The sequence below is a fragment of the Ceratotherium simum genome, chromosome 10 (assembly GCF_057802395.1).
Source record: "Ceratotherium simum simum isolate JZ-2026a chromosome 10, ASM5780239v1, whole genome shotgun sequence".
NCBI classification, from domain to species: Eukaryota; Metazoa; Chordata; class Mammalia; order Perissodactyla; family Rhinocerotidae; genus Ceratotherium; species Ceratotherium simum.
Window position 1 is genome coordinate 71,310,812 of NC_141909.1, and position 72,089 is coordinate 71,382,900.

The following is a 72,089-nucleotide window of genomic DNA, read 5'->3' on the forward strand; positions in this document are numbered from 1 at the left end:
AACCACCACAGGGTAACTTGAGATGGATATGCACTGTTGCCTTTGGTTGACAGGTGAAGAGGGCAGTTGTTTGTGTAATTTGAAGGGACTGTCAGGGGAAGAGAATTAGGTAGGCTCATTTAGAACCAACACTAGAATACTTCTCAAAGAGATGACTCAGCCTGGGACATAATGAAGAGTGATCATCTCTAAGTGAGCGATTTTTATCTTCTTGTTTATTTTCTTGTTTACCTGAGTTGTCCTGGCTCAAGAAATAAAGACAGCATTTATATAATAAAAGTGGTTTAAGTCACTATTTGAAACCTTTGAAGATGAGTTTTCAAACTGTTATAAATTATTGTAAGTCTACCAGGAAAGTTTCTATAGCAGCCTGAATTTACAGCGGTTTATAAGGAAGTTGTTATTGGTTACAGTGGAAGGAGAGAGTGTCAGCTGCCTATGTTTCATTCAGGCCATACTAGTTCCAGTTAAAGAAGTTAATTAAGAGAAGAGAAAGAGGAGGCAGTTCTGCAAAAATAAAAACTCAAGGGTAAACTAGCAGTGAATAAAGACACAATTACGATCTCTGTGGCATCTTACCTCTCTGCTTTATTTTACATTTTTCCCCTTCTGCATGTAAATAAAGAAAATGGAGGCATGGTGGGCTGGAAAGGTAAACTAAAGCCTTCTCTTTATTAAGTCCAACAACCTCTTCAGTGTTCCTGTGGCTACAACAGAAGGATGATCATAACTACTAAAAGAGGAACTACTCGGAAAAACTATTGATTTTAGATTCAGAGGAAATGAATAAATGGAAAGTTAAAAATTGATGAAAAGGTAAAAAACTGTGCTACAAAAATTATTTCTAAAATTCAACTTTTAAAAAAGTCAGTTGAAAATGGCTTTTTGGGTTCCTTTAATAAATTCCTTAATAAACAGTTACATGTTTCCTGAATTATATATAAGAAATTCACGATTAAGACTCTAAGAGATTTGAATAAAAGGACCCATGTGGCTCTTGGTTAAAGCATACACCCACCACTTGGCGACAGCCTACATTAATTGCAGGGCTACAAAAAGAAAAACCATCTTTAAAAGCTTCAACCATAAAATTAAAGTTATCTTACAGCAGAAAGCATTTCATATGTGTGTTCAGATATGTACATATAATCTGGAATGTGTATATAATTTCCTGATAAAATCTTCTGTTTCCCCTCATCTTTTTGGTATTCTAATTTTTTCTGCTTTTTTTGTGTGTGTGTGAGGAAGATCAGCCCTGAGCTAACATCCGTGCCATATTCCTCTACTTTATATGAGATGCCGCCACAGCATGGCTTGACAAGCGGTACGTCTGTGCACGCCTGGGATCCAAACCTGTGAACCCTGGGCCGCCAAAGCAGAGCGCACGCACTTAACCGCTGCGCCACAGGGCCGACCCTTTTTTTTTTTTCCTGCTTTTTCATTTTGTATATTATTCCCTAAATGCCAAACTTTAATAAAATTGCAGGCTTCATCATTTTTCCTTCACTAATACATACTCTTGACTCTGTATCCCCAGAAACAATTAACCTGGTACAACCTACCCTTTCCTGACACATAGAATTCCATAATTGAAGATTAAAACAAAGATTCCAAGGGAATTCTTCATCTTTAATTCTTAAATTATCCTCCTTCTACCTCCCAGCCCTACCTGCAACCCCATTCTTCTCACCCACTTCTGCTGTGATAGATTGTTATAATAATGGCTCCCAATGAATCATGTCTCCCTGGGTCTAGGTCCCTTTCATCCTCCCATCAAAGGGTGGAGTCTATTTCTCCGTCACTTGAATCTGAAATGTCCTTGGGACCTGGGATCAATATAATGTGGCAAGAGTAGCATTGTATAAGTTCCAGAGCCTAGGCCTTAAGATCCTGAGACCATCCTGCTGTGAAAAAGCCCATTTTAGTCTATTAGAGGATAAGAAATCATGTGAAAGAGAGTAGAGATGCCCCACCAACAGCCAGCATCAACTGCTCACAGTGAGAGAGTCCATCTTAGATTCTCCAGCCCCAAATTCTTGCAACTCTTGTTGCAAGACAAGCAACAGAACTGCCCAAATTTCCAACTCTAAGAATCATGAGAGTTAAATCATTGCTGTTTCAAGCCACTAAGTTTGGGGGTGGTTTGTTACAGGATGTATCAGTTGATAACTGATACATCCTGCAAGAAACCTTATACATTCAATCTCGGGTGGGGCCTTCCCTCCAGCTTGTCTCTTGAATTATCAAAGGCAGAGGGAATATATTCAAACACCAGTTTGTGTATGCCCAAGATACAGCCCTGGATGGTAGTCACCGAATAAACATTTACTTAAAGACGACAATAAGGGAAGAACAGAGAAGGTCACCATCAAAAACACTGGGTTCCAATCTTATTTAGGACAAGCAAAGCACTATGTACTTTACATTATGGACCAAAATCCCTAAAAGACAGGGACCTCCAGAGGCAGAAACACAATGGGGTTTTAATACTTTAAGGCTACAGCAGGGAGTACATCAAATACATTCTGCCACATTTTCAATAAATTCCCTTCACAAATATCTTGTACATTAGTAATCTGTCATGTGGGGGAAAACAAATCATAACAGCATCTTGATGTAGGAGGAAAGTACACTTAAGGGGAAAGTGCCGGATGTTCCTTTCAGCAAGGAATGATGTACAGGACTCCACTAATTCTCGGAGTTTGAAAGTTGTGCTGCAGAAGCACTACTTGGGACTGAAAATCTCCTGAGTTTCTTTAATAAGATCATGAAACAAAATGAGCTCAAGTTCTGGGAGGATTCTTCTGAGAAAAACCAGGTATCAGTACAAGAGTCAAAGATGCACAGCTCCTACCTAAACTAACCAAATTTTGCAGCAGTACCTGGTGAAAAATTAAAAAGTAACAGGCAAGTAATTTTTGTTAAAATTATGGTCTTAGTTCCTTATCAGTCTGCTAGGCTTTGAATGTTAAACCAAACAAAGAGGCAACACGAACTCTAGAAGCAATATTCAGATCTAGATTGGACCTCTGATGAAATTGACCTAGTCTAGTTGAAACCAACTCCTAGATAGAAATGACCTGAGCTGGAAAGTTATTACGGGTCTCATTTCCCAGCAAGGACCTGTCCGATGAGTGAGATTTGCTGTTATTGTTTTACTGCTGCTGTTATTGCTTTGTTGTTTGCTTTGGTTGTTTTTCATTTAGTTGTCCTTAATGTTCAGAATTTTTTATGTACTGCTGCCAGATGTTAAACATTAGTTGGCTCCCCTACAGCCCTATATTCTGAAAAATAATAAAATGAAGACTATCAGAGCTATAAAATAAATAAAATCTACAAAGCCAAGGTTATTGACTTGCCAGGCAAGGAAACATACACAAGTGAAGAAATTCGCTCAATAGTTAGCTGATGAGGAAAAGCCAGGGGTGTTTAATCTAGAAAGAGGGACTCACAGTGATTAAAACTTGAAAACCAGCACTCTGGAAATTAATCTAAAGGTCTGTGCCTGGTTGGTTCAAGCAAATCCAATTGTTCATTGTTGAGAAAAGAGTCTTTAGTTGAGTCCAGTAGGGGTTCGGTGTTTGGGTCCACTTTGGCAGATTGGAATCAGTTATGACGAAACACAACATTTAATTTTGATATCTCCTAGGGCATGTGTTGCTGTAAGTGGAAATTTTTCCTTTTTCAATTTCCACCTGCTCCTCCTCTATGGAAGCGCCATATATGGCACGTATGTGCATAAGGTAATTTGTCTCCCCTTATGGTCTTTAGCTAAGTGATTTAGAATTTCACAATCATCTTTGATAAAGACGTGTAAAATGTGTATACAAATGAATAAAGTTCACATGCTCAGGTGGTCTCCACTGCTCTGCCCCACTTTGAACAGCAAATAGTAGCTGGTAAAATACTTTTGTAGGATTACATCAGACAATCATGACTCCCAGAGTTTGTGTTAGATTTGGGGAACATTCATACTCAAAAGTCCAAGAAGCCTTTCAGAACGTAGGAGTAGATGGAGAACAGAAGAGAAGGTGATAGAGATAATAGAAAATGAGAGGACATGCAAGAAAAGGAAAATGCTTAATGGATATCACTGTGGTGAAGAGCAGGGAGAAATGAAAGAAAAATGGTTTGGGGAAAAAAATAACAGAACTGAAGAAATCTGACTGAGCCAGGGGCATGTGGAACCAGAAGGCCAGAGAGAAACCGTGGCAGTTGGAGGAGGCTGCAAAGCTAAGCAAGTCCGTTTTGCAGAGTCTAGGCAGGAAAATGCTGTTGGCTAAAGCAGAAAACAAGGTGATTTTTTTCTCCTGCTGATGCTTCTCTGGGATCCTGCCAAAGCTCTATTCTGCAGAACCACAAACTGAATAAATAGACTAATTTATTCAGAAGATATGTCCTCTTAGTTCTCTCCCCAGAATGGTGTCAAACCTGCCCAGGATACCAGAAATTTCTGTGAATTTGGATGACAAGGCATTAGCCAGCATGTTTCTCTTCATCCCACAACACCTGCTCCTGCAAAGGAAGCATTTGCTCCTTGCATGCAAATCATTTTGTAGAAAAGAGGCATCTAATGAGCACTGGATGAAAGTCCCCTAGAGCAGGTAAGACTTACATTAGACAAGGACTGAGAAATGAAAAAGAAACTCATTATTTACAAGCCCAGAGCTAAGCATTTGCTGTAGAACAGCTATTTGCAATCTTTTCCTTGGGCATGATTAATAGCCCTCCAGAATCTTCTGTGAATATTTGCCCAGCTGTGGTACCCAGAGACTTGACTGTATGTTCAGAAGCAATGTTCCAACTGCAAAAACCTTAGAGATCATCTAGTTAAACGTCTTCTTCTCTCAGGAGAGGAAATTGTGGCCCAAAGAGGTGAGTGAATTACTCAAGGTTACACAGCTAATTAGAAAAAGGTCTTCAATTCTCAGTACAATGTTCTTTTCACAGCAGCATGACACATGCTTCCCTCATTTATCAACCACACTCCTCTCCTCCACCTTCACTGCATCCCTCGGCACTCAGGAATGCATTAGGCTGCCATAACAGAAAATCTGACTGACTGTGGTTTGAACTATAAAGACAATTGTTGTTTACTTGATGACAGGCTGGAGGTAGGTGGTCCCAGGGTTTGTTCTGAAGCTCAACAATGCAGTCAAAAACACAGGTTTTTCTCATCCTCCTGTTTGGGCATCCACAGTGTGTGGGCCTCTCATCCTTGAACTCGTAACCTCTTGGTGACAAGATGGTTTCAACAGTTCCAGGCATCACATAGTCATACCAGTGCCGAAGCTGGAAAGAGAGGGATGGGCAGAAAAGGGCTTTGTTTTTATCATGGAGGAAATTTTTTCCCGGAAGTAAGATTTCCCTTCATGTCTTCTTGCCCAGAACTAGGTCATATAGTCACCACTAGCTGCAAGAAAGTCTGGGAAAGAAAGTATCTGGTAAACGGATACTTTCTGTGACATGATCAGCCTAAACCAATAATGGTACATTGCCACCATTAACAAAATCAGGATCTATAATGAGGAAGAAAGGGGTTGTGACCATTACGTAGGTATATCAGCTCACAATCAACTAATGTGTAACAAACCTCTTCTAAAACCCAGTGGCTTAAAACAGTACTCTTGTACTATTTCCCATGTGTCTGGAGGTCAGGTGATCCAGCTGGGCTCAGACGGGTGGTTCTGAGGATCTCAGCTGAATTTGTTCACATAACTGCAGATCATTGGGATGATCTAGGCTCTGCTCCACATGTCCCTCCTCCTCCTCCAACCAGCAGGCCACTCAGGAATGTTCTTCTCATGGCAATGGCTGATGCACAAGAATACAAGCAGAGTCATGCAAGGCCTCCTAAGGTCTAGGCTCAGGACAAGGACACTGTCACTTCTGTCTCATTCTATTATTCAAAGCTAGTCATGTGGCCAAATCCAAAGTGAGGGATGATGAAATTGTGGAAGGAGCTGCAAAGTCACATGGCACAGATTGTGAGTACAAGGAAAAGTGAAGAATTGGGGCCAATTATGCAACCATGGAAAGCTTAATAAATAACGTCCAGTGGGTGCCATACCCCTTTTCATTCACTCCCAAGCTGCCCTCCCCAATACCCACTCAGCTGTGCTTCCCTTACACTTCCTTCTCTACCCCCCTGCTATAGACTGAACGTTTTTGTCCCCCCAAATGCATATGTTGAAGCCCTAACCCCCTAGTGAGATGGTATTTGGAGGTGGGGCCTTTGGGAGGTGACTACAGTTAGATGAGGTTATGAGGGTGGGGCCCTGGTGATGGAATTAGAGCCCTTATAAAAAGAGAAACCAGAGAGCTTGCTTCCTTTCTCTCTCATCCTCCCTGTCATGAGGACACAGTGAGAAAGCAGCCATATACAAGCCAGGAAGAGTGCCCTTACTGAGGGACCGAATGGCCAGCACCTTGATCTTGGACTCCTGGCCTCTAGAACTGTGGGAAAATAAACTCCTGTTGTTTAAGCCACCCAGGCTAGAGTATTTTGTAATGGCCACCCAAGCTGACTAATACAAACAGGGTTGTGTGACAGGAGGTACATAGGGATAGGAAAACCTTCACTGAGAAAGAAATTTTGAGCTGATCCCTGAAAGACAAGAAGGAGCTGGCCATGTAAAGACCTGGGGGAAAACTTCCAGGAAGAGAAACCAAAAGTGGAAAGGCCCTGGGGCTACAGGAATGATCCAGACGTTTTGGAAGAACAAAAAGCAGGCAGCATGGCTGCAGCACAGAGAGTAAGGGAAGAGTGTTAGGAGAAGTAAAGAAGAGCCAGATCATGGAGACCTATCGGCAGAGGACATTTCTGGAAGGATACACAAGAAACTGTTAATAGTAGTTACTTCAGGAGGGTAGGACTGCGGTGGGGTCAGGAGACACACACACACAACCTTTATTTTTCACCATCTACCCTCCTAACCATTTGAATTTTTATTTTGAGCATATACTAATTTTATGATAAATATTTATCATATATGCCCAAATATAAGGAGACCGCAATATCAGAGGATCCTGATTTCTAATAAAAATATTGGAAAAAAATAAGTGTTTTGGCCAACTCAAATGCATAACCCTTAAGGATATAGCAGAAATAGTCAAACGTCTGTTTAAAATATTTAGTGCATTACTTATTTTTTAAAATATTGCTTTTTCTAATCTCTAATTTATGAAACAACTTTATTCACACTTTTCCATTTCTTAATCCTCAGGGCTAGCATTTAACAAATTAGTTTTGAGTCATCAAAGAGAATTTTCCAAGTAGATAATCTTTACTGATAATGTGTGTTGTTTGATGTACTGCACTTTACAGCATGATGTTGTCACAGGAAATTTACCCTAAGCCTCAATTAGCCATTCACACTATGTTAGGAGAGGTTTTGTTTGTGCGTCTTGGGGGGTGAGGGTGGAGGGGTTGTCCCATTTGTGTATAAGGTGGCAAAATAATGCCCCCTCTCAAATGTCCATGTCCTGTTCCCCACAACCTGTGAATAAATTGGGTTACACGGCAAATAGGAATTAAGGTTGCAGATGGGATTAAGGTTGCTAGTCAACTGACCTTAAAATAAGATTATCCTGGAGTATCCAGGTGCACTCAGTATAATCACAAGGCTCCTTAAAAGTAGAAGGAGGCAGAAGGGTAGGTCAGAGCAATGCAGCGTGAGAATGGCCCAATGTGCCCAGAAGATGGGAGAGGGGGCCAGGAGCCAAGGAATGCGGGCAGCCTCTAGAAACCAGAAAAGGCAAGAAAACAGATTCTTCCATACAGCTTCTAGAAGGAACACAGCCCTGCTGACACCTCGATTTTAGCCCAGTGAGACCCTTCTCAGACTTCTAACCTCCAGAGCTGTGAGATGATAAATTTATGTTGTCTTAAACCACTTAGTTTGTGGTAATTTGTCACAGCAGCCATAGAAAACTAAAACAGTGCATACTTTTTTTTTTTTTTAGAAGATTGACCCTGCACTAATATCTGTTGCCAATCTTCCCCCTTTTCTTTTTTCTCCCCAAAGCCCAGTACATAGTCGTGTATCATAGTTGTAAAGTTGTAGCTCTTCTATGTGGGACGCTGCCTCAGCAGGGCTTGATGAGCAGTGAGTAGGTCCGCGCCCAGGATCCGAACCAGCAAACCTCCAGCCACTGAAGCGGAACGCCCGAACTTAACTGCTACACAACCAGGCCAGCCCCTCAGTGCATACTTTTGATATTCTTGATCTTCCCAGTGTAACTACATCCTACATCACTATATAAGTGTTCTTTAAAGGGTTACCTAAAACAATATCAAAGGCGTGCTCTTGCGAAGTCATTCCTTGCAGGATTAATCGGTAAAATTTAGTTTAAAATCTCTCTCCCTCTCTCTGTCTTTCTCTTTTTCTCTTTCATTCTGTCAGACGACTCATACGTGTATCTAAAACTTGAGGTCATTTCAGGCTAATGCTCTTTCTCAAAAAAAAAAGGTGGTTATTCAAAATAAAATAATTGAATGTATGCCCTGTAGTGTGGGAAACTTTGTGACTATCTTCTGAGGATAACTTTGAGAGCAGATCTTTATAGTGACTTTTATTTATATAGTAATTGTAGCATAATTGAGACTAAAAAGTTTGGGCCCACCAGGCCGCCATCCCTGCTCCTCACCTCTTGCCTCGGCACCAGAGCTGGCCCACCCATCCCGCCTCTCTCACTATATGAATTCCAGGCGTGCCTGGTTTTACCAATACATCTCTGATTGAGGTATCATTTTTTTCCCTCCCAGGAAAGCCTGGGCTCCTTAGGCTACTGGTCATACCAAGAGGTGAGGTGGCTTTGGCTCAGCCACTCAGAAAGCAAAGGATTTTGTCACACACTTCTCCTGGGGTGAAGGAGCCCTCACCCTACATTAACACCTCACTGATTCTTCTCAGGAGGTCAATTTCAATGCATTGGTCTGTTAATGCACACACCAAAAGCAGCTAGAAATTTCTCTCAAGAGAAGAACCTAAATTTAATTTCTGGAGGGCCACCCTCTGGTCACAGCTATTTTAGAGCTTTTCAGTCTGCACTGTGTAAGAATTATTTATAAATGGCCCTGTTCCCTCCTCTTGACTGTAAGTTACTGGATGTTGGGTACAATGTATCCTCCTTTCCTATCAACAGTATTTATTGAATTTCCAGGCACTTTTGAGTACATTATTTCATTTTATCCTTACAACCACCTTGGAGTATAAGCATTACTATCCCCCTGTTATAGATAAGAGAACTGAAGTTCAAAGGAGAGAAATAAGTTGTACATAAAAGCACATAGTCAGTAAGCAGCAGAGCCTAGATTTATGTCAAAGTCTGTCTTACTCCAAAACTAGTTCTCACTGTATGACACCCAATGTGTGAAGGTGCTATGCATGGTGCCTAGGAAAAAAGAAAATAAATGACATGGTCCCTGGCATCTGGCAGTGATTACATACAGCACTTAGTCCAGTATGCTTGGCATATGCTAGTTTGAATTATATGAAATTGCCATTTTGTGGGTCAAAAATTGTCATACATTGAAAATTTTTTATGGTAACTCAAGGAAATGTGTGTTCAATTGGACTGAATGGTGCTCATTAGGATACAAGTGGTTCTCAAGAGCACAGACTTTAGAGTTCCACCACCTGCGTTCAAATGCCAGCTCTGCCACTTGCTGGCTGTGTGATCTTGGGCAAGCTACTTAACCTCTCCGGGTCTTGACTTCCTCATCACTAAAATAGGGGCAATAATATTACCTACCTCATAGTGTTGCTGTGAGGGTTAAAGGAGTTACTATCTGTAAATCATTAAGTAGACTGCACGGCACACAATAAGTACTTCTTAATAAATGTTAGCTATTGTCGTTACATAGGAGTGATCCAATTCTATTTTCGGGGAGTTGTAGTAGCTGGAGGTGGGTAGGGGTGTGGAGAACAGGAGAGGAAAGGTGAGCTGTGAGAATGACAGAGCTGTAGGAGGAGGCCATTTATTGCAACATTCTTGACCATTTCACTGACCAGCTACATGGACCCCAGAGAGCAGCTTGGAAGAAAGAATTCCCATTTGACCCTTCATGCCCCTGGTCCCACGTCTAGAGACTTAAGAAGGAAATTTCTTTATTGTCTCTCCTTAGCTCTGGCCTGACCCAAAATACCCTGAGCACAATAAAGACAACTCAGCCACCATGAGCAAACACAGCCTGCAGGGAATAGATGTTTGGATTGAAGACATGGGGGAAGACTACTGCAAAGTGGCTCACTTCACTCTCAGTTTTCAAAAGGGACAAGGCTGGAGCACCTGCCCAGGTGCCAGGACTGTGAGGACCATGGGAAAGAGAAGCTCCTTCATCATTTACTAATGGAAAACCAAATAAGAGCAACATTGAATTCGCTTCCTAGGGCTGCCTTAACAAATCACAAACTGGACAGCTTAAAACAACAGAAATTTATTCTCTCACTGTTCTGGAAGACAGAAGTCCAAAATCAAGGTGTTGGCAGGGCCATGCTCTCCCTGACAGCCCTAGGGGAGGATCCTTCTTTGCCTCTTCCTAGCTTCCAGTGCCTGCAGGCAATCTATGGCATTCCTTGGCTTGTAGATGCATCACTCCCATCTCTGCCTCTGCAGTCACATGGTGTTCTCCCTGTGTATGTCTCTGTGTCTCTGTTTTTTCTTCTTCTAAAGACACAAGTTAATGAATTAGGACACATCCTAATTCAGACCTCATCTTAATTTAACTAATTACATCTTTGAAGACCCTATTTCCAAATAAGGTCACATTCTGAGGTTCTGGGTAGACATGAGTTTTGGGGAGACACTATTCAACCCAGTACAAGCAATACCAAAAAAAAAAAACTGCACAGATTTTCCAGTTGCCACATGCTCCTTAGAATAAACCCCACGGTGTGAATCAAGCCTCAACTGAGAAGGGGCAAGACAGCATGGGGGCGGAGAAAGCCTGGAACCCAGACAAAGGCTGCAATGACAAGGGTCACAATATTGCCATTTGTCAGGAGCCACGTGCTAAGAATCAGAGGAAAAGTGGAACACCACCAAATGAAATATACGTCCAAATCAGGGCAAGTGTACCCCGGACCTGAAGGTCGATGATAAGACTCCTGAGGAAGACAGGACATGGGAAGCTAACAAGAGTAGTACTTAATATTAGGTTGGCCATTCATTCATTCATTCATACTCTCACTCGTTCATTTTGTGCCAAGCAAGTTGCGGAGACAAACACCAAAAAGATCAATTCCTGCCTAACAGAATTGTGTCCATTTGTCTTAAAGTCCTTGCTCTCTAGTTGAGGGTGGGAGGAGACACAGAAGCATAACAATCCCAGCAAAGCTTGATAAGTGCAAACGTAGGAATACATGTTAGATACAGAAGCTCGCAGGCCTCAAGCCTGTGTTCTCTCAGTATGAGGGACTGGCAGTGAACTTAAACCACTCACGGAGTTTATAGGAGAAGCCCCTCTGCTCAGTCCATTCAAAGCCCACTCCTCCTTCAAGATCTATCGTACATATCTATCTCTGTATCTATTTTCCTGCTGGAGTGTGATCTCCCCAGAGCAGGGGCCCTACCTTCTCTCTCTGTTTCTCTGACACATCCTAGCACAGGTGGGGCCCAGGATTAGCCATCATGTTATACCTCTGAAGACTGTCTTTCATAATAGAAAATGGTTAGCATCGAATGAGGCTTGCTTTGGCCGGTGAAACCTAAGCAGAAATGACATGTCATTTTCTGACATACACTTTAAGAGTCAGTACACAATCTGTCACTTTCTCTTTTTTCCCCTCTGCCACAGTGACCACCCATTTCCAATGGTGGACACCCCATGAGCCTGGGTGTCAGAGGCAGTAGACATGGAGCAGAGCCCCCAGATGACCGGCAACAAAAAGGTCACATGCACAAGAAATTAACCTTTGTGTAATAAGCCACTAGAATTTGGGGGTTATTATCACAGCAAAACCTAGTCTATATGACCCATTCACCAATATACTCTCTTGAGTTGTTTTTCTGAACAGAGGTAAAGGATTTTCCGAAACCATTCATTACACGCTAGTCAGCAAGCATTTATCAATCACTCACTATAAGCAGAGTACTGTAGTAAAAGCTAGGGTCACAGAACTGATGAAGATGCAGTCTGTCCTCAGAGAATTTGCGGTCTCAAGAGGAAGGCAGCAATGCCTCTGTATGGCCATACAGGATGTTAAAATATTTGATGAAGATGCAGTCTGTCCTCAGAGAATTTGCGGTCTCAAGAGGAAGGCAGCAATGCCTCTGTATGGCCATACAGGATGTTAAAATATTGAAATACTTTTTTCATATAGTTGGAAAATTGTGCTGTTCCAAGACCCCCAAATGTTCCCTCTTCTCTGCCTTAGCTGCCCCAGCCCCTCCCTCAGGACACCTCCCATCCCCATACACATGTGCACGTGCACGTGCGTGCGCACACACACACACACTTCCTTGTAATCTAAAGGATCTAAAGGATTTATCTAATCCAGCCATTTGTGACAACATGGATGGACATTGAGGGTATAATGCAAAGTGAAATAAGTCAGAGGGAGAAGGTCAAATACCGTATGATTTCCTTCATTAAGTAGTAGATAATAACAACAATAAACAAACACATAGGGACAGAGATTGGATTGGTGGTTACCAGAGGGGAAGAGGGGAGGGAGGAGGGTGAAAGGGATAATTCAGTACATGTGTGTGGTGATGGGTTGTAATTAGTATTTTGGTGGTGAACATGATGTAATCTATGCAGAAATATAAGTATAATGATGTACACCTGAAATTTTTACAATGTTATAAACCAATGTTACTGCAATAAACAAAAAATTAAAATAAATAAATAAATAAATAAATAAAGGATTTATCTTACGGCACAGAAAGGGACCTCTGGAATCATGCTCACTCACTCATTCTGATTGACCTGTGTTGATGGTTTGTTAAATATTTTTAAAATCACCCTTGGAGACACAAAAATACTTTGAGTATAGAGGTCAAAGGGGGAAGATGAAGAATTAGTGATGTAGCTGCAAGTTGGCACAAAGCCAGCTTTCCCCAACTAGTCTTCTGGTAACTCACATTTGAAGCACTGCCTAAGTAGGATAAGGTCCCCTTCTTAGAATGGATTCAGGTTCTCTCCACACAGCTCCACCATTGCTCAAAGCTTCTGGGCACACAAGCATATAACACACATGCACACCCCCTTGCTTCTAGAAAGCCATGACTTAGGCCTGACAGCCCTTCACTTCTAACGATTATGCAACATGGTAAGTACTCCAGTGGGGCATTGTCCTGCCTGTTCTTCCCCATGGTGTAGAATTGACTTTTTCCCCCACCATACGCTGTCCAAACTTGCACCATGGTACACTAACATCTGCTTGTCTGTTTCTCCCTCCAGACTCGAGTGTGTGCAGCGAGGTAGGGACTGTGTCTTGTTCATCTCTGTATTTCCAGCACTAGCATAGTGCCTGGCACAAAGTAGGATGGAGAAGATGGCTCTGGATTCGGGGGAAAAGGGAAGACTTGGCCGGGACAGAGGTGAAAGAAGGAGGGGGCTCCAGAACACCAAACAGTACAGAGTGGAAAGAGGAGGAGGAGCCAGTGAAGTATTCCGGGGAGAAATGGGGAGAAATAGGAGAAAAATTAGGAGATGAGGTTGACAGACAGAGAGGAACCAAGGGGCCAAGAGAGGAAGTAAGCTTCAAGAAGCAGATAGCGTCCCATGTCAAACACAGCAGGCACAACCTTCAGGTTGAAGTCTGAAAATAGCACACGGGATCTAGCATTTAGGATCATTTAGGTCATGATTGACCTTAGGAGCAGTTCAGCGATTAACTGGGGAGAAGGGCAGGAATCCAGATTGCAATGGGCTGAAGTAGACAGTACAGACAATGAGACAATGTAGACAGAGCAGCGCTGGTCTTTCTACAAGTCTAGTAATAAAAGAAGGAAATCAGTCAGTCAAGAGAAGAGAAGGAAAGGATGGAGGGGACATTTCTTCTGAATAGAAGAGACCTGAATGTCTTGTGATGCTTATACACACCAACCTGGGCTGTGGCCTCTATATGACGGTCATGGCTAAAGTAGGGTCTGCCCATGAGAACTACACAGACCTGGCCTATGTTGGGGGTTCAGATTCACAGCCTTCATTCCGTTGGTCCCTGGCTCAGATGAACATGTTTCTAAGCTCCTGGCTGCCTGTTCGAGGACGTTCGTGTAGGAGTCAGAAGAAGACGTAACATCAGAGAGGGTCATCTGCAGCCATGCTGATCCGCCTCCCATCAGGTGTTCCCCTCGGTTAGGACAATTATGGTGTTTGCATACTTCAGTTCTGCTCGTCTTTCTGCCCTGATAGAACGAGAGCAACCCTGCCTTTCTTCTGTATCGTGCTTCATTTACGGCCGTGATAAATGCAATTTTTCAAGTCACTAGAGCAAAATATCCCTTTTTAAAAATCTCGCCTTCCAGATCCTTTGGCTCTTTGAAACTTTAGGAAGCTCCTGGTAAGTGCGTGTTCCATCTGGAGACACTAAAGCAGTGACAAACCTGTGAAGGAGAGCCACTGTGAGCAAGGCATGTGTCATGTGCTCCGTCTCTATGTTTCTTGGCTGATGAACCTCCCGCCTTTGAGGAAAAACTTCAGTCAGTTTTCTCCAAACAGCCTAGAATTAGTCATTTCTTACCATTTAAGATGATATACTATTAAAGCAATCTCCTAAGTGATTACAGAAATTATTCAGATAGAACCACCGTGATAACACATTATAGTCACGTTACTTAGCAACTGAAGAATATAGGCACTCTCAAAAATTAAGATGGAAATAGTCAAGATACATATTTCACTCAAAACTAGTGTTACAATGATCCATAAAAGCAACCAGAAAATCACTATAATGAATAAGGTAATGGCAACAAGATTAACTTTAATTACGTAGTAAGACACCAGCCTGAGCTCTTAAGCAAGCACTAGTAGGAAGATAAACATCAGCCTTGTCTTCCACAGCAGACCTGTCCATGGGGGGTGCCAGAGCCACAGTTCTTTGATGTGTGACCCAGGGTGAAGTCTCCAGTCACCTCCCCTTAGCCTTCTTCCCAGCATCCTCATCTCAGGCTCCTCTATTTCTCAATCCTACTCTTTCCACTGTCGTCACCACCATCACCACCTTCTACCAACACTGATGTGGCTGCCTCACAGGAACCCACACATCCCAGGTTCTGTGGAGTGGGTCTATTGCCACTTTCACATAAAAAGCTGACGAGATAGCTCCTTGGTTAGGGGCTGAGATTATGAGTTACCCCCAGTGGCTTTATCAGTGGTGCCTTGGGTCAAAAGGGAAATAAAAACACAGAGTGAGGCATACATATTACATCTGATGGACAAACAACTCAAAGCCCACATTTCACTGGTAGGAACTAGGAATGTCATAAATGCAGGTATATACGTCTGTGTTTGTGTGAATATAATTGATTAAAAAGCTACTCTGTGCTAGACATTGTACTAGATGCATTTTTCTCTAATCTTTTCAACAGCCTAGCAAAGCAAGCATTTTTACAACTATTTTTTAAAATATATATTGAAATAATTACAGATTCACAGGAGGTTACAGAGAAATGTACAGGGAAGTTCCAAACACCCTCTCCCACCACCCACTCAATGTTAACCATCTTATACAACTTTAGCACAATATCAAAGTCAAGAAATTAGTGTTGGTACAATCCATAGACTTCATTCAGATTTCACCAGTTACACATGCACTGACTGCACAAAAACCCAAAATTCCACTATGGGCCACCAGTTAGAGTAGGGCCGTATGGAGGTCAGTGTTACAAGGAATTGTGACCTGAGTCCACCTAACGGTAGGGCCAATGGAACTGTGGACCCTTTTTGTAGCTATATCCCTAGATCTAGATGTGTTGTACAGTAGAAATAGTACACAGAGTAACTAGCAAAAGCGCTCCTCTAGTTTCCTAATCTGTGAAGTGAAGGCTGTTTTGGTAGGAAGAGCCAAGTGGAAACCCCAGGAACTGTCCTCCTCTCCCCCAAACTGAATCTTAGTCCAGAGTGTAAAGCAAAAGCAAACTACATCTCTAGAGGGATTGCAGAGACTAGTGCTATCATCAAAGGCTTGAGAGACAAAGGGATGGCGATTCCTATTACATCCCTAATTACTCACACTTTTGGCTACAGCAAAGGTCAGAGGGTCATAAAGAAATGACTATACGTTATTGCAAACATAATCAGATGATGTAATGACAATCACAGCTGTAGTTCCATTTGTAGTATCTTTGCTGGCAGGGCCAATACTGACCTTTACCCTACCACTCACTCCCAGGACTACATCAACTCATATACATACATATGGTTTGGAGGGATTGTGATCATTTGACATCTCACAGAACATCATGCTGGCCCCTTATATTGACCACAGTATGCTAATTGGTCTCGTGAGCAGGTCATATCAAGTACCCTAGATGCCTAAGTAAGACATTCGCATGTCAGAGGTCAGGAGATAATCCCCATAAAAGTGTAAATGGGCTGCAATATTGAAGTTTCCGGGGGTTCAGTGGAGTGGAGTGTATGGGGATTTCCCTCTGCACCTGTCCCACCTACCACAAAGAAAGAAACATGAGGTTTGGTGGTCCTCTTTTGTTTTTGGAAGCAATACTTGCCATATATAGGTATGTGCTGCTGTAGTTCATTTACCAAGGAACCCATGGGCTGCTAGTTTTGAGTGGGGCAGATTCAAAAAAGCGTTCTGCAGCATGTTCAGGCTGTGATGCAAGCTTCCCTGCCACTTCGACTTAACTGCCAACAGACCCAAAGGTATAGAAAGTGTCAGTGGAGCCCCATTAGAGTGGTTGGCAAGCCCAAATGCCCTCCTCTGCTGACAACTATTCTCCATTCTAAAAGCAGCCCATGGCTGGCTACTGGCCCCTGGTAGAGGCTTTACACCTCACTAAGGGATCCCAAGTTGACTATGCAACCCAACTGTCCATCGTGTCTTAATATTCATCATGATACTTAAAGCACAGACCTTGTCTACAGATGAATCAACATGATATGCTGGCACCAGTCAGAAGTGGATGCCTTCACCACTACATCACACTCAAGGATGGCCCTGAAAGGCAGTGATGAAGGAAATTATCCCAGCAGGCAGAACTTTGAGTGGTACATCTGGTCATCCACTTCATGCAGAAGGAGAAATGGCCTGGGATACAAATCTATAATAGTTCATAAGCAATGGCTAATGGCTTGACTGCTTGCTCAGAGACTTGGAAAATTGGTGACAAGGAAGTCTGGGGTAGAGATATGTGGGTGGATCTTTCAGAATGATTACAGAGCATGAAAATGTTTATGGCCCACACACATGTCTGCCAGAGACATCTGTGGCAGAGGAGGGTCTCAATAATCAGGTGGAAAAGACAGACCATTCTTTGCATGTCAGTCAGTCAAGTCAGCCTGTGCTTGCTCCACAGAGACTATGCAGCATAGTCCTCCCTTCAACAAGTCTAATCTGGCTACCACCACTCCTGAGTACCCAACCTGCCAAAAATAGAGGCCAATGCTGAGCCTCCAGTGTGGGGCTTTATCTTGAAAAGTATAAATATTTTAGACGAAGTATTTTTTAAAGAATTGTCTTTTGCCTCTACTTTTTAACAAATATTTCCACAAGACAAAAATTCATTAAATACATTGTCTCTATTTACAATTATTTTCAAGTTTTCACCAAATGAAGATACTGCAAAATCAAAGACCTTCTAAATTCATTCCATTCTAATACAGAACATAAATTTCTAATTAAAGTAAAAGCTCCATCAAGAAATTCTTCCCACAATTCAACATATTCCAAGGAGCAATTATAATAATTCAAAATTAAATTTCAAATATAGTTTGAATTCTCATTGTTTAATTTGTTCTGTTTTCCCTTGCTTTTTATAGAGATGTTTTTAATGCCTTCCTATTCACAAGCTTTTTTCTCAATAATTAAAATTCACCAAAAGCTTCAAAAGCTAAAGTTTTTGGTGTTTCATCCTTTGAGTACACTAATTTAAAACTTCCAACTGATTTTGAACAAAATACAACGAAAATTTATCAGAGTCATTTATAGAAAGTTCAATGCCATTGTAGAACACATAGATTGATTTACAAAGTCACTCTGCAAAGGCTCATGCATACCTAAACTCATAGTTGGCAGCAAAGAAAGAAAGCATGTTCTATCACCTGAAATATTTCTTCGTATTCATCAAATTCATCATTTTTTGATGAATACAAAAAGTATTTTATCACAAAAATTTTGTCACACAATTACAACTGTGGTAATGTATAAATATTCGTAAATTTTGACAACTGTCGCTTCTGTTTTGATTAGCAAAATATTGCAGTTTGAGTGAAATTATAAATTATGTGTGCATCACAATCACAAGTATATTTATGTTCCATAAGTTTCTTAAGTTAGTAAAAATATTTTTTTTACAATACTTGGCTCCATCAAAATTTGTATTTGTCAATATCACCATAAAAATAAATAATTTTATCTCTGTTAAACTTACATCTGAATTTATAATAGCACTTACAATAATGTTTCCTTCCACAGAATGAACTTCTAGAAGCTTCATTTTGATTCCATGAAGCAGATGAAAAAACACAAACATTATTGGAATTAAATGACTTCTCTTTGAAGGCTCTGATGATATGATATGAATCTATCTTCATTTAACTGTTTATAAAGTTCTTCTGATAATGACATGAAGATATTAATAGCTATCATTTCACTTTTCATAAATAAATATGAAAATTTGGGTTTGAAAACGAGCAAAATTAACTTAGAATAATACTTATTTGATCTAAATGAAAAGTCATGACTGACAGAGTGAGGTATAAAAGCACCTTCAGCAACTGCAGGTGCTAAATCACCATCCTCGGGCATGGTCTTCTAAAAATCACTATTAATTTTTGAAGCAAATGCTGATGCTTCTTCATGAGATTTGTATCTTCTGGTTTTCATGTAGTCAGTAATATTGCTATGAGCCCCATTGTAAGTGGTAAATATTCACAAACATTTTGGGGCATTCATCATCAACTTTCTTAAAAAGTAGAATATTGTTACATAATTTTCCACTACACACAGACTGCCATTTTTAGAGATTCTCGCTAGCAAGAGTTTATCAAAAACGAACAGTTGTAACCATTTAACCATACAATAAATGATAACACAAGAGCATTCAGACTACTTCCTATATTTCCTGTGGCAGGACAGCTCAGCCTCTACTTCTCACACACATTTGTGTATACCTATCCCATAATTTCCTGCATTTCCCAGTGACCACACTGACTGACAGCCTGGTGGGTTGACACATCTGTCAGGCCATAGCACTGTACAACTGTCCAGTACACCAAGTGCCTGATGAGGGCAGCAACATTGAATAAATATCCCAACAGTATCTGAAACTGGACGGAGTTAGCTGGCCCTGGCCAGTTGCATCTGAGCAAACTTTGTTTTATCAACAAAACACCCTGCATGCTATCCTTGAAAGAGAGCTGCTAGGTTGCATCAGGAAATGGATTATTGCTTGTCACCTTTCAGATTAACCACGTTTGTGTGTGTGCGTGTGTGTGTGTGTGTGTGTGTGTGAGGAAGATCAGCCCTGAGCTAACATCCATGCCAATCCTCCTCTTTTTACTGAGGAAGACGGGCCCTGAACTAACATCCGTGCCCATCTTCCTCCACTTTATATGGGATGCCGCCACAGCATGGCTTGCCAAGCGGTGTATCGGTGCGCGCCCGGGATTGGAACCTGGGCTGCCAGCAGCCGGAGCGCGCACACTTAACCACTACGCCACGGGGCCGGCCCCAGATTAACCACATGTTAAAGTGAGAATTCTGCTCACTGCATGTGTGCATCACAAACTTCTAGAGGAGAGTACGGTAGAAGCTGGAAGTACAAAGTGGAGGTCCACCAAACCCATTGTGGCTTATTTTAATGCAATTACTAATAATAGTTTTTTTTAATGAAAAATCAAGAACAAATGATAAACTCGTCAGGATATCAGCAAAACAGTCGTAAACTGGGACTGATCCAGGAAAACTGCTATCATCACCCTATCAATGGGGAACTTCATACTGGAATGACTGGCCGTCACCATCTGAACGCTTTTATCAACACTGGGAGTACTGAAAATGGGACAGGCAAATGTTATGTGCCCACTGCATGATGCAATATGAAGCACACCATCCCACCAATGAAGTACTGTTGCTAAAATTAAAAAATTAACTAAATCTAATCGAGTAACTGGCACTTCCAGGAAGTGTGATGAATGAGTTAAATGACACCACAAGACAGCAAACAGACAAATCTAGAATGTGGGCATTCACAGGACAACTAACCTGGTTTCTTCAACAAGTACCTAGCCTAAAAAAAAAAAAAAAAAAAAGGAAGGGGCAGAGAGAGCTGCTCTTGAGTAAAAGAGACTTAGGAGACATAATAGCCAAATATGATGTCAAGACTTTATTTAGATCCTTTTTTGAAGGTAACCAATTACAAAAGAACATTTTTGAGACAATCAAGATGTTAAAAGTTTCCAAGAAATTATTGTTACCTTTGGTGCAATTGTGTTATTGTGTTATGAAAGAATGCTCAGTTTCTAGCAATGCCCACTGAATTACAGAGTGATGAGTTAACTTCATATAGTGATGAAATAGCTTTCTGAGATTTGCTGTCAAATACCTCAGCAGAGAAAACATGGTGGATGGATGAAGCCAGTGAGGCACAATCATGGTAAGTCTAGAATCCGGGTGTGGGATATCTGGAGGCTTATTGTACTGTTTTTTCCTCTGTTATGTAGTTTTTACATTTTGTGTTTGAAATTTAAATTAAAAGTATTGAATAAGGCAGGGCAAGAATGGAGCCAGGAGGGATGTGTCTTAAGCCCGCCCTTTATTTTTCAGTCTGTCGATCAAGGCTGCCAGAGGATGGTTAATCATAGAGCTAGGACTCCACCTAACTGACGGTGATGTTTCTGTTTTATCACATACTGAAGGCTGTGGAAACTATAATATATCCTTCATTTTCTTCTTACTACAATTATAGTTATAATATATTTTTTACTCTATTTTCACTCAGCTCATTCTAGGCTTTAGCTTCTGGTTATTCATATTAGTTTCTAACACTCAGCTCGTCCTTTATGAAATCCAGCCAAGATCATTGGATATAAACTGAGCTCCCTGCTCTGCCCCACTGTTTCCTAACCTGCCTCCCAAAGTCTTCTTCGTGGATTATTGGGTCTGATTGCCTAAGTCTGTTGGAGGCTCCCCTCCATCCTCAACTTGTCCCTTTGATGTCTCTGGCCATGGATCCCACTATGTATCCGGGGACTGTTTCACGTGTGGAAGAGATGCCTTCCTACCAGCTAACTACCAAAACCAACAGAACCAGCTTTCTTCTCTCACCAACATGGTCACTTCTCTTGATATTCTGATAAACATCACTTGCCTCCTACCAGATCTGTTTCTCTGGAACTTATAATTCTATTTGTCAGTCCTAGCCTACCCCATCTTGGTCACATAGATAATTGTCTAGTTGTTGCCAAATCTACAAGGTTTTATTATTTTTTTTCTCTATGTATTTGTATAAAGTCATCTGAGGCCTGAACTGTTGTTTCCTAATCAGCCGGCTCTTTTTTTCTCCATCTGGAAGCCCAGGCATCTCCTCTGTCTTCAGGCTTCTTTCTTCTAAAGCTCTCAGCAGCCTCCTGATACAGAGTAATATTTTTATAACATGAATATTTCTATAACAAATGTGACTATCTTTATAAAAATTAATGCATGGAAGTATCATATTTGCCTTCCATTCTGAAGCATCCATGATTAGAAATATTTTGCATACATTTCTCCCCAGTAAATGTTAATTTAAAGCTATTAGCATCCAGTTGGCAAATCGCCCTCCAAATACAATCTTCCCAATCTACTGAGATGTATTTTATCCTTTAGCAGGATACTGCCCGCCCCCACTCCACACCCAGTTGTAAAAGCCAAAGTTCAGAAAACTACTACTAGCTGTGTGATCTTGGTCAAGTCACTTAACTTCTCTGTGCCTCAGTTGAGGAGCTGTAAGATAATAATAATATCTACCTTAAAGGAAATCAAATGAGTCAACGTATATAAAGCACTTAAAATAGTGCCCAACAAACATTGTCTTCAACAGACGTTAGCACATAATATTATTACTCGAGTCACTAAGCTGTTACTGTTTTGACACCTAGTTGTTTTTGTCTTTCACTGATATTGACTTTTTTAATAATAAAGAGGTGTTGAGGTAATGGGGGACAAAAGACCCAAATCCTGAATATGAATGCAACGTTAGCAAATTCTAGGACATGTGCCAGCAGACTAGCAGGCAGCACCAGCATTTATCCCTTATATTAAAAGACCTGCCAATCTACAAACTGATTCCTGAGAGCAGCCTCTGGAAGCAGCCGTAGGTTGGTCTTCTGCGTTAAAGGTTATCTGACTAGCAGGACACTCTGCCCACCCAGTAGTTAGGAAAAGGAGTAAAGAGAAAATGATTTGTGAACCAGAAAAAAGCATTTTTTAATTTTTGTCTAAAGTGAAAAATTAAATCATCCCTCTTTCTGAATGTTATTTTCCAAGATAGGAAGGCTTGTCTGAAGATGTTGTTATGCCAAAACCCACTGCCAGGAATGAAAACTTCTGATGCACACAAAAGAAAAATGTGTAGAAAGGTTAGCCTTTCAGAAATGTGGCTAAAAGGACTCAGAATCATGGACAATTAGAACTGAAACAGACCTTGGAGCTCATCTTGTCCATTCCCTTCACTTTACAGATGAGGAAACTGAGTCCCAAAGAGGTTAGCAGTTGTCCAGGGTCACCAGATCTGGACCCCGGTCATCCCTTTTCCCACCTTCACCAGCCAACGATGGCACAGTCAAACCAAAGGTACATATTCGAATCTCAGGGGCAGCGTCTCAGTACGAGAGGCAGATACCCTATGAAGCCCACTGGGCAAAAAACATCCTTCAGAGCTTTCAGGGAACTAGAATATAAAACTACGGTTTGACATTTGGAATACAATGAGGAAAACTCACCTGAACATTACGCAATACTAATGCCACAAAACAAAATAATTCCTAGAATTTTTCATACATATCGCAAATTGTATAATTTCCAGCCAGTCTCTATCTTGAGTTCTCCAGGAAAAACTCAGTAGACTCCAAATTATTGTCATTATTTCCACTGTTCGCTACTACTTTTAAAATCCTAGACAGAGAGGTTTTATTCACTGTGATGTCCTCTACCAAGTCTGATAGCCAAGAAGGGGCTTGGGAAGAGGGGTGAAATAGATTTAATGGGTTTCTTAAAGACATAGGCATTCATTTCACAGGGGACTTAAATTTTTGGTCGATGGGTGAGTGGGTGGGTGGGTGTGTCTGTGTGTTTAAAACATTTTGAGAGGCACTGTAGTGTCCTGCTCGAGAGCACAGTCTCTGGAGCCAGAATCTCTGAGTTCAAATCCCAGCTCCGTAATTTGCCAGCTGTGTGATCCTGGACAAGGATCTACTATGTGCCTTGGTCTCCTCATTTGTAAAATAGGCACAATAAGATAACTTAGCTCAAACTGTTGTTGTGAGGATTAAATGAGTCAATGCACATACAGCCTGTAGAACATTCTCTGGCACACAGCAAACATGCAATTAAATGTTAACTGTACTATCCAAAGGTCACTCATCTGGCAACCACAATTATCTGGAAAAAATGCTCAAGTAAAGCCTTCTACAAAACCTGGGCACTTCAGCCTGGCCACTTAAGTCATAGACAAGTCTCAGCGGATTTTACATTAAATTCTCACAAGTGTATCTGCTCCCCCTAAACAGCAAGTTATAAGTCCCACGTTCATGTCTTCCTCCAGATGCCAGCCCCTGAAGCAGCTCCACAGTCACTCAGGCAAACTATTTTTATGCAGCACCTACTGTCTCCACAGCATGGTGGGAAGGCCAGATATTTGCCCACACCAGGAGGTCACAATCCAGTTGGGAAAACAAGCCATACAAACCATAGGTGGCAACACAAGAGTTAAAGAAGGGAGTGCAAGGGAAGCACAGGCTGGGTGTGATCCGATTTAACCAGGCAATATACAGGAGCGCATGCTACTGCTGGGTGTGGGGGAGATCCCCGGGGGCCACCGCAGACAGGAAGCCAAAGCTGCCCACACACAGATAGGAGGGACCCCCACCTCCTACCAAGATTAATTACCATTAGGCTGCCAAAAATAAAAACAATGATTTTTAAAGGAAGACATAAATACACAAATCTCTGTGTAAAACCCAAATAATTCCATAAACCCACAGACCATAAAACCCAGTATCACAGACAAGGCTGCATTGAGTCACCACTGGGTTCCTTTATGGCTGTTTCCTTAAGGGGACATGCTGAACCTCCGAGAGCACTGGGATTTCTTCCAGCTTTCAGAGCCATGAGGCCCTGGCTCTGTGACTCACCACATCACTCTGCCCTGCCCCAGCTCTTCCAGAGGACTGCCAATTCATGCCGTGAAGGCACATTTTCTAAACTGTCGACTCGTTCCTTTAATAACGCTTAATGTCAATTTATCCAGCACAGTCTGTGCAGCAATTTATGACTGAGTAGGAGGCAGAGCAAAGTTGAGCTAAGCAGGATGAGTCAGCTTTCCCAAGACTCTTCCATTAGCTGAGTCTGGATAGGGAGAAGGACTCCGGGAAGGCTTTAAAACTCACATTGAAAATGAGGACTTGGGGCAGGCCTGGTGGCGCAAGCGGTTAAGTGCTCGCACTCCGCTGTGGCGGCCCGGGGTTCGCCGGTTCGGATCCTGGGCGTGCACCCACGCACCGCTTGTTAAGCCATGCTGTGGCGGCGTCCCATATAAAGTAGAGGAAGATGGGCATGGATGTTAGCCCAGGGCCAGTCTTCCTCAGCAAAAAAAAAGAAAGAAAGAAAACGAGGACTTGGACCTAGTTGTCCGCACATGGTGCGGCCACTTTCCAATGATCAGCAGCTCTGACAAAAAGAGAGTTAGTGACGATCACTTTCCTGCTAGGGTGGTTGGCGAGAGCTACCCAGAGCTGACCTCCATGCGGCCCCTCTTGAAAGCAGCCCTGCCATCCTCAGAATCCAAACCTACTTTCTCAGAGGCATCAAGGAACAGTCTTGCACTTGCAGCCAGAAAGACCATTTGTCATTAGCCTGGGCCCAGAGGCTAACATGAGACTGGAAAAGCTGCCTATGAGCTGGCATGAATGTGATGAAGAAGGGCCCAGACTTGTGGCTCTGGGTCGGTCAGCACTCGATGTGTTTGAATACGTCCAAACCTTGAATACGTCCAGCAGGGCTACAGGACTTTCCACCGCCGCCACTACAGGGCAGATGTTCCATTCTTAGGCCACCTGTCTGAGAGAGATTCTCTTACAGATACCACTGGTCCCTTGAAACTTGATCCTAAGATCTCTGCAAACATGATAGGATTGAAAGAATCTGTGTGGGGCGGAGAGGGTGCTGGAGTTAGGGGAACAGGGTGCGGGGCAGTTTGCCGATTCAATAGGGTGGTTCTGGTAGATCTCTTTCTGAAAATGAGTTTTCAGAAAAGACTGAAGGTTAAGTGAGGGAGCGAGCCATGATGATATCTAAAGGATGAGCGTTCCAGGCCGAAGGCAGGCGGAAGGAGCAGCCTATGCAAAGGCCCTAAGGCAGGAGCATGCCTTGGTGTTTGAGGAGCAATAAGGATGCCAATGTGGCCAGAGGGGAGAGGGCAACGAGGAGAGTGGTAGGAGAGAGGCTCAGAGGGGTCACTGGAAGGCGTAGAGAGGAGGGGCCTGGTAGTCTCCAGCAATGGACCTGAGGGGAGAGACTCAACTAAGAGTATCCATTCCATTCAACCAGACGCTATTAGTAAATAAATTTGGGGAAGAATTTATCACTCCATTTATACCAATTTCATATGCTTTTGATAGCTTTTCAAAACATTCTCCATTTGGATAAACATAATCTCCCTCCTTTAATAAATTATTGTAAATTCAAAAGAAATAAAATATCATGACTAAATGCAAATCAAAGCAATGAGACAAAACACACCGTTTCAAATTAAACATGCCCCTGGATGTTCTGATACGGCATCTCTCCCACCCCAGCCCATCTCTGTCCTCAGAGCAATATTTTCTCCGATGAGTCCCCTTATGGGCCACTTGATGAGTCTTATACTGATCCAAACATGAAAATCCTATCCTCCGTACTTGTAGGTTTCCCTCAGACTGTCGCTCAACCACAAATGAGGGCTACTTGGTAGTAATCTACTAAATGATTTATGGAAAGAAACCAAAATTAGAATTCATAAACCAAAATTAACATGTGACTGGAATTTACTGAAGCCACTCACTCAGTACTTTCCAAGGAAGTCTGGCAGCCACACAATGTTTGGCAACAAAAGTACACAGGTAGAGATTTGTAATTTCCACAATTTTCTGGAAGAACTCTCTGTTGTTAGTGCACGGTAAGTGTTGTCTTCAGTTGATTAGTTTCCAGTTGCTGATATTTTTGATTTATAATTATAAATTACAGTTAGTTTGCCTTCATCTTTATCAGTTTAGTTTGTTATGAATTGTTAGGTATATTTGTGTGAAAAATGGTCTATAACTTTCCAAAACTTAGACTTAAAAGCATGTATACATTGCAATTTAAATAGGAATTATCCATACCCACTTTGCTAAAGCCAATGTAAATGTGACCCATCCAAAATTTGGTGTACAGTCACAACGTTGGGCAGAACTGGTAGAAGAGACATCTTTGTTTTGTTCAGAATCTTAGGGGAGAAGCACTCAGTCTTTCTCCATTAAGTATAATGTTAGCTGTATGTTTTGTGTGGAAGAACTTTATTAGATTGAAGAAGGTAGCTCCTACTCCTAGTGTTCCGAGAGTATTTATCATGAATAGGGATTGAATTTTGTCAAATGCCTTTTCTGCATTAATTGAGATGGTAATATGGTATATTCTTTCATCCATCAATATTCGGTTGATGTTCAAATGTTAAAATAATTTTACATTCTTTTAATTGATTCTACTTGGGCATGATCTGTGATTCTTTTATTAGATTTGATTAGTTAATATTTTGTTCAGGATTTTTGCATCTGTGGTCATGAGGGATTTGGTTTGTAATTTTCTTTTCTTGCCATTTCTTGGTCAGATTTTGGTGATAGCATTATGCTGGCCTCATAAAACAAGCTGACGAGTTCTCCCTCCTCATCTATTTTCTGGGGGAGTTTGAGTAAGATTGATTCCATTTCTTAAATGTTTGGTATCATTCACCAGTAAACCATCCAGAATTGGAGTTTTCATTATAGGAAAGTCTTAATTTCTTTAATAGATATAGGGCTATTTAGGTTTTCCACATTGTTGTGTCAGTTTTGACAAATTGTGTTTCTTATGGAATTTGTCCAGTTCTTTTTAAGTTGTCATGTTTATTGGCATAAAGAGTTTCATAACATTCTCTTCATACTCTTTTAATGTTGGTAGGATCTGAGATGATATTTCCTCCTTGATTCCTGATATTTCTGAATTTGATAATTTGTATTCTTTCTCACTCTCTAAAGATATATATATATATTCATCTTATTAGGGGTTTATCAATTTTATTAATCTTCTCCAAGACTAGAATTTGACTTTGTTAATTATCTCTATTTTTTCTATTTCATTTATTTCCACTCTTATCTTTATTATGTCTCTACTTCTACTTTCTTTGCACTGAATTTCTCTTTTCTTAATAGCTACTTAAGATAGAAACTTAAATTGACTTAAGATCCTTGGTGAAGATTCCATATGCACATGACAGAATATATATTCTGCCGTTGTTGAGTGTAATGTTCTATAAATGTTAATTAGTAGACTATAAATGTCTATATCCCTATTAATTTTTTTGCCTAGTTGTTCTATTGATTATTTAGAAAGAGGTATTAAAATCTTCAATTATCATTGTGGTTTTGTCTGTTTTATCGCTTAGTTTTTGTAGTTTTTGCCTCATGCATTTTGAAGTTCTCTTATAGGTGGATAAACCTTTATGATTGAGATGTATTTCTGATAAATTGACCTTTTCATCACCATGAAATGTCTGTTTTCATCTTTGATAATACACCTTACCTTCAAATCCACTCTGTCTGATTTTAATATGGCCATATCACCTTATTACGCTGACCATTCTCATGGTATATCTTTTTCCATCCTTTTACATTCAATCTATCTATGTCTTTATGTTTAAAGTGCATCTTTTGCACACAGCATATAGTTTAAGTATATCCTCCTTTCCTACTTTAGGTTAATTGCATATTTTTAGTATTTCATTTTAATTCCTCTACTGGCTTTTTAGATATCCCTTTTTAGTGATTGTTCTAGGGATTACAATATTTATCCTTAACCTAGTGCAATTTAGTTAGAGTTTAAATTTTACCACTTCATGTAAATATAAAAACCTTACAACCTTACAGCTGGGGCGAAACTCCCTTTATAGCTCTGTTCTTTGTGCTATTGTTGTCATGTGGTTTTACTCCTCCATATGTTACAAACCCCATAATACAATGTCATATTTGTTTTAAACCCTGAGTTGTCCTTTAAAGAAATTGAAAGAAGAAAAAAATAGTCTTTTATTTTTACCTACGTAATTTCCATTTCAGGTTTTCTTCGTTTCTTCCTCTAGATTCCAATTCCTATTCAGTGCCACTTTACTTCAGTCTGAAAAAACTTCCTTTAACATTTCTTATGCAGGTCTTCTGGTGACAACTTTTCCCAGCTTTTGTTTCCCTGAAAATTTTTATTTTATTTTTATTTTATTGTTTTTATTTCACATATATTTAAGAATATTTTATTGGATATACAATTCTGTGTTGATAGGTTTTTTTTTTAGTACTTTAAAGATGCCATTCCACTGCCTCTGGCCTCCATTATTTCTGACGAGAAGACAGTCACTCTTCTTACTGTGGTTCCCTGTAGGAAATGTGCTGTTGTTCTCTGGATGACTTTAAGATTTTCTCTCTATCTTTGGTTTCAGCTGTTTTACTCTAATGTACTTAAGTATGATTTTCTTTGCATCTATCCTGACTGGGGTTTACTGAGCTTCCTGGATCTATGGATTGAGCTTTTTCACTAAATTTAAGAACTTTTCAGTCATTGTTTCTTCAAATATTTTTTCTTCCCATTCTCTCTCTATTCTACTTATGGGGCCCCAATGACATGCATGTTAGACACTCAATATCATCCCATGGGTCACTGAGACTCTGGGTCTTTTTCTAAATCCCTTTTCTCTATGTTCTTAAGATTAAATAATTTCAATTGATGTGTCTTTCAGTATGCCAACTAATATCGGGCTACACCCCCCAGAGATTCTGGGGCAGGGCCCATGTTTAAGGACTTTTTGAAAACTCCTTATATTATTCTAATGTGCAGCCAGGGTTGAAAACCATTGGTGTAGACTATATGTACTACAGAAAGAACAATGAATTCAGTCCTGAGATGGCTGAGTTTGGGGATGCCAGCAGGAGTCCTGTCACAGGGGAGTAGTGGTCCTTCTGCTGCAGAGGTCATAATTTAAGGCCCTTCTATCCCTTCTCAAGGATCTTCAACTTCTGGTTCTACTGGACTTATTGTTGTAGCTTCACTATGGCTAAGAGTCCAGCTACCTTAACTTTATCAACTCTTCTAGAATTCTCTCTCAGTTCCTTTAGCACATTCCTGGTCATCCTCTGGTCTTCCACTGTTATTTCATTTGTCCTTCTCTGTTTACTTTTAGGGTTCTCACCTTAACTTGCTTCCTGCTCATCACCTCTCAACTCTGGATTCTCTGCACTCCCAATATCATCCTCACTTTAACAGTTCATCTAGCAGCCAGAAATGCTTTGGAGGTTCCCTCCACGGAGGCTCTCTGCTACTTCCATCTGACCCACAGAAACCTGTTTCTGCTCTGAAATCACTTATTTATTTCTGATCCTTTATATGAAACTGTTCCTATTAAAAAACACTAATTATGAAAATTCATGAGGAACTGAGCATGAAAAATGAAGATGGATCTTCACATTTTCTAAAGGAACTACAAACACCACTTCTTAGCCAAAGCCCCTTTAGAAATTTGATATAGAGGCAAAAGCATGATTTTGGCCACCAGAAAGATCTTGGTTCAAATCATAACTCCACCACTTAGTAGTTATGCGATCTAGGGAAAATTATATGTGATTTATGAGAATCAATTTCATTATCTTTAAAGTGAGTATGATAATATCTATTTCATATAGCTGTAAATATTTAAAAAATTAAATACATGCAAGACAGGAGATTTTCATTTCTAGCCACAACAAAGTAATTGGTACTAGACTTACCCTCCCACAATAAACAACTATAAAACTAGATAAAATGTTCAAGGCAATTACCTTCAGGCACTGGACGGAGGTAAAGCAGGACTGTGATCCTTGAGAGAAAGGAAATACATTAGATGAGCCCCACATTCACCCTGGCTTTCTGACTGAAAGCCATAAAAAAAGCCAAATAGAAATTATAGTATTAAAAGGAAAACATCTGAAATAAAAAATTAACTGGATGAGATCAATAGCTGATGGGAGACTGAGTGATTATGTGCAAAGTTCTATGTTAGGCACTTTCTCATATATCATCCCATTTAATCTTGACCTCACCCATAGAAGTTGCTGTTATTATTTCTACATTTCTAGATTCACTCAGGTTAAGCAGCTTACTGCTCTGTCTACAGATTATATTATAGAAGAGGCATGGCTGTCATCTCTTCAAGCAACATCCTTATTTGGGCTCCATTGTTATTGTAGTAAAATGTTAAACCCACCTTCTGTTCTCTGAAATACATATGAAATCCCCTTAATCAACAACAGAGAGTATCTGTACTCCATGCTCCTACTAGGGTTTAGAGCCTAAAGCCAGCAGCTGCCCAGTTTTCATCAAAAGTTCAGTGGCAAAAATAAAAAGTTTTTGAAAAGACTTCTATGACAGGCTCAGTAAGTGTAAACTCTGCTGCTACAAACACTAGAAATGCTGGAGCAAAAAATAAAAAATATTTTGTAAATGCATACAGGAACATGCAAGAAAGTAAGGGAAATTACCAGGGACTAAAAGAAAGAATTGAAAACGAAAGCTAATACTGCAGCTGTCCCAGAGGAGTTGACAGTCTCTATAAACCAGGACCTTGGATTTTAACAACACATTCAGAAAGGAGACAAGGTCTCAGGACTGAGTGAATACAGAGTTGGAATTGAAACACCCCTCACCACCCTCTCCCTGATATGAAGTCAGGACCCTCAAAGAACTACAGACTCAGTGCAAAGGTAGACTAGAAAAAACATGCTCACCACACAGGGGGATGATAAGGGAATTTGTCTTCCTGGGCTCTGACTAGGAAACCAAACAACCTGCCTCTGAGAATGCATAACCATGGACATGTACCCCTCAGGGTTTAGCTCTCACATTGATACCACAGCACCCAAGGCAAGAAATTAACATAAAAATTGGCCCAGGCTGCTGTAACCACTATCATTCCTGGTGATACAAAAGTGATATCACTCAACTCAGGCTACACAAGAGTCCCAGAAATAAATTCTCACTGAAGATGAGCTCACTACCTAAACACTTGAGAAATAATTAACCATGAGCTAGTTCTTAGATTCAAAAAGAGCAAGATTGTGACCCAAAGAACTTCAGATAACAGTATAATCTGATAAAGACCAAAAAAAAAAAAAAAAGACATGAAAGATTTGAAAATATACAAAAAGAATAAGTGACTGTGAAAAAAATAAACAGAATTAAGAGTGAACTATATGAAAATTCTAGAACTAAAAATTATAATCACTAGTATTAAAAACTCAGGGGCCGGCCTGGTGGCACAGTGGTTAAGTGTTTGCATTCCACTTCGGCAGCCTAGGGTTCACAGGTTCGGATCCCAGGCGCACACCCACCCACCACTTGTCAAGCCATGCTGTGATGGCATCCCATATAAAGTAGAGGAAGATAGGCATGGATGTCAGCCCAAGGCCAATCTTCCTCGGCAAAAAGAGGAGGACTGGCATCGAAGGTTAGCTCAGGGCTAATCTTCCTCACCAAAAAAAAAAAAAAACTCAGTACATGGGTTAAATAACAGATTAAATACAGTTGAGGAGAGAATTTGAGAACTGGAAAAGTTTTCAGAGGAAATTCTCAGACTACAGCACAAAGAGATGATGAGGTTGTAAATTTGTGTGCAAAGTTAGAATATATGAAAGATAGAATGAGAAGGCTAAACATATATCTAATAATTTTTATTGATGAAGAGAATAGAAAGAAAGAGAAAGTGGCAATTTTAGAAAAGATCATGACTGAGAATTTTCAAGAATTAATGAAAGACATACATCCTCAGATCAGAATCATGATGAACAAATCTCAAGCAGGCAGAATAAAACTGAATCCATACCCAGATAGATCATAATAAAGCTGCAGGACACTAAAGACAAAGGAAAAGTTTTAAAATAAAACAGCCACTGAGAATGGATTACCATAAAACAACAAAAATTAGGTTTGATAGCATTATAGAAGCTAGAAGAATGCCAAGAATATATAACTAATAGCATTGAATTCTACACAAAACTATCATTCAAGAGAAAGGAACAATGTAGACATTTTCAGACAAACAAAACTAAAAGAGTTTACAAGCAGACACTTCCTAGAAAGAACTACTAAAGGATGTACTTCAGGAAATTTAATCCAGTGAAATAAGTGAGCAGTGGTAAGCAAAGAAATTCGTAAATATGTGAGATTATTCTAAATCAGCATTGATTGAATAGAATAATAATAATAGCCACTAATAGGGGGGTAAGAATTTTGTAGGACAGTTCTGGCAAATATGTGATAATGATGCCACCCCCTCCATCCTTTCACTCCTGAATTGATATCACTAATTCATCACAGAACCTTTTTCCACCAAGCCTGGGTGAAACCATTTGTAGATAGCGCTCTAGATAGCCATTCTCAGTCACTTTAAATAAAACCTCTTTTCCATCCCTGGAGGATCTTATGGCTACAGTTCAGTGCACCAACTTACTTTCTGACCTCCTCACTCTGTTCTACCTTATTTCCCTACACCATTATTTCTTTCTTCTTTATTTTTGAATCATATTACCTTATATATACTGTCCTTCTGAGAGCAATCTCAGATATTTTTGAAACGAGGCTGGGTGTAAATATATTATTGAAAGAGAGAGAAGAATGGAAGGCTGGAAGGAAGAAATAAAAACTACTCACAGTTCCACACCGTAGAGATGGGATTTGAACTGGCTACAAAAGTACACTACAGTGATCTCTACTAATACAAGGATTTAAATTCCAAACCTCTATGCAAAATGATCAGGAAATTGCCCTTGCCTGAATAATATTTATTCTTACATAGGAAATATGGCTGTTGTGTTGAGGATGACCACATTGGATGGGAAATCAGTTCAATTACTCTCAAATAGAACAATGATGTGTCTTCAAGTGCTGTGCTGTGTTCTACACCAAGCAGAACATAGAGGCCTGTCAAAGCCTATTAAAATATTCCATTCACCTATTTGGGAAATATAAAGAAAAATAAGGCCTGATCTCTGCCTTTATGATTCAAAGTGGGAGGCAGATCTGCAGATACATAACTAAAAGACATACTATAAGTGCCAAATACACAGTGCAGCAATTTCTGCTATTATTCCATATATGTGCTCCAGGGTTCTGCAAAAGCACAAAAATAAAAAGACTTATGAGGGGAAAGGGTTAGGCAAAGACCACTCAAGAGTTAATGTAACTCTGCATCTAAAGCACTTACAAAAAGAGTAAAAGCCCTAATACAATGAGGAATGCAGTTAAAACTCTACCAGCATTTCTACCCAGCCTTGCAGTCAGTCAATCCTTTGTAGCTTTCAACCCTGGGACACCACTCTCTTCTTCACGATGTAGAATCTAGATGCCATTTGTTTCTAATAGAAATCTTTTTATCAGAACTGAACACCTGGTTTGGGGTGTGGCCTTCTTTATCAATCTGTTGCTTTAACACAGGGGTAAATGTCTTTGCACCTTCTTCATCACCATGATTTCTAGAGAACATTATCATGCCGAGAAAAATCACAATTTCTGTGTTATGCTGAAATTATTCCCTATTTCCAGTTACACTTGAGAAAATTCTTATTAAAGAAACCAGTTTTGAGGCAGAATGGATTGTATCAACAAAATTCTATGAAAATCCTAAAAAGGAGGCAATAGCTTCAGTAAGGAAACAGAAAAGGCTTCCCAAAAAGGAAAGCGATGACATCTCACTTAAACCTGGAAGAATAAACAGCAATTCAACAGCTGAACTTAAGTGGAAGGCCTTCCCCAAGAACAGGAGAACAGAGGGGAAAGTCAGCAGTAAGCCTGGAAACCAGAGTGAGGCCAGAGAGAGGAAAGACCTATGTGGAGGTTAGGACTTTATCCTATGGGAAATGAGGAGTTTTCAGTGATTTGGGGGCAGCGAGTGACATGATCAGAACAGCAACAGCAGCATGTAAAATTGACCAGAGAGGAGAGAGGTCATAAAAATGGAAAATTCTCAGGAAGGCATTACAAATTGATTTGATAGAGACCTACACAGTCAAGGCAAAAGATGCCAAGACTTACACTTCTTTTACGCATACCCGGTTTCCAATGAAATTCAAACTATCTGCATCTGAGCTTGAACTTGACACAAAGCTACTTGTATGGATTAAAAGGAACCATCGGCAACCTGACATTTATTCTCCTCTCTTACGCCCCAGAAATATCAGATTGGAGTCTGGGATGGAAAATCCATTTTCTCAGTGACAGTCCATAAAGTATAAATACTCTCCAACCCTTTGCATAATGTCTTGCATGGCAAGTCCTGAGCCTTTGGCACAGAGTACGTTCTAGAATCCAGAAGTGCTTTGAAAGCAGTGGGGCATTTTATCAGGGATCCATTAGTACTCTTCATTTTTCCAGGGATGGTAGGCAAGGACAAGGGTTACCAACTCTTTCACTTCACATTTTAGCACCCTCTACCTCTAAACTTAGTGTAAAATTTTACCAATTCTAGAAGCCAATTTCTCAGAAATATTATCGAGTGACCTAGGGTCAAAGGAGATTTACCCAAAAGCATTAAGCACCTATCTTTCAGACTCTACCCTGAATATAAAAGATAAAAAGATTTAATCATCCCTGTCCTTGAGAAGCTCACTGCTAGTGGGGAAAAAATTGCAAACAAATAACCACCATCCAATTTTATACATATTCTGATGCAGGTGTATACTAAGAGAAATGAGCTCATGAGAAGAAAATATCGAACTCTGTGAAAGACGGGGAAGAGTGCAGAGGATGTGGTTGAAGTTGTCCTAGATGATGAAAGTAGGAGTTTGTTGGGTGAACATGGGCATGCTAGGTAGGGAGACTTTCTGGAGCAAAGGCCCAGAGGCAAAGGATATAGTATACCTGATCTTGGAAACAGAAAGAAGTTTTCCTTCGTACTTGGAAAAAAGGCAGGAGATGAATGGACAAGTGGATGAAGATTATGAAGCCATATGTTTTAGTTTCCTGAGGCTGCCATAACAAAGTACCATAAACCAAGTGGCTTAAAAGAACAGAATTTTGTTGTCTCACAGCTTTTAAGATGCTTGGCTCTAATGACACTAGTCAGAGGAATATACAGGGCTGAGGGAGGATTTTTTTTTAAGATAGTTGAGACGTGAGCATGATTATATGCTGATGGGCAGAAACTGGTGGTAAAGGAGCATGTCAGTTCACTGCAAACAATGGAATCCACTAGAAAATGAATTAGAGAAATAGACTCAAGGCTGTTTCCAGGCATAATACCCAACAGTACTCTGCAGAATTAGCCCATTGAACAATCACCATGAATGTCACCATTAAGCACGAGGTGCCAGAAACTGGGCCTTCCTATAATTACCATTGTCACCAGCACCAAGACTATTCAAAAGACGATGCAGCCATGAAAGGGGGGGAGGGGCTGAAGACACAGGAGAGAGGATCAAGTTCCCAGAGACTCTGGATGAGGCAGAGAGAGATCTGGACCACAGGTGGAGTAATTAGCCTTAACTAGGGAGAGGGACATCTTTTACTTTGTGACAAGGGAAGAGGAGGTGAGATATTTCGAGTGGACAAGTTTGAAGTTGGAGTGGGGAAGAAACAGAGGGAATCCTTCTGGGATCATGACGTAGCACATGCACACATCACAAAATGATGATAATAATAACATGAAGGAGGAGGAGGAAGGGAAGGAGCAGCAGCAGCAGTTGATTCAGTCTATTCAGCAATATATAGTTAAATTAAATATATATTTAAGTTAGATATTGGTCACTTGGTGTTTCTAGTAGTTGGTTTTTCTCTTTTCCACTAGTGGTATGGTGGTAGAGCCTTAGGTCATGAACCCAGTGCTGGATGAAACAGCCACTGCCTGACACCAAATCATAATGTTCAAGGAGACAAGGGGGAAACTGACAGACATTTTAATGGTGGAGGGCCAGGCATCAGAGCTCCTACTTTGTTCTAATGACCTCTCAGCTAAGCCATGTGGCCTTCTCTGGCCAGAACCTTGCACATGAGCAGTGACAGAGCAAGGTGTGGTTTTTACCATTCTTGCTCTGTACTGGGAAGAAACTGCAGGCTGTGTTTGGAGCAGAGGCAACAAAACCTCATGGTAACTACAAAGCAAAATCCTACAGTAGATACACAAAAGATAAAGAGAAGAGAATCAAAGCATACCACTACCAAAAATCATCAATTCATAAAGGCAGGCAGCAAACAAGATAAGAACTGAACTACAAAATAGCCAGAAAACAATTAATAAAATGGCATTAATAAGTCCTTACCTATCAATAATTACTCTAAATGTAAATGGATTGAATTCTCTAATCAAAAGGCATAGAATGCTGGATGGATTAAAAAAACAAGACCCGTCTATATGCTGCCTACAAGAGACTCACTTCAGCTTTAAGAACACACATAGGCTCAAAGTCAAGGGATGGAAAAAGATATTCCATGCAAGTGGAGAACACAAAAGAGCAGGTGAAGCTATACTCATATCAGACAAAATAGACTTTAAGCCAAAAATGGTAACAAGAGACAAAGATGGTCATTAAATAACGATAAGGAGGTCAATTTATCAGGAAGATATAACAATCATAAATACATATGCACCCAATTTTGGTATATTTAGCACCCATCTGCTAAATATACTTAGCAGATACTAACAGAAATAACAAAAAGCAAAGCAGTAATAAATGAAATAGAGTCCAGAAACAATAGAAAAGATCAATGAAACTAAGAGCTGGTTTTCTGAAGAGATAAACAAAACTGACAAACCTTTAGCTAGACTAACTCAGAAAAAAAGAGAGAAGACTCAAATAAATAAAATCAAGAGATGAAAGATGAGACATTACAACTGATACCACAGAAATACAAAGGATCATGAAAGACTACTATGAACAATTGTACACCAAAAAACTAGATAATCTAGAAGAAATGGATAAATTTCTAAAAACATACAACCCACCAAGACTGAATTATGAAGAAACAGAAAATCTGAATAGACTGATAAAGAGTAAGAAGATTGAATCAGGAACCAAAAATCTCCCAACACGGAAGGGTTTCACTGTTAAATTCTACCAAACATTTAAAGAAGAATTAGTGCCAATCCTTCTCAAACCCTTCCAAAAAGTTGAAGAGGAAGGAAAACTCCCAAACTCACTTTACAAGGCTAGCATTACCCTAATACCAAAGATAAGGACACTCTAAGAAAAGACAATTACTGGGACTGGCCCTGTGGCATAGTGGTTAAGTTTGGCACATTCCGCTTTGGCAGCCTGGGTTTGTGGGTTCGGCTCCCAGGCGTGGACCTACACCACACATCAGCCATGCTGTGACAGAGACCCACATACAAAGTAGAGGAAGATTGGCACAGATGTTAGCTCAGGGTGAATCTTCCTCAGCAAAAAAAAAAAAGAAAGAAAGAAAAGAAAAAACAATTACAGACCAATATCCCTGATGAACATAGTTGCCAAAATTCTCAACAAAATGTTAGCAAACCAAATTCAATAGCACATTAAAAGGATCATACACCACGATCAAGTGGGATTTATTCCTGGGATGCAAGGATGGTTCAACACATGGAAACCAATAAATGTGATACCTCACATTAATAGAATGAAAGATAAAAATCATACAGTCATCTCAATAGATGCAGAAAAAGAATCTGACAAAATACAACACCCTTTCACAATGAAAAACACTCAATGAATTAAGTATAGAAAAAACATGCCTCAACACAATAAAGGCAATATATGACAAGCCCACAGCTAACATCATACTCAATGGTTGAAAAGTTGAAAGCTATTCCTCTAAAATCAGGAACAAAATAAGGATGCCCACTCTCACCATTCCTATTCAACATAGTACTAGAAGTCTTTGCCAGAACAACTGGGCAAGAAAAAGAAATAAAAGGCATCAAAGTAGGAAAAGAAGAAATAAAATTGTCTTTGTTTGCAGATGATATGATCATATATCTAAAAAATCCTAAAGACTCCACCAAAAAACTGCTAGAACTAATCAACAAATTCAATAAAGTTGCAGGATATAAAATCAACGTACAGAAAACAGTTGTGTTTCTAGACACTAACAGCAAAACATCTGAAAAACAAATAAAACAATTCCATTCACAATAGCATCAAAAGCAATAAAATACTTAGGAATAAATTTAACCAAGGAGGTGAAAGATCTATACACTGAAGACTACAAGACTTTGATGGAAGAAATGGAAGAAGACACAAGCACATGGAAAGATATCCTGTGTTCATGGGTAAGAAGAATTAATATTGCTAAAATGTTTATTTTACCCAAAGGTATTATAGATTCAATGCAATCCCTATCAAAATTCCAAGGGCATTTTTCACAGAGATTAGAAAAAACAATCCTAAAATTTGTATGGAACCACAAAAGACCCCAAATAGCCAAAGCAATTCTGAGAAAGAAGAACAAAGTTGGAGGCATCATATTTCCTGATTTCAAACTACGATACTACAAAGTCATAGTAATCAAAACAGTATGGTATTGGCGTAAAAACAGACACAAAGATCAATGGAACAGAGTCGAGAGCCCAGAAATAAATCCTTACATACACAGTCAACTAATATTTGACAAGGGAGCTAAGAATACTCAATGGGACAAGGATAGTCTCTTCGATAAATAGTGTTGGGAAAACTGTATAATCACATGCAGAAAAATGAGATTGGATCCCTAGCTTTCACCACTCACAAAAATTAAGTTGAAATGACTTACAACTAAAATATACAACTATGCACTGGGGCTTTGGGGAAGGGAAAAAAAGAGAAAGATTTGCAACAGATGTTAGCTCAGGGTGAACCTTTCCTAGCAAAAAAAGAAAAGAAAATTAACTTACATTAAAGACTTAAACATAAGACCTGAAACCATAAAACTAGAAGAAAACATAGGAAAAAAGCTCCTTGACATTGGTCTCAGTAGCGATTTCCTGGATATGACACCAAAAGTATAAGCAACAAAACCAAAAATAAATAAATGAGACTACATCAAACTAAAAAGCTTCTGCACAGCAGAAGAAATAATCAAAAAAAAAAAATGAAAAGGCAACCTACAGAATGGGAGAAAATATTTGCAAATCACATATCTGATAAGGGGTTAAAATCCAAAATATATAAAGAACTCATACAACTCAACAGCAAAAAAAAAAGAAAAATTCAATAAAAAAATGGGCAGAGAGGGGGCCAGCCCAGTGGCACAGTGATTAAGTTCGCACACTCCACTTCAGCAGCCCAGGGTTTGCGGATTCCGATCCTGGGCGCTGACCTACGCACCGCTTATCAAGGCATGCTATGGCGGCATCCCATATAAAGTAGAGGAAGATGGGCACAAATGTTAGCCCTGGGCCAATCTTCCTCAGCAAAAAGAGAAGGATTGGCAACAGATGTTAGCTCAAGGCTAATCTTCCTTACAAAAAAAAAGGGGGGGGAGCAGAGGAACTGAATAGATATTTTTCCAAAGAAGACATACAAATGCCAACAAGTACATGAAAAGGTTCTCAACATCACCAATCATCAGGGAAATGCAAATCAAAAATACAGTGAGATATCACCTCACGTCTGTTAGAATGGCTATTACCAAAAAGACAAGAAATAACAAGTGAGGTTGTGGAGAAAAGGGAACATTTGTGCACTGTTGGTAGGAATATAAATTGGCACAGCTACTATGGAAAACACTATGGAGGTTCTTCAAAAAAATTAAAAATAGAACTACCATATGATCCAGCAATATATCCAAAGGAAATGAAAACAAGATCTCCAAGAGATATCTGTACCCCCATGTTCATTACAGCATTATTCACAATAGCCAAAATATGGAAACAACTGTCAATGGATGAATAAAGAATACACACACACACACACACACACACACACACGAATATTATTTAGCCATGACAAAGAAGGAGACCCTGCCATTTGTAATAATTTGAATGAAACTTGAGGGCACTAATTGAAATAAGTGTTAAGTGAAATAAGTCAAACAGAGACAGACAAATACTGTCTGATATCACTTATTCATAGAATCTAAAAAAGCCAAACTTAGAGAAACAGAGAGTAGAGTGGTGGTTACCAGGGGCTGAGGGGTGGGGGAAATGGGGAGATGTTGGTCAAAGGGTACAAACTTCCAGTTATAAGATTAACAAGTTCTGGGGGTCTAACATACAGCATGGTGATTATAGCCAATAACACTGTATCATATACTTGAAAGTGCTAAGAGAGTACATCTTAAATGTTCTCACCACACACGCAAAAAAAAAAATGGTAATTATGTGATGTGATGGAGGTATTAGTTAATACTGTGGTGGTAATCATTTTGCAGTATAGAAATGTATCAAATGAACACATTGTACCCATTAAATTTACACAATGTTATATGTCAATCATATCTCAATAAAGCTGGAAAACAAAATGAAATAGAGCAGAGGCAACAAAGGCTTTTCTGCTCCATGCCCTGGGATGCCAAAAGTGCTCTCCTAGGGGCCTTCCAGCTCCAGGGAGAGCCGCCTGGCACACGCCCAGAGGCATCCGGCTCTGCCCCTGAGCCCTCCTTTAAATAGCCAGGGCACAGGAGGACAGCAAACACTCAGGCTCCTAGTGCTGGGACCCCTGGACCTGGCTTCTGGTGTGAGAGAGATAAGACACCAGCCTCCTACCTGCTCTACTCCGTGTGAAAATGGCGTCCTGCCCTTGGAAGGAACCCGAGAAAGGCAAAAATCGTGGGTGGGGTCCCTGCTATTGAAAGAAGCAAACAAAACCTCAATGGGCCCAATACCCTCTGTAAATAATTCCTTACCGAAATCCTAGCTTCCACCCAAACCAGCTCCCCCAGAGCCCTCCGCCCCCGGGACATCCAGCAGGCCCCTCTCTCGGCCTGACCAGCACCATCAGAGTGGGTGGGGTTCACTAACGAGATCGGATGGAGCCCAGTCTCATCCTTCTCAGGCCCAATCATCTGAATTTTTTTATTTTTGAAGCTATTTATTGGTGATTAATTAATAATAAAAATCCCACCATTTTGTAATTCTCAGCAATGGCTCCTACCTAATTTCCATCACAAATAGTTTTTCTCGAGCTTTGGAAAAAGAGTTACGAGAGGAGTAGGTTATTTATTTATGTGAACACTAGGAATTGTTCCTTATCTCTGCTCCTATAGGAGTTGATTGCTTCGGCAGAGAGAAAGGTGCACTAAAATGACACTTGACTTGACCAGCGATGGTGAGCCAGGTGTCTTCCAGGCAGGCACTGGAGGAGAAGGATGCCTCTGCAGCAGCAGCCTGACTTTAGGGCAGGAAAACGAAAGAGAATCTCATTTAGAATTACCAAGGTCACTGACATCAACAAATAACTCTCAGCTGCCTCCCACTCTTCAAAAACTAATCTAGTTTCTCTCAGACTTTGATGAAAAAGTTGTCTTCCTGGCGGCCCTGCATGACTGACAAGCAAGCCTCATCCTTTATGCCTGTGGTGGAATAAAATTGTCTCTCCCCAGACAAAACGGGGCCTGGCAGCTGGGAGAGGCTCTTGTCTGTGTTGCCTACCCCTTCTCGTGGAGGAGCTGTGGCTGGTTGGCCCACCTGGGGGCTGCTCCACAGCCTGGCACAGGGTCTTACAACTGGAAAGTGCTCAGAGTAGTCGCCGAATTGAACTCAATTAAGTTCCCCCATCTTCCTCTCAAGTCACCAAATATCATCCAATTCAAAGGCCAGCCTCAGGACTCCAGGACTCCAAGGCAGTCCAAAGCCTTGCAACTCAAAGTGTGGTCCTTGGAGCTGCCACTTCCCTTGGGAGCTTATTAGATGTGCAGAATGTCAGGCCCCGTCCCAGAACCTGGGAGTCAGTATCTGCATTCCAACAAGAGGCCCAGGTGATCTGCGTGTGCTCAAAGTGTGAGAAGCACTATTTTAGGAAGCTTGCCCTTCACCACTGAGTCACAGGTCAATAGTCTTTGCATTCCTTTACTTGCCCAGAAGATATCTATGCAGCACTGTGTTAGTTTGCTGGAGCTGCCATAACAAAATATCACATACTAGGGGGCTTAAACAGCAGGAATTTATTTCTCACAGTTCTGGAGGCTAGAAGTCCAAGATCAAGGTGTCAGCAGGTTTGGTTTCTCCTTGGCTTAACAGACAGCGGTGTGTTCACATGGTCTTTCCTCTGTGTGCGCAAGCCCCCGGTGTCTCTCTGTGTGCCCTAATTTCCTTTTCTCGTAAGGACACCAATCAGAATGGATTAGGGCCCACCCTCATGGCCTCATTTTAACATAACCACCTCTTTAAAGGCCTATCTCCAAATACAGTCACACTCTGAGGTACTGAGGGTTAAGTCTTCAACAACTGAATTCAGCCCGTAGCGAGTGTTACCACATCCAGGCACTGTACTAAGCCTGAGGTTAAAGCCACGAAGGGGACAAACTTGATCCCTGTCCTGAAGCAGCTCATAACTCCTCACCGGTCGCATCTCCCCTCTCGTTTTGGCTACCCTGACCTGACTATGGGGTCCAGCTGGCCTCATACTCACTGTTAGGTCCAGCAGTTCTGAGAGGTCTGTGCTGTCTGCCCTGACCACTCATATGGCCCACAAGGACGAGCAGCTAGTTCCCTCACCCCTCAGCTGGGTATGCCCTATATAGACACCAGCCAAGAGGAAGGCCACTCCCATAAAAACAAAAATTATCTATGATGCTAAAATTTGTGGGCAAAAGTACGTGGAGAAACAGAGTATTTATGTGATCTAAATTTATCTCCCTGTAAGATATTTATTAATTACAGAAATAGTAACACAATAGTGGAGAAACTTGGCAGACACTGCCTTAAACAAGTGACCAAGTGAACATCACCAGTAAAAGGACATGTCAACAACATGTACCTCCCGATATTATGCACTGAGAAGGTCACAAGATCATTTCTGTAGTGTTGTCAAAAATTCATAACCTCAATCTGATCATGAGGAAATATCTGAAAAATCCAAATAGTGGGGCATCCTACAAAATAATTGACCAGTACTAGTTGAAAGTGTCAAGTCCATGAAAGACAAAGGAGGCTGAGAAATTGTCAGACAGGAGGAGACTAAGGGGACATGACAACTAAATGCAATCTAGGATTCTGGATTGAATACTGGAACAGAAACAGGATATTAGTGGGAAAATTAGAGATTTTCTTATAAGGTCTGCAGATTAGTTAATAGCATTGCATCAGTGTTAATTTCCTAGTTTCCATAATTGTACTATGGATGTGTAAGATTGTTAATATTAGGGGAAGCTGAGTGAAGGGTATGTGGAAACTTGGTGGTATTATTTACCTTCTCTGTAAGACTAAAATTACCTTAAAATAAAAGTCTTTTTAAAAAAGTTTGGTAGAACTTGGGTTTACTTAGTAAGGATAGAATTCCAAACTATTGTTAACAGATAGCCCAAATACAGTGGCTTAAGGAATAAAGCAGTTATTCTTTCACATATGACAGTTCTGAGGTGCTGGACCAGACTGGCAGAACAGCTCTCCTCCACACGGTCACTCAGGTCTCCAGGTTCCCTCCAGTGCACACACCACCATCTGCTAGGGCTTCGTTCTCCAGAATGGTTGAAGCTGAGTTGCCACAGGTTCTTGAACGCTAGGTGCAGAGTTCTGTATCTGTACATCAGTCTTGCTAATTATGTTGTTAAATCTTTGCATAACTTTTTAATTTGGGGTCTGCTTGATAGGTTACTGAGAGAAGTTTATTATAATGTATCTCACCATGACTTCTCCTTGTAATTATGTCAATTTTTGCTTTCTATATTTTAAGACCATATTTCTAAATGCTAGTATAAATTGTATCTTTTGATACGATTTTTTATATGAACTTCAGAATTTTTGTATCTTCCCACTGAGTTGTTCCTTTAGCATTATATTGTGACATATTTATCTTAACTATGAGTTTTTTGCCTTTAACTTTGTTTCATTCTGATATTAATATGACTACATAGTCTTTTTGTAGTTTGTGTTTGCTTAACATAGAGTTCCCATCTCTTTATTTTTGATCTATTTGTGTAATTATGTTTCAGATGTGTGTCATGTAAATAAGCTATAGCTGGATTTTCCCCACTCCCCAATATGCTTTTTAATTCATGTACAATAATTGAGATTACTTATATATTGGATTTATTTCTATCACCTTAATTTGTATTTTCTATATACCCTGCTCTTTCATGGCTTATTTTTTTTCTTCTTTCCTGCCTTCTATTTGATTAATTATATTTTCTTTATATTGCTTTTTTTTTTCTTTCTACTGGTTTGAAACTTAAACATTCTATTTCTATTCTTTCAAATATGCACATATTTGACCTAACAAACTTTAAAATAATCAGCTTCTCTTCCTTTCTCCCTGAAATATGAAAACCTTAAAACTCTAACTCCAATTACTCCATTCCCATCTTCCATGCTAATATTATTGGTTTTTTAACCTCCTGAATTGGTCGCTATTATTAGTCAATACTTGTTTTTTTGTTGGGTTTTTTTTTTGTTTTTTTGGTGAGGAAAATCAGCCCTGAGCTAACATCCGTGCTAATCCTCCTCTTTTTGCTGAGGAAGACCAGCTCTGAGCTAACATCTACTGCCAATCCTCCTCTTTTTTTTTTTTTCCCCAAAGCCCCAGTAGATAGTTGTACGTCATAGTTGCACATCCTTCTAGTTGCTGTATGTGGGACTCGGCCTCAGCATGGCCGGAGAAGCAGTGCATCGGTGCGTACCTGCGATCCGAACCAGGGCCGCCAGCAGCAGAGCGCGCGCGCTTAACCGCTAAGCCACGGGGCTGGCCCTCAATACTTGTTTATATTTACCCACATGTTTCCCCGTTTCTTTGCTCACCATTACTTCATGATTTTACCCCTTTCTTCTAGGTTGCATTTCCTTCTTCTTGAAGTACATCCTCAGTATTTCCTTCTCTGAAAGTAGTAAATCCTCCAAGTTAAAAACAGAATTCTAGGTTGATACTCTCAGACGAAAGATATTATTCCATTATTCTCTGGCTTATATTGTTGTTGCAAAGTCTATGAAAATTTTAATTTTTATCCCTTTTTTAGGTAATCTGTCTTTTTTCTCTGGTTTCTTTGAATACTTTTTCTTGGTTTTGGTATCCTGAGTCTTCAATGTGATTTGTCTAGAAGTGGAATTCTTTTTCTTTTCCTTCAGGAATCACCGTGCTTCTTGAAACTAAGGATCATACCTTTCATCAATTCTAGGAACTTCAGGGTTATCGGCTCTTCTAATACTGCTTATCCTTTACTCTCTTTCTCCTGTGAGAACTCTGGGTAGACATAGTTTGTATGTTCTCATTCTATCTTCCACATTTCTTAACATCACTTACTTATTTTTCTCTCTCTTTATCTCTCACTGTGCTGCAATTTTGGAAATCTCTTCAGATCTATTTTCCAGTTGACTATTTCTCTAGTCAACGGTGTCCACTCTGCTGTTTCAACCATTCCTTAAATTTTTTCCAAGATATTTTTTCTAAAAGTTCCACACAGTTCTTTCAAATCTGCCAATTACTTTCTCATGTTGTCTTGTTCTTATGACTTTAAATCCTTCTTTATGTATTTAATCACTTAAATATATTTATTTTATATTATCTTTCATTTATTGTCATTCAATTATCTGAAGTTCTTAGGGGTATAACCTGATTTTCGTTGCCTCTGCTGTACAAATCTTTTATGTCCTGTGTGGGAATATATCTCCCCTTCAGAACATTTTGCATTCATTCCTGCAAAGAGTCCTAGCTGTATCCCCAATCTGGAAACAATTTTTATGAAAAAATCTTTGGTTTGGATGCAGCTAGACTGTATGGGTAGTATAAATTCACTACCCCAAACTCAGATGAAGCAGAGCCCTGTGGTTATGAATTTGGGAGAGGGAAGGGGGATCTCTTTTTTCCACCCAAGGATAGACAAGTTTCCTGTTATCTTTCTGTACCAGTGCACAGATTCTCCTAGTCCACCCCTTCATTGAGGGTATGGCCATTTGAGCATGTGGATTTTAGGTGGGGTCTGGTTCAGTTCCAGCTCTGTCTTTTTCATCAGCTCATGGCCTCATGTCCTGTTGGCATGTGGGCATTAAAATCCAAGTTCCTGAGCTACAGAGACTGACAACCTGCTTTGTGCTCTCCTCTAGCCCAAGGAATAAATGAGAGCTTAGAATATGATTCTGGCTTGCAGTTCCCTCTGTTTCTAGAACCAGGGGATTTCTTCTCTTTCTCTCGAAGCTCACTAGTTATTCAAAAGAATCTTTGCTATATTTTGTCCTGAATTTCTGGGTATTTGCAGAAGGATTTGAGATTATCCAGTTCTACATACTTCTAGAACCAGCCTGGTTACTGACACAGCTTGTTCACTCCCTGCCTCTGCTTCCTCTGGTTCTTTTCAGTTTCCAACCAGAACATTCTGGCTTTTGCTCCCCTCTCTCTGGAGCACTCCATTCTAATTACACGCAACTGCACACGTCAAACCGATCCCTCCACCTGAAATGCCCCTGACCCTCTCTTGACCTGTTGACCTCTCTTTTAGCTATTCATTAACCTGCAGGGCATATTTCATCTTCTCTAAGAAGCCTTTCCTTTGAAACTTGACAATCCCACAAATCCTGGTGCTTATTTCTATCTCACTTACTACATTATAATGTATGTATCTTTTAGTGTCTTCCTCCCCATTGTAAGATCCTTGAGGTCTGGGACCATGAATTACTTGTTGTATCCCCAGAACCTAGCACAGTATCTGACACATAGTATGTGTTTAATATATTAGTCAGCTGAATAAATGAACACAGACCAGTTCCATAATTGTGACCTTTAAAGGGTTTAGCAGTCCCCTCCAGACCCTAGAAAACATCCAGTTTCCTGGAAAACATTTATGCAAGACGATCATTTGAGGAAGAAGAGGGAAATATACAGAGCTCAGAACACTAGATCTCAGAGATAGATGACACATTGTGCTCTCTCCCCTTAGAGGGAGCTGGCCTGAGATAAAAAAGATGAGAAATGCAATTAAACTGAATGTTCAGATCCCTCCAATGAATTACCAGAAAATAGAGTACAAAGCCTCAGCCTGTCATTCAAGGTCATCCAAGATCTAACACCTAGTCTGCCTTTCCAGTATTATTTTCTGCTCTACAAACCTTCACTCATTTCCCCTAAATTATTATGCATCTCATATTATCATTTTATCACCCCTTGACCCAAACCCCCTAGTCATGCTATGTACAAGGGCTCCAAAAAAGATGATTTTGTTACAAGCACACTGTTTATTTTTGTTTTTTACTACTGGCTTACTTTACACCTTTTAGGTATATATCAAAGGAAATAGAAGTACTTTACTTCGTTACTTTTGGCTGTAATAAAATCCTCTGCTCCTTTTGCCTACGCAGCCATAAATTTTATATTAGAGTTGGCTTTCCGTCTGTGAGCAACCCTCCCACAGCCCCCTCCCACAGCTCAGCTCTAAAGAAGAGAAGAGCGGGGAGGGACAAGAGGCTGATGTTTCAGGTCTAGCGTGGCTCCCGATGGCAGAGTCATCTCTGCCCCCAAAGACAAGGGCGGGTAAGCTCCCTGATTTGTGGTACCCTGGAGGAACTCTGTTTTTGAGATGTCACTTTTCCCAGTGAAATCTGAATTACTTCAGAATAAGTATGTAATTATTTTTGTGGTCAACTGAGACCACATCACATGGGAAATAAGAACAGACGTTGCCCAAAAAAGAATTCAGTTTGGCAGAAGCAGAGACATGGTAGGGAGAGAACTTCCTCTGACTGCTTGGCTAGGTAATTGCAGACAGCTGCTGGTCTGTATAAGGCTCAGACTAAGAAAATGTCCCAGCAGGAAGGAGCCTTCATGCTCTGCTGGCCCCCCTCCTCCTGGTACAGATGAGGAAACTGAGGCCAGAGAGAAAGTAGGGTCAGAAACCTCATCTGCTTCTTTCATTCTAGGATTTCTTTTTCTGGAAAATGCAGCAAGTACTGATAGCGCAAAGAATTGTTTTCTTCCAATTTTCCTAAACAAACAGTGTAAGTCATAATAAAGTATTGTCAAATATTTTTAAGCATTGAGAAGCTGTCAGTGAACTCCATTGAGTGATTGACATCCCAGAGTGCCTTCTGTCCTCAGTGTGGCCACTGCTCACCACACAGCTGTGTGAATGCAGAGCACTGATCATTGAGCACCAAGCTCTGAGCTCTGAGCACAGTGCATTGAGCACTGAGTACTGAGAATCATGCACTGAGCTCTGAGCACTGTGTATTGAGCACTGAGTACTGAGCGTCATGCACTGAGCACTGAGCTCTGAGCACTGAGCACTAAACAAGCCCTCCCAGGCTCTCAAGCTCGTTAGCCTCCCTGTGAAAGGAAAGCAATCGTTCGATGAATCCTGCCAGCTGCCCATAGCTGCCTTTACTCTAATGGAACATGTCTTCATGCTGGAAAGTTTATGGATTTCCTCTACATTCAGAAAATATTCTGAATGTCTTTTCTACTCTGTGTTTATTTGTAGTTCACAGCAGTCTCCAAATGCTAACAATATCCTCAATTTTTTTCAGGCCCCAGGGTGCATTCCAAAAAGAATTCTGTCCCTCTCAGTCTCCCCAACTTTGCCCCCTCAGAGGAGAGAGCAGGCGTGGGTGACAGCCTTCTGCAAGATTTCACCTTCCCTCTCCTCCTGCTCCTCCTCCTGCTCCTGCCGCTTCTCCTCCTCCCTGCAGCCTTCCCTCTGGCCCCATACCATTACTCTCTCCTTCCTCTGACTTCCCAGAGCACCTATGAAACCTCGATTATAACACAGCATTCTGTGTGTTCAAAGAGTTGGTGTCCTCACTCCACTCCCCAGCCAGACTCCAAGATCCAGGTGGGAGGGACTGAGTCACTACACCGTTATACCCCATGGAGCCCAGCACATCAGCCGGTGCATTCAGGATGCTCAGTAATAAAAGGTCTGACAATGAAGACGTAGGTGAACACATGAGTCACTTCTTTCTCCTCGCCCTCCTCTTTCTCTGGAGTCTCAGGCTGCCTCCACATCCCCACATCTTCATTCCTAGACTCTGAAAGCACGAGTTTAATGAGCACAGCGCTCCCATGGGGTAATCTAAGCCTGCATTCCAGGTACGCATTCCTCTTTCAACCTTGACCATGACTCTGACCCACTGGAGACTTGAGAAATTATTTGCACAAATAGTTAACAATACTGTATTGTATACTTGAAATTTGTCGAGAGCAGATCTTAATTGATCTCAGCCAAAAAAAAAAAGGTAACTATCGAGGTGATGGATGTGTTAATCAGCTTTATTGTGGTAAACTTGCCACAATGTATGTGTATATCAAAACATCACACTGTATGCCTTATATATGCACAATTTTTGTCAATTTTACCTCAATAAAGCTGGAAAAGAGAAATTGTTAGTACAGACAATGAGAAAAATAATCACCGTCATGCTCTATTCTGTTCTGAATGTTTCTAGACTTACAGATATACTTCTAGACTCTTTGGAAAGCTCTTTGGCATTCAAATCTAGGGCCTCTGGAAAGTTCTTAGCAGGCCAGGTCTGGGGTGAGCAGGCTCTCACAGCAGACGGGAGCAACTGTTTTCCATAAGGGCCAACTCAGAGAAAGTAAAAATATTTAAGGGCTGCATTTTTCCCTCTTGGTGGGAAGTGCATATTTATACAACTTAGATTTATCTGCTTTATTAATTAGAAGAATTCCAGGAAAAATCACCACTGGTTTTCTTCCACACCCACCTACAAATATTAATATCTGGGCTGATCTGAGGAATGACACCACAGACGTAGCACTCTGACTTTTCTGTCGTTTCTTCCTGAACTGTGAGCGGGGGCGGGCGCCGGCCCTGCCTGTGCGCTGCTCAGCCCTGGGCAGACAGCCTTCTAAATCCCAGCCGGCCTCACTTCGCATCTGAAAACTGATCTTCCCTGTGCTCTCTATTCTGGCTGCTACTTGTGCTTGAGATACTAGTAGTTAGAGACTCCAGAAACCCACTGAAAGCAAAATCCTGCAGGCATTTTGGCAGGTCTTAAAGAGCACAGTGAATTAGAAACCAGTTGTTAGAAGAGATGTTCAAAGATGAGATGAGAAGCTGACGCACCCGTTTCACTTGACGTTCTAATCCTTTATCACCCAATTGTCTCAGAGCTCCAGGCCCTGGGGTTCAGATCCTGCCCAGGGTATACCTCCTTCATAAATATCCTCCACCATTGTTAGAAACTGCTGAGGAGAAAACATTACACACTCTTGCTCTTGTTTTGGTTTGCAAAGAAAGAGGCCACTTGTGTGGCACTTGACTGTTAGTTTTGGCGATAATCAAAGCACAAACTTCAAAAGTCCAAACCAGTGTTCATCTCTCCCTCACGTACACACACACACACACACACACACACACGTGCACGCACAAGACTAGTCTCTTAACTAGAAGAGAGTTATGACAAGAGAACTTTCGAAAGGTCTCTGCTCTTATTTGTATTTCCAGAAGCTTTTTTTTAAAAAAGTAGGTATAAGAGGCACTATTGAGAAGTCAATCATTTGTCAGGTGAGCCCTGTACGTTAGGCAATGATTACACGATGCACATGTTACACAACAAGAACACACCCCGTGCTGCTGTCCGCGCTCCAGGGACACTGGAACTGAGAAAGGCTTGGTGGTGAAGAGAAGAGGCAGAGGAGAAAGAAGGAAGGAGGTGGTACTCGTTCTAGGAGGACAGCCTTTAATTAAAGTCTTATCTGGCTATTGAGTTGGGATTGTGGGACCCTGAGTGCTTCTTGCTTAGTGTTCGTGTTCCCCTCTGAGTACTACTGGGCAGCGTTAAGTACCGGGATTGTCCTTTACTTTGCCCTTACCTAGTGGGCACACTCCTATTTGCCTGATAAAATAGGCACCAAATACAGCCATAAAATCTGATGTTCTCCTCTCTTCCTGCCATTTCCATTATGTTCAGATTGTCTAGAAGGCTTCTGTTTCTGCTCCTGCCTCTGGCTCTGGCCCCGGAGGCCCCCTTTGAGCCCTAGTCTGCCCATGAACAGCAGAAACCCACAAGAGAGCAGAGCTGAACTGGCCCCTGCCCTGGGATCAGAAGTTAACTAGCGTCTCCTGCTCCCCAGAGACCTGCCTGTCAGGCCCGGAAAGTAAGTTTAAAGACCAGAGGATCCCTTTTCCCTTCATTGTGATTCTTAGCCCTCACAGACCTGTGTCTGTGATAAGTGCTTAAGATATATTTCAGCTCAAGCTACTGGTACAGGAGCAGACCCTTTGCTCTATACACAGTCAGGTCCAAAAGATGCTTGAGAGAGAAAATGAATCAGGTTGTTCCTGTAGCTCACCCTTGATTAGCCGCGAATGTGACTAGTGAGTTCACGAGGCTGACTCAGGCAGAGGTGAACACGCTTTGAATTTGGATCTGAAATGTTCTCACAAACGAGAGGAGCTGGACACTTTCTTCGCACTCTGGGGCCACAGCACGTGTTCTCCTGAGCTGTGAATCAAATTCATTGACTCAAAGTCACAGGTGACTTGAGTTACACTCAGCAAAACGTTGCAAGGAACCTGTGAATCAGCAGTTCAGCAACGGAACTACGAAAGAGTGAGGTTGTCAGTATACTCGTATCCTGAGATTCAAGTGATAAAGGAAAATGGGGGGAATCTGCAGACATGTTTGTCGACAAGCACAGTTCCGTGAGCGGGAATAACCCCGCTGCATAGAGAGGTCTAAGGAATCATGGGGACCGTGGTGCAGGTCCCCCACCTTCACCCCGGTGGGGTAGCTCCTCAGGGAGGTAGGAACAGTCTGCCCTGTGTATTTGCATCTCCCCCTGAAGCTGGCTCAGTGCCCCCACGCAGTGGCCCTCCGTCCACGTCACTGAATTAAGATCCACACTGGACGGCAACATGGACCTGCACCCTCGGACCTCAGCGCAAGCAGCCAATGCCTTTTTACTTTAATCCACTGTGCCCTTAGCATTGTGCTTCAGTGCCCTAAAGAATAGTTATGAGATATGGGTCCAGCTTCCAGTTTAATTGGGAAGACAAGGCTAGCTCATGAAGTGTCAGAGAAAGATCTGAGGCAATGTTTCATTAATTGCTAAAATTTGTGGCACAGAGTCGACTGGCTGGATGGACTCAGGAGATGGAGGTGAGTGAGAACTGCGAGACTTGGCTGGCTCACACTTTTGAGCTCACCTGTGTGCCACCCTCTGCCTGCACCACTTTTCCCATCTCTTCACACTCCTATTTCTCCTCAGGCATCGCCTTAAATGTCCACTTCCTCAAGGAACCTCTGATCCTCCACAGAGTTTTTCTCCATAGACTTTCGCACGATTTGTGGTGCTGATGTACTTCATGGTTTTTGTTTGCTCTCTCTCCTCCTGCTGGACTGTAAACTCTTTGAGAGCAGGATGTGTCTGATTTGTTCATTGCTGAACTTAAGACATTCAGCACAGGGTCTTGCACACAGTAGGTGCTCACATGAGATCTGTTACTGAGGAAATACAATGGAGCTTGAGCTGGGCTCCGAAGAAAGTATAGGATGATTTGGACAGCAGAGGCAAGAAAAGGCAGGATCCCCCCAGAGGAGATTTCAGCACTGGTGGAAACCTCAGTGCTGGCATAAATGAGGCACATGTGTGAGTGATGAGGAGACCCACCTAGCAGAGAAGAAGGACTGGTGGGGACCAGATCTGGAAGGACTGCAGAGACAAGCCAAAATGTGACTGTTGATGGAGAAGAAGAAAATAGGGAACCACTGAAGGTTTTTGATAAAAAGAATTTTCCTAAAGAAAGCGATATTGAAAGATTAATTTGGCATCTTGCTTGCAGGAGGAAGGATCTGGAAGTAGAGGAGCCAGATGATGTGAGCCTGGCCTGAGACAGGAGAGCAAGCCTCATACTTTCTAAAGACCTCTCTACTGGACACTCTGCTCAGACAGGAAATAGGATGCATCACAAAGGAAAATGAACACAACTTGAGACTTAGAAATATCAGATAAAGGAGCAGGAAGAGTGAAGAAGGGCTCCCAAGTCTGGAGGCAGAGTGAATGGAGACTGAGAGGACAATAACTAAGGCAGGAGGAGCTGGACTGGGGAATGAGGGAGAAGGTGATGAGTTCAGTCTTGATATTCTAGTGAGAAAAGGCACTGGGTGTGTGTTAGTTATCTACTGCCATGTAACAAATTACCCCAAAACTTAGTGGCTTAAACAACCAGCATTCATTATCTCACAATTGCTGTGGTCAGGAATCAGACACAGCTTAGCCGAGTCCTTCTCTTCAGGGTCTTTCACAAAGCTGTGATCAAGGTGTCAGCTGCCACTGGGTGTTCATCTGAAGGCTCAACCAGGGATGGGTCCACGTCCAAGCTCACTCATGTGGTTGGTGTTAAGATTCAGTTCCTCATGGGCTGTTGGACTGAGGCCCCCAGTTCCTTGCTGGCTGTTGGCCAGAGGCCATTCTCAGTCCCTTGACCTGTGGGCCTCTCCAACATGGCATCTTCATCAAAGAGTGCAAGAAGGCAATACAGAGAGTCTGCTAATGAGGTGGAAGTCACACTCTTTTGTAACCTGATCCCAGAAGTGACATCCCTCTACAGGCCATATTATATTTGTTAAACAAGTTACTCAAGGGGAGTACAATCGTACGAGGTCGTGAGTACTGGGAGGCGGGATCACTGGGGTCTGTCTCAGAGGCTGCTTGCCACAGGGTATTTGGAAACGTGGAATTGAAGTTTCGGAGCAAGGGGGAGTCATCTAAATGTAGATGAGGGTTAAAATTATCAAAGGAAAGAGTATTCCACACATATATACGGCAGCACCTGCAGGATCAGTCACATTTAAAAATAACAGCAGGGAGTTAGAAAAACGTACAAAATGGAGAAAAAGAAAATGGAGAGGATAGTTTCACCAAATCCAAGGTCATCACTTTCTTCAAAACCTAGGAGGAAAGTCATCTCATCCAGGAAGCCCTCCTAGGTTGATTCGGCTCTACCTGATCCTCCACTAGTCATTCACTTATAAGAAACCGAGAGTCCATTATGCACGAAGGCTACTAAGCTGGGTGAGATCTAAGAGTCTCCAAGAATCCTATAAGTTAGGGAGTTAAGACAAGTTCATAAGTAACTTTTTTTTTTTTAAATGAAAAGCAGTGGTGTCATGCAAGTGGTACACAGAAGAGACAAGAGTCACAGAATTGCACAGCGGGAGAGGCCTGGGGAATTAGACTCCTGTGTATCAGGCTGGTCTGTATCTGTTTACTCGTGTTAAGGTGCATCTCTAGGGCTGGGGTCCCAGGACATTTTGTGTGGCTCCAGTTTGTCTCCCCAGCTGGGTCACGTGGCTGAGCGAAAGCAGAGCCTACATTTTCTAGACCTTTCCTGCTTTCTTTTGGCGCCTGGATGGTGTCCTGCATTGGTCAGTTCTCTGGAACTGCTTGCCGAAGACAAAATTTCCTCTCATGGGGTCGAACTAGCAGAAACACAAGACACAGCAGACCACCTGAGAGTAAGTGCAGTATCTGAACTACGCTTCCAGTATTTTCAAGTCATTTAGTTCTTAGCAGACAAAGCCCTTTACAAAAGCAAGGATTTCTTCCACCTAGCAGGCCAAGTGATGCCTTTGGTGAATCATTTCTCTACTTGGTTTGGGGATTGCATTTGACAAAATCACCTCAGGGCAAATGCCTCCCAGTGAAACCATTAATAAGACCAGACACAACCACAGTAGCTTTTACACCTATCCTGGAGCTCAGTCACATCGCAAGCCCAGCTCAATCTCCCTTCGTAAATCTCCGGCAATGGAAGTTCTTGGGGGCGCACACTACCCGCCTGTTGCTCTCGCTTTTCTCTGGCTGGCCCCTCTGGGTGCTGCTTTGAAGACAACAGCTCCTGGAAATGAATATAAGAGGTCAAACTGGACAAAAGGAAAATAGGCATCAAGGGTCAAATTTCTTCTGAGAAAAGACTTCCTGCTGACCCAGGGTGGAGTTGAAGCAAAAGACCCCACAGTGGAGGCAGGAGGAGGGAGCGGTTTGCGCTCAGCTCCAGGCAAGGCTGGGCTGGCAGCAGTGTGACTGTCTCCAGCAAAGGCAGCCTCTGAGCTGACCACTATGATGATCTCCTCCCTGTGTGTGGCCTGGAGGTTTGCTAATATGAATTGGCAAGTTGCCAGCAACCCATTTATTGGCTTATTGATAATTTCTCTGGGTTCCCAGTGCCACTATTGGACTCCAAATAGATCACAAAAATCACTACCAAGATTTCTTTGCCCTTTCCGGCATTTCATGAGGAGGGTGCAGAAATTCACCCTGGACAGTCTGGGGACTGACCCTGGAGACCAGGGGTAAGTTTTCTCTTTTCTCCTAAGACTCAGGCGCCTGGGTCATTCACACCTACCTCCCAGAGGGGAGCTGCTGCACTGGTCAGCCCTGCCTCTGCCTGCCTATGGTGTAGTTAGGGCTCAAGTCTCCAGGTGTAGTCCCTGGACCAGCAGCCTCAGCATGACCCGAAGCTCATTAAAAACGCACACTCTCAGCTTCCCCCACCGCCGACCTGTAGGATCAGATCCTGCATTTTAACAAGACCCACCACCCCCAGATAACTCACACTCACGTTAAGAAGCACTGCTTTAAACCAGTCATTTCATTCACAGGAATTTATCCCGAGAAAATGAGGAGATGCACACACAGCTTGCGGGTACCCGTGTGCACTGCAGCATCGCTGATACAGACAAAGCCGCACACAAACAAGTGTATCAAAGCACTACTTATTGAGTGCCTACTATGTGACACGGAGGAAACATGAGTGACAAAACAGATAATGTCCTAAAAATGGTTCATTTTTTCAGATGGAACATTACATAGCCATTTTAAAAATACCCTTTAAAAAAAATAGCATACTGTTAAGAGCCCTAGGTCCTGCGTTCCAGGTTCACTCAATTATCATGATTCCAGTTTGTGAAGATGGGAACATTTCCCTTTCTAAACAAATAAACAAACACAGAAAGGGCTCAGCTGCTGGGGCACGTTGGAATTGCACGTGACACAAATCCAGGTCCACTTCCACAGCTTGTGCTGGACATGACTGTTTGCTTTCACTTTGTCCCCCATTTTCCCATTCCCCCAGGGCATAATCCACAAAGCTCGGCTGCACATGACCCCATCAGTCTAATCCCCACGGTGCTCAGGGGATTTGTCACTATATCCATTTTTTTCCCCTAAAAGGAAGATAGCTCAGATAAGCACATTCGGTTTAAGCAATGTAACTTGATTCAACTACAACCACAAGAAGGGTAATAAACTCTGAAGAGGGGACCTTCCAGAGAATATAGCAATATTATCTTGCCAGCCCAGGGCTGGGGTTTATGGCTACTCTCAATAGTTGCCCATAAATCATTGCTTTGCTTAGTATTATCCAAACACAGCAAAGTCACTCAAGCAACACTCCTTATAATAAGGTAAATTGCCAGCAGCTGCCTTTAAAAAAAAACACCTGGCAATACAGTCCCCAGCCAGAGGAATAGCCCCTTGTCTGCATCACAGCCACAGCCTAGTTGGTTCCAACCTGCAGCGCGTGCACCTGGAGAGGCCGCGAAACCTAGGTCCCGCCCCTCCTCTCAGGGAACGATGGATGCTGCAAATATGGGTCCAGCTGAGTTTCATCTTGTTGGTTTCTTATCTAATTCCCTTCCTCCATCACTCAAACCTGTTCAGCCTGCTCTAGCTCCCCCAGTCTCTATTCTCTCTTCATTCTCTCCCATCCTTTTTCATCTCTCCCTCGTTGATTAATTCAACAACCAAGCTCCATACTGTGTTGGGTGTCGACATCCTCAAATGAGCCAAGAACTCACTTTCCATGTGCAGTGAAAGAGAAGTGATCAAAGCAGACTGCCCAGGTGTCTGTGACGTCACCAGTAAGGGGAAATCGCACTTATTTTGTACATTTAAATACTTTCCAAGCTGGGCCCCTCCCTTCTCAAAGCTTCTGTTTTGCCTACTCCTCATCTTTGGCTCTAAGTTTCAGCACCTGCTGAATTCTTGCCGTCTATCGTTCCACCTGGCCCCGTCTCCTTTATGAGCTACATCCTGTGCCCCCTTTCTATGCCACCGCGCCTGTGTCACTCCTCAGATCACTTCTGCCTGCATTCCCCTCTGTCTCTGGCAGAAAAACGTGATTCTCTCCCACTTGACCATGAAAAGTCTTTTCCCTGCCCATGTCTCTCTCTAGATCTTCCCTTATAAATCTGAAAACTCATTTGGTTGACTGCTAACCAAGAGCCTTTCAGTAGAGGACTCCAGATTTTGGCAGCACAAATTACAGTCTTTTAACAGGATCAAATTCTCAGGCAGCTCCCACCTCCTAATAGCTTCTCTCAGCAGAAGGATGCAGTAGAGATTTATCTTATCCACACTTGGACTCATGACATATATGCCTGCACACACTCACACTCACTCATTCACACACACATTGTACACTCACACATGACGCACATATACATACTCTCACACACAGTCATAATGCACTCACACATGCACACATACATACACACTAACACAAGCTCACACATACACACATGCACGCATGCATATGCACACTCTCTAGAAGACGGAGGAACTTGAGTTAGGTTTTTCATCTTCCCATTCCTGCTACAATTACAGTGTAAATATGATAAGTGATACAGTCAGAGGCAAACTCATCACAAAGCTAATGAAACTCAAACCTCAGGGCTCCTATTTGCACCAGCGTCAGATTCCCGGGGTGATCTAGGTAGGGAGCAGGAGTCAGGTTACAGGCAGGAAGCGTTTCTGGAAATACGCCTGAAAATTTCTCTGAATCTCTAAAACTCCAACAATTTGTTGTGATTTCTTTTCTTACGCTAGATAGATATATGCATTCCTAGCTATTTTTTTATTTGTGATTTTATGTTTTTTCTTTAAAGAGGGTCTCCAAAATTGTATTAGCTTCAGATGCTACAAAACCAAGATTTGTCCCTGTTTGTATTAAAACAGAGCTTCTTAATCTTGGCACTATGGACATTTGGGTCTGGATACTTCTTTGTTGTAGGGGCTGTCCAGTGCACTGTAGGATGTTGAGCGGCATCCCTGGGCTTTACCTACTAGATGCCAGTAGCACTCCCCCTCCCCAGTTATGACAGTCAAGATCTCCGGACGTTGCCAAATGTCCCCAGTTGAGAACCACTGTATTAAAAGGTTACACAGGGCCGGCCCCGTGGCTTAGTGGTTAAGTGCGCACGCTCCGCTGCTGGCGACCCGGGTTCGGATCCCGGGCGCGCACTGACGCGCCGCTTCTCCGGCCATGCTGAGGCCGAGTCCCACATACAGCAACTAGAAGGATGTGCAGCTATGACACACAACTATCTACTGGGGCTTTGGGGGGAAAAAAAATAAATAAATAAAAATTATAAAAAAAATAAAAAATAAAAAATAATAAAAAAAATAAAAGGTTACACAAATGGGTATAAAGGCCCAAGAGAGAGAATCAGGATAGAAAGGTTGTTATTACAGGATGAACAGTTCTGCACAGCAACAATCAAAAAAATGAAAAGACAACCTACTGAATAGGAGAAAATATTTGCAAACCATATACCTCAAGAGGGGTTAATATCCAAAATATATAAGGAACTCATACAATTAAATAGCAGAAAAATAATCCAATTAAAAAGTGGACAGAGGATCTGAATAGACATTTTTCTAAAGAACACATACAAATGCCAATGGGCACATGAAAAGGTGCTCAACGTCACCAATCAGGGAACTGCAAATGAAAACCACAATGAAATATCACCTCACACCTATTAGATTGGCTATTATCAAAATGACAAGAGATAACAAGTGTTGGTGAGGATGTGGAGAAAAGGGAACCCTTGTGTGTTATTGGTAGGAATGTAAATTGCTGCAGCCACTATGGAAAATAATATGGAGCTTCCTCAAAAACATTAAAAATAGAACTACCAAATGATCCAGCAATCCCACTTCTGGGTATATATCCATAGGAAATGAAATCACTATCTCGAAGAGATATCTGCACCCCCATGTTCACTGCAGCATTATTCACAATAGCCAAGACATGGAAACAAGCTAAGTATCTATCAATGGATGATTATATATACATTGGATGAATATATATATATATATATATATTCAATATATATTTTGTGTATATCACATACACAAAACATGATATATATATATATATATATATCACATTTGGAACAATATGGATAAAACTTGAGGGCATTATGTTAGGTGAAATAAGTCAAGCAGAGAAATGCAAATACTGTATGATTTCACTTATAAATGGAATTTTTTTTTTTTGTAAGTCAGATCGGCCCTGAGCTAACATCTGCCAATCCTCCTCTTTTTTTTTTTTTTTTTTGCTGAGGAAGACTGGCCCTGGGCTAACATCCATGCCCACCTTCCTCCACTTTATATGGGATGCCGCCACAGCATGGCTTGACAAATGGTGCATTGGTGCAAGCCTGGGATCTGAACCGGCGAATCCTGGGCCACCACAGTGGAGTGCACGTGCTTAACCGCCTGCACCACCAGGCCGGCCCCATAAATGGAATTTTTAAAAGCCAAACTCATAGAAACAGAGTAGATTGGTGGTTACCAGGAGCTAGGGGGTGGAGGAATTGGGATGATATTGGTCAAAGAGCACGAACTTTCAGTTATAAGATGAATAAGTTCTGGGGATCTAATGTAGAGCATGGTGATTATAGTTAATAATACTGCATGCTATAGTTGAAAGTTGCTAAGAGAGTAGATCTCAAATGTTCTTACCATAAAAAAAAAAGTAACTACATGAGGTGATGGAAGCGTTAACTAATCTTATTGTAGTAATCATTTTGCAATATATATGTATATCAATGTATATGTAATATACCTTAAACTCACACAATGTTGTATGTCAATTATATCTCAATAAAGCTTGAAAAAATATAAAGTTAATGAGACATCACAGGCAGAAAAAAAGGGTGAACAGGAGTTTTGGAAGAAGAGAGATGTTGCAGAGGCTATAGTGACCACTGGGTACTGGGGATGACAAGGAAGAGAAGCAACAAATGGATGAGTATAGATGTATGGGGTGAGTGGAAGATGCCATTCACAGAAATAAAAGAATTAGGAAAGGTAATGAATGTAGTTTGACATTTTGAGTTTTAGGTGCCATATGGGGAGGGATATGTAGGGGGATATGTAATGAGTCAAGGGAGATAGGGGTCAAAAGAGAAATCAGGACTGCAGAATAACACACAAATTTGGTCCTTGTCAACTGTGTGGAAACTAAAGCCATAGGAAAGCAGCTTGCTGAAGGGTAGTGAAGAAAACCAAAGACTGAATTCTGGAGACCATGAACCCTAGGTGGGCAGGGCAGAATAAACCAGTGAAAGATATTGAAAAAGAGTTAATAGATTCATGTGACCCCAGACAGTAATTAGAATCCGTGAAAAAAAACAAACAGCAACAGTAAAAGTAATTATGCAATTACAGAAGACAGTATAAATCCATATTTTTTTTCTCCTTCTCTTAACTGATTTTAAAAGCAACTGTATAAAGTAATATGTATATAATGTTTGTTGGGCCTATGATACATACAAATGTAACATGTGAATATATTTGCCAAAAATCGCACAGAGGAGGTAGATGGAAGCAAACTGGCATTGGGTTAGTGAAATGATTACAGATGGCAAAGTAATAATTATAGCAATGTATTGTTGAGTTTGTAACAATACATATAATATGTATAACAATAATACCACAAAAAAGAAACAGAATAGAGCTATACTGAAGTAATATTTCTATATCTCACTAGAATTAAGCTAGTATAAATCTGAAGCTAATTCTGACAAATTAGGCATAAAAGCAGCCACACACACACAAAAAATGGTGAAAAAGTCATTAAGCAACTTAAATACTTCATTAGAAAATATTTATGTAACTCAAAAGAAAGCAGTAAAGCATAAATATAAGAATAAAAAAGAACTGAGACATAAAAAGTATAATGGCAGATGTAAACTCAACTATATCAATAATAATGTAAAATGTGAATGGATTAAACAATACAATCAAAAGGCAGAAATTGTCAGACTGGATTGAAAAAACCAACTATATGCATCTAACAGAGACATATTTTAGATTAAAAGATACAAGTAGATTGCAGGTAAAAAGGTGGAAAAAGATATATCATGCAAACAGCAACAACAAGAAAGCTAGATTGGCTATGCTAATATTAGACCAAATTGACTTTAGAACAAAAAATGTTACTAGAGATAGAGGGATGTTTTATAATGTTAGAAGGTTCAATCCATCAGGTAAATATAACAATTATAAACACATATGTACCTAATAACAGAGCACCAAAATACATGAAGCAAAAACTGACAGAAATGAAAGGAGAAATAGACTATTCAACAATAATAGTTGGAGACTTCAATGCCCTACTTTCAATAATAGACAGAACAACTAGGCAGAAAATCATAAAGGAGATAGAAACTTGAACAACACTATAAACCAACTAGATCTAACAGCCATCTATAGAACACTCTACCCAACAACAGAATATGTATTCTTCTCAAGTGCACGTGGAACGTTCTCTAGTATAGACCACATAGTAGGTCATAAAACAAATCTCAATAAATTTAAAAGAATAGAAATAATACCAAGCATGTTCTTTAACCATGATGAAATGAAATTAGAAGTCAATAATAGAAAAAAAATTAGGAAATTCACAAATATGTGGAAACAACACAACACATCCTAAATAACCAATAGGTCAAAGAAGAAATCAAAAGAGAAATCAGAAAACACTTTGAAATAAATGAAAGTGAAGATACAACTTACCAAAACTTAGTGAAAGCAGTGCTTAGAGGGAAATTTATAGCTGTAAATGTCTATATTAAAAAAGAAGAAAAATCAAACCAATAACCTAACCTTCCACTGTAAAACACTGGAAAAAAGGACCAAACCAAAGCAAAAGCAAGCAAAAGGGTGGAAATACAGATCAGAGTAGAACTTAATGAACTATAGAATAGAAAAATAATAAGCAAAATCAATGAAACCAAAACCTGGTTCTTTGGAAAGATCAACAAAGTTGACAAACCTTAGCCAGACTGGCCAAGAAAAAATTACTAGAATCACAAATTAAATGGGGGACATTATTACCAACCTTACAGAAATAAAAACTATTGTGAAAGAATACCATGAACAATTGTATGTCAATAAATTAGATAACAGATAAAAATGGACAAATTCCTAGAAAGACAAAAACTACCAAAACTGACTCAAAAAGAAATAGAAAATCCAAATAAACCTATAGCAAGTGAAGAGATTGAATTAGTAATCAATAAACTACCCACAACAGACCTAGATGGCATCACCACGGAATTCTACCAAACATTTAAAGAAGAATTAATACCAATTCTTCAAAACTCTTCCAAAAAATAAAAGAGAAGACATTTCCCAAGTCACTTATATAGCCAGTGTTACCCTGACACCAAAACCACAGACATCACAAGAAAAGAAAACTATAGACTAATATCTCTTACGAATATGGAGACAAAAATCCTCAACAAAATACTAGCACACAAAATCCAACAACACACAAATTGAGTTATACACAATTAACCAGGTGGGATTGTCCCAAGAATGAAGATTGATTCAATATCTAAAAATCAATTAATGTAGTACATCACATTAATAGAATACAAAACAAAAGTTATAAGATCATCGCAATAAATGCAGTAATGGCATTTGACAAATCCAACACACTTTTGTGATAAAATACTCAAAAAATCAGAATTAGGAGGGAACTTCCTCAACCCGATAAAGGGCAACTACAAAAAAACCCCACAGCTAACATCATACTTAAGGTGAAAGACTGGATGATTTCCACCTAAGGTCAAGAACAAGACAAAGACATCCATTTTTGTCTCTCACTATTTCTATTCAACATTGTATGGGTAGTTCTAGCCAGGGCAATTACGGCAGAAAGAGAAATAAGAGGATACAGATTGGAAAGGAAGAATAAAACCATTTAACTAGTGGTTTCTTAGGGCTGAGGGGTGGGAGTAGGAAGGTCATAGCTAAAGGGTACAAGGTTTCTTTTTGAAGTAAATGTTGCTCATATCTGTGAATATACTAAAAACCATTGAATTATACACTTTAAATGGGTGGATTGTATGGTATGTGAATTATATCTCAATAAAGCTATTTAAAAAAAAAAAAGAGTGGCCAGAGAGATAGAACTACAAGAGAGGATAAAAGTGGAAAATTCAAACAAAGGGTAATTAGCAACATTAACTCATCAGAGTTAAAATCAAGAAAAAAAAAGTTCATTGGACTTAGTGATTATGAAGACAGTTGATGACTAGTCTCAGAGAAAAATTGCCCTTCTATTTTGCCAAAGCCAGCTGCTCACCCTATGCTCTCAATCACTTTTCTTTTTCCTTTTCCTTGATCTTATTCTGGAAATATCTTCTCTACCTCTTATATCTGTAATCACATCATTCGTACTTTTCATTCTTTCACTCAACAAATATTATAGCACCTACTACGTGTCAGGCATTCCTCTGGGCACCAGTAGACCACTGCCTGTACTTTGTTGACAAGAACTATGTCATGTGGCCATTGCTAGCTGCAAGGGAGGCTGGGAAATCACGTATTTTTATTTTACAGCTTCAGTGGTAGAAGAAAGACAAAGGAGAAAAGAGCCCAAATTAGTGTTGAATGAATCAACCTATATTTTCTTGCACCCATTTACAAATAAAACTTTGAATCCAATCTGAACACGGATCTGACAGCAAGAATTGTTTTCATCTCTACTGGAGAGCCCAGATACTCTCCAGTGGGTCTCCACTATATGCTGAATTGCTCAGGCCAAAAACTTTGGAGTCACATTTGACTTCTCTCTTTTAGTCACACCGTGCATCCAATTCATGAGCTGGTCCTGGGAAGCAAGATCTTCAAAATATATCTCTTCATCTCCACTACTACCAGCCTAGTCCAAGCATCCACCATCTCTCACCTGGCCTCTTACAACAACCTCTTAACTGGGCTCCCTGCTTTCACTCCTGCCTCCCACTGCATATTCTTCACCACACAGCCAGAGTGATCCTTTCAAAACGAAGATCTGATCATGCCACTCCACTGTTGGCTGTGCTCAAACCACTTCTCATTGCATTTAAAATTAAATTTAGTGAAGCAAGGATGATCTTTCTAATAAATGGTGCTGGGTCAAGTGGCTATCCATATATATAAAATTGAAGATTGATCCCTATGTTACGCCATTCAAGAAAATGAAGTCCAGATGGATTGTAGATGTAAATGTGAAAGATTAAATAATAAAGTTGCATTAAAAAAAAAACGTAAGAGAAGATCTTCATTAACTTTGAATAGGAAAAGATTTCTTAAAGAGGACACAAAAAGCGATAACAATAAAAGAGCTATATTAAAATTAAGAAATTTTCCCCCAAAAAAGACACTATTAAGGGGATGAAAAGGCAAACCACAGAGTGAGAGAAGGTGTTTGCAATACAAATACCTAGTCAAGGATTTGTGTCCAAACTATATAAAGAATCCCTACCAACTTTTTTTAAAAGACAGTCATTAACAGAAAAAAATGGGCAAAGGATTTGAACAGGTACCTCACAAAAGAAGATATTCTAATGGCCCACAAACATATGGAAAAGTGCTTAACTTCATTAGTTATCAGGGAAATGCCAATTAAAATTACAATGGAATACCACTACACACACACCAGAATAGCTAAAACAAAAAAGGGTTGACAACAATACGAAGCAACTGGAACTCTCATAGAATACTGGTGGCAGTGAAACGTGATACTAGCACTTTGGAAAACTAACAATATTTGCTGAAGTTGAACACGTATATAGACTTCTTGAGCCAGCAATTCCACTCCCGGATTTATACCCAACAGAAACACATACATGTATACCAAAAGACACATACATGACTGCTCATAGCAGTTGTATTTATAATAGTCAAATGCTGGAAACGACCCAAATGGATAGATAGATAAACTGTGGGAGATTCATACAATGGAATATTACATAGCAACAAGAATGAACCAACAATTATAACACACAACATGGAAGAATTGCATAATGTCGAATGAATGAAATCAGACATAAAAGAGTACATATTGTATGATTTCACTTACATGAAGTTCAAAACCAGTCTACGGTTCTGGAAGTCAGACAGTGGTTCTCTGTGGGGAGGGGAGAGTGACTGGGAGGGGACACTGCGGGGTGGGGTTTGTTGGCAAAATTCTATTTCTCAACCTGAGTGCTGGTTACACGGGTGCGTTTGGTCCATACACTTGGGAGTTTTGTACGTTTCTGTGTGTTCACTATGCTTCAGCAAAAAGTTTTTCTTCTTTAAAATCCCACACGCTAAAAAAAATCCAAATGCAAAAGTTAAAATGAAGCAGCATAAAATCCAAGTCCATAAGTGGCCTCCAAGCCTTGCCCAGTCTGGCCTGGCTCTTGTACCTTCGCCTCCTGCAGCTCCCCCCCTGCTCACTAAGCTTGGCCGCCCTGCCTTCTTGTTGTTGCTCAGATGCACCAGAGACGCTCCACCTCAGGGCTCTGCACTCACTCCTCTCTACCAGGTGCTCCTCCCCCGGTAATCGCACGCTCACTCCCTGATTTATTCAGAATTCTATCCAAATACCATCTCTTCAGAGAGGTCGTTCTGACCACGCATCTAAAATAGCTCACATAGGCTCTGTGGCTGCCTGCTTTATGTTTCTTCCTCAGACATGTCACCATCTGCTATTATATTATTTGTTTCCTGCCCCTGCTGTAACATGAACTCCACGAGGGTGAGAACTTTTTCTATCTTATTCATTGTGGTATTACCAGTGCCCAGAACAGGGATTTTTGAATAAATGAATGAATGAAACTCAAGGGCAAGGATGGTTTGTTGTTCATTTTTCCATGCCCTGTGCCTAGCTTAGAGCCTGGTCCATAACAGATGCTGAATAAATGTTTAATTGCTTTGCAGTTGAATTAAGAAATCACATTACCAATAAGCCTTTTCATGGAAGACCACAAGGCCCTTTGTGACCGGTGTATGTATGCTGCCAATTGCATGCTGTCTCTGAAAAACAAGGCAAGTTTCTTAAGATTTGTGGCTAGGCCATAGATCCCATTCTCACTTAAAAGACACAAAACCAAGCATAAGAAGACAGATCAACGTAATGATTCAGTATTGCTGAAACCTAAGAGAGTAAGAAAATGATCCTTTTGTTTGGTGGAAACTTTCCTGCAGCGATGAAGCTTGAGTGACGGGGAGTGAGAACACACTGGAATACCTACTTACCAGACAACAAAGGCTCCCTCGCCTTCCCTGCAATATTAGCTCTAGGTATCCTCAAGAGAAATGACAGAAAGCCAGCCCCTCCCCAACCCCCACATGACCCACCCACCTTTCTTTGTGTGCTGTATTGCTGGGTGTAAATAAGACTTTGTGGGGCTTGTGGAAAGAAGGCTACAACAGTGACTAGGCCAAACCCAGCGTTCGTAAGTTGTGTGGCTGCAAAGGCCGTGTTGTGAACAGTGTTCAAACCCAAGCACAGGTTGGCAATGGCCGATGCACTTAGGCCCTCCTGATAGCAGGTGCTGGAGATGGAGCTCAGCTTCTCATGGTCCTCCAAGTCACCCGGCAAGCACAGCCCTTGCCCACAGGAAAACCAGAGCAGGCCTGTGCCCGTGCCTCTGCCTCTTCCTCCAGGGCAGCCTCAGGAACATGGTGAAGGAGCCCTCTGCCCCGCTCTGTTTCCCTCCCCCAGCAGCTCCCTCTCCTCCTCTGGTTTTCAGTGCTCCCCCACTCCCACCCTCCTAACACCTGCTCTATGGAAGCAATTCCAGACTCATTCACACTAAGGTGGACGTACTGATAATAGCTTAAAGGGTTTCCTCAACTAAGGAACTAAGGGTGTGATAGTGCAGATTTCTTTGGAGGACCTCATTGAACTCATCTTTTACTCTCTTAAAATCAGCTATCTTATCTACTTTATTGTGGTCCTATCCTTCTCCTTCAGATTTAAAACGCTGTCGCATCTCAGTCCTTTAACCTAGGGCACAGACAAATGCCTTACTCATTTTTGTACACATTACGGAAAGCCCAGTGCCTGGCGTCCTTTTCCCACCAGCCATTGGTGTTCCTCCTCTGCCCAGCACACAGGAGCAGCTCTGTAACTGGGAGCTGGGTGGGTGCTGAGGGCCCTCAGTGCCACACCCTTCTTCCCACTTTGAGTAACCACAGTGTCCAGGTCCTCTGTAAGCTGTGACAGGAAGAATTCTTTACCACTTCCCTCATTTCAGAACTTTCTGAGATGGCTTCTCATAGCTAAATAAAGTTAAATCCACATTTTCACCCTGGCATTTAAGACAAAGGTTTATAGAAGTCAAGAAGCCATGGCATTCCAGCTCTGGTCATATTTCTCAAGTTCAGCTGAAGTTTTGTGCTTGCGGTGTTTGTGTTTTGATTCTCATTAACACAGAAGGCTTGCTGTTGGCAATAATGTCTTGGAACATCCTTGCAACTCTCCCATAATTTGAACTCATGACCTATCCGACTTTCTCCCCATCAATCCTAAAAGTGAAAGGCCTAGAGGTGGGGGAGGGGGGATGAAAAATTCAGAAGAATAACATATTTAAACATTTCTATTTTTCTATTCTTCTTGAATCTTTTTAAATTTGAAAATATATATATATATAGGATTTTTAGAATAAATAATAAAATGTTTAAAATATTCTTAATTACTCATATTTTCATATCCTCTGATTGACCCTTAAATAGAGAGACTTCACAGGATTGCAGATATTGCATCTAAATTAGAGTTTTGCCAAACATTCCTCACCAAGTTGCCCATGAAAAAGCAACTGTTTGAAGAGTTAAATGTATCCTTGCTTACAAATACCGAGAAAAATAAGAATAACAATTTATTAAGAAAGAAAATTAATTTGGTTATCAGTCTCTAAAAGTGCTCTAAGTACCATGAGGAAGCATGAACAGATCTCTATACGGATTTTAGGGAACGAAGTGATGATTTCTGGATGGGAATAACTTGGGAAGACTCCAGGTAGGCCTGAGTCTGAGCGGATTTCCACAGGCAGCGATGGAGAAAGCATCAGAGGCAGAGGAAAACCAAGAGCAAAGACGGCCTGGCAAGCAGGTGCAGCACGTGTTTCGGGACCACAAGTCGTTCATGGTACATCCTTCAGGGCAGTTTAAGTGAAATGGCGGCAGACGACAAGGCTGGAAAGAGACAGAGTTTTGCAAAGCCCATAGACTTGCTATGACTGATATTTCATCAAACCTAAAACACCAGAGATTGCAAAGCATGCCACCACTTTATGTCCCAACGCTACCAATTAAACTACGACAAACCATTGACTATAAGATGCATCCCGATTTCAAAGATGCTAAAATACCTCCCCCCAAAAACATGTCTTAGAACTGATAGAATACAGTAAGTGAGGAGATTGAAGCAGTACAGTAGGGAGAAGGAGGCACAAAGGATAACTTCAATGACACAAGCTTGAGTGGCCTTAGGACAAGGAGCATCTGCTCTGATGTCACAGGCAAGAGCAAGGCAAACATTCGGGGGCAACGGGCCCTCGGATTCCAGCATCCCGCCCTTAGGCATCTAGAGCCAAGGCAGAGGGGCACTGCTGCCCTGCTCGGGCTGTGCAGCTTGACCCCCCCTCTGCCACCCTGCCCCCAACTGTAGCAAGCTTCTCACAAACACCCCTGCCCAGGAGGGAGAGGAGGAAGCTCAGAAGCATCCTTTACTGTCTTCTCCCAGAGCAGACAGCCCTGGCCCTGTTGATACACTGAGAGAAAGAGCGCAGTGTGTTCAGCTCCCTTGTTCCACCATCCACAGCCTATGGAAATTGAGGTGGTCAACAGGATGTGTCTTAATGATGCATTTCCTAGGGGAACCAAGGGGGCTTTTTGTCCATTTGCATCCTTATGATAAAAAAGAACCCGAGTCCCGGCTTTGAAGCCCCGAGAAACCTATAGACTGAATCTTTGAAAATCATCAGTAAACAGAAAGGTGGAGCTGTGAACCTTAATTTAAGGTCAGAAAACATCTCTCCCAAGCCACCACTGTCACTCCAACACACTCACACACACACAAACACACACAACGTGATGGGAGACACTCGCAGGAGAAAAGTAGATATTATTTCTGATTCTCAGATGTTGGCTGTCATGAGATTTTCAGACATAATCTAGAAATGGTTGGCTTTCAATTTACTTTATGCAAGATACTGCTGGCTACACATTTGTCTACAGTGACATTAGAAGCAGCAAACCAAGACTCACATGCATATTTCATTAGTAGATAATTATGTTCCTCATAATTGGTTTCTAAATCAGACCATTTCACACAATTATGGTGTTTTCTTTGACTATTCAGTCAATCGAAAAGATAGTAAAAAAAGTTCTTTGTTATCAAAAGGGCATATTCTTAACCTCTATTACCGGAGCAGAGGAGATAAACTAAAATAAAAATACACCTATTTTGCATAGATAGAATACTCCTTGTAAAAATGCACTATAGATTCAAAAGGAAAACGAAAAAGACGACCAAGACAGGCATTTCTAAATATATCAGGAGTAACAAAATACCAAAAGGGGAATTTGATGCTCGGGGCAGATTACAAAAACCAATAATGAAGTCACGCTGTTTAAATGCCAAAATCATTTTTCACACAAATGAAAAGAGAAAATTGGGTCATCATGAAGGCCACAAAATAACTACTAACAAAGGAGCGACATGAGCCCTGTACTCCGAAAAACCTAGGTTTATTTTTTCATGGAGTCAACAAACATTTCCTGAGTACCAGGCTGGGTACTGAGGACACAGTCGTGGAGCTGTGAGCTTTGCACTGACCCCTGGACACAAGCGCGCGCACACACACACGCACACTCACACATACGACTGAGTGAGGCAACACGCTGGTGCTGAGTAGGGAAGTGCCACATGGCAGGGTCTCAGCAGGGCTGTGTAAGGCAGCTGTTCAAAGCACAGACTCTGAAACCCCACTTCTACTAATCAGTCTTGGGCAACTAACTGTGTATGCCTCAGTTTTCCCAGCTGTAAAATGGAGATAATACAAGTACACCTACCTCATCAGGATGTTGTAAGGATTTCATAAATTAATATATGTAGGGCCGGCCCCGTGGCTTAGCGATTAAGTGTGCGCACTCCGCTGCTGGCGGCCCGGGTTCAGATCCCGAGCTCGCACCGACGCACCGCTTCTCCCGCCATGCTGAGGCCGTGTCCCACATACAGCAACTAGAAGGATGTGCAGCTATGACATACAACTATCTACTGGGGCTTTGGGGGGAAAAAGATAAATAAATAAATAAAAAATCTTTAAAAAAAAAAATTAATATATGTAAAGCACTTAAAACAGTGCTGGAATATATAAATAGGGCCAGGAGAAACCTCTGGAGGTGATGGATATGCTTATGGTATTAATTATGGTGATAGTTTCATGGGTATATACTTATCTCCAAACTCATCAAGTTGTATACATTAATTTTGTACAGCTTTTTGCATGTCAATAATATCTCAATAAAGTGGTTTAAAAAAATACAGTGCTGGGCATAGTGTAGGCATTATTGTAAGGGTTAGCTATTATCATCCTTCCCAACTTCTTCACAGCTTTCCTCCAGGGTAAAAATGCTGCCATGGAGCTTCCTACGGACCCCTTGGCCATTTTTTAGCTCTCTCTAGTCCTCTGGGCCCAGCAGCAAGGATGCCTGAATCTAACTGTAAAGTCCCCGGCATTGATTCACAGCAGGTGTTCAATGCATGGTCTTCCCTTCCCCTGTCCACTGCCTCCTTAAAATCCTGCCTCGTCCCAGCAGCACACTGAGGGGCTCTGCTCTCAGAATTTCATAATCCCCTATCTTCATTTGCAGGAGGGGGGACTATATTCACGGATGGAATTTTCTCAATTTAAAATTTCCCCCAGTACATTTTTCCTATATTGCTGGTGTCTTTCTACCTCTAGTAAGCACACTAGAGATTAGCATGAGATAGTGTCTGCTTTAGCCCAAAATTTAGTGTTTAGATCTTATAAATTAAATAAATAAAATGTCATTGTTTTTCCAAAGAGATGTGAGAACCACTGCTTCAAGGTGTGGTCATGGACATTAGTTGGCATAATTCCCTTGGGCATTTTGTGATGCAAAGGGAAAGAAAAGAGGAGGAAGCGCTAGGACTGACTCTGAGACTATGAAATGTGGTGCCTTTGAGGATTGTTGAAGCAGTGAGGGAAATTTTAGCAATCAGTGGGGCGAGTATTCGGAGTGAGGTGACCTCTCGGACCAGGGTTATTCTAACAGAGAACGT